Raw genomic sequence first — 62,066 nt, 5'->3', positions numbered from 1 at the left:
TAAAGAGAACTGAGATAGAAAACACCATCACTGAGATCCTATGAATCTGTTAGGTGCAGAGCATTCCTATACTGCAAACAGCCTTGTTTGGGTTGCCACTGCCAGAACTGCATTGGTAAATGCTGGGAGATTTTGAGGGTGGAACTTGAAGCAAGTGGAGTTTGCAGAGGGTATGATGTCAGTTCTGGATGACACTCTAGGAGACTCCCCTCATCTCTATTGAAAAGACCATAGAGGCATGGGGAAATCCCCAGAACACCTCTATGGAGGCCATTTTTCATCCATTCCCCCCCCTACTGCTCCTCAATTTCTTGAAGGTGGGAGATAGGGACTGAAGTCAGGAAGGGTTGCCTGTCATGGGTGGGCAAATGGCAACCCTTGTCCTGGTGGAACATCCCTTTTCGGTTGTAGCAGGGATCCTTTTGCCATAAGGAGGAGGGGGAGAAAGAAGAAGAGTTGGTTTTTATATGCCAACTTTCTCTACCTTTTAAGGAGAATCAAATCAGCTTACAATCTTCTTCCCTTCCTCTCCCCACAACAGACAACTTGTGAGGTAGGTGGGGCTGAGAAAGTCCAGAGAGAACTGTGACTAGCCCAAGTTCATCAAGCTGGCTTCGTGTGTAGGAGTGGGGAATCAAACCCAGTTCTCCAGATTAGAGTCCGCTGCTCTTAACCACTACACCACGCTGGCTCCTAACCACTACCATGCTGGCTCCAAGCAGACACCATTTGACTCCTATTTGCACCTGTTTCAACTCAGGAAACATCAAGCCAGCCATGGATTTGGGCCAGATACTTGACAACCCCCCCACCAGGTGTTTGCAGAGAGGAGGAGGAGGAGGCAGCATAAGTTTTATTGAGGGTTGCTGTGGGCTGCCGTCTGTAGTTCGTGGTCTGTGTTCAGCTTGGGGAGGGAGGCTGCGAGTTCTGCCCATTTTAATTCGACCCTTCGATTCAAGTAAGCAATAGACGAAGGCCGCCATTAAGTCTGAGGAGCACAATGGGGAAATAGTACAACCAGATGTCCTCATAAGCATCAATGTCTGCAAAGAACAGTTAGTTGTGTAATGTAAGAACAAGAACCGAATTCCTGTGTAGTACCTTTTATTAGGACCAACCAAATGGACACAAAACCTTGTGGGAGCTTTCGAGCCCGCCAGAACTCTGCATCAGGCTGGATGTTACAATTTTTGTTTAAAGATAGAAGGGTAGAAGGCAGATTTCTCAGGCCATGATTGTAAGGTCTGATCTTGCAGGCATCCTTCATAAGATGCAAATTGGCAATTAGCTTCTTTTGAAGTGCACACATCAAATAACCAAGGCTTTAGGGAGTCTGTTTAGCCCTGAAGTATTTAAATTATTTACTCACACATGAGTTGCTTGTTTAGAGATTCCGATTCATTTCATCAAAGAGCTGACACGATTAACTCAAACCAGTTTCTTGAATCTATCCTTATTCAGATTACTCAGACTGCTACTCATACCTTAGGTTCACCATTCTATCTGCAAAAGAGATCCTCCCTTTTGAAACTCTTTAGATATCCAGACTGAAGGATACGCAAGGGAATGGATTGAGAAAGTTGAGGTTATTCCTTCTCTTCTCTGTCATCTGAATATGAAAACGGATCAAGGGAAGATCTGTAGGAATTTATTTTTCTTTCTTTTTCTTTTTCTCTTTTACTTTATTTCTATCCTACCTTTCTCCCCAATGGAGACCTGTGAGGCCTACCTCACAGGCAGAGGATGTGTGTCTGGCCCAAGGTCACCTAGCAAGCTTCCATGGCAGGGTGGGGATACAAATTTGAGTCTCCCGGATCCTAGCCTGACACTCTAACCACGACACTACGCTGGCTCATGCTCCTACATACAGATAGACACCCATCCTTTTAACTACAGAAGTAGCTGTGATGTGTGTCTGTCAACAATGCTGTTTTGCAGTCTTCACCCGACAAACCGTTTGGTTTCTATGAGAATAAATGGATACAAATTGGATTTAAAAAAATGGCAGCATTCCCAAACCAGAACATTTCCTTCTCCCAGTATTCTCTGCTGCTGGCATGAAAGCCCCCATTATTAAACAGGAAATCTTCAAAGGAAGATTCCAGGAGGAAATCACTGAACTTGAATTTATCAACAGATTTAGTTCTGTTCATTTAAGTCTGACAAGGCCGGGGAATTCTCTCCTGCTGCCGGTGTTAAAATTAGCACAGAATTTCTGTCTCTTCCCTCTTCCTTTCATTTTTTTTTTAATTTATAGGCTACAACTAGACTAATCCAGAGGTATGCGGGACAGTTAATATTTTTTTTAAAGAATGGAAACATTTTTATTATGGCAATTGTGCCAATAACTGTGCCGCTGTATTGGAAGTAGGGCTGTTGATTCGGTTCGTCCAAAACCGAAAAACAGCCGAATTTCCCCCAATTCGGCTGTTTTTCGGTTCAGGACGAACCGAACTCAAAAAAGGTGGGAAACGGGGGAGCCGAATTCGCTGACTTCGGGGGTTCGGCAAATAAATTCAGCAGATTCGGCTGCCCCCTGCGCCTTCACGGGGCTTCCATGAAGGTGTGTGGGGGAGGGCTTTAAACAGGTCTGCGCCTCCCGGCGGGGAGGCACAAATGTGTTCCACACACCCCCTTTAAACAGATCTGCGCCTCCCAGCTGGGAGGCGCAGATCTGTTTAAAGGGCCCCCCACGCAGAGAGCGCAGAGGGGCTTGACAACCCCCGCCCCCCTTCCCGGGAGTCCCGGGAAGGGGGGCGGGGGTCTTTAAACCCCTCTGCTCTGCCTGCGCAGGCAGAGCAGAGGGGCTTGTCAACCCATCCCCCTTCTTCCCAGGACTCCTACAAATTACAAGGACATAACCAATCATTTTATGAAGGAAATCTTGTAAACAAGGAACAAGGAAACAAAGATTTTTCTGTTGACTTTATTTTCATGGACTTTATTTGGACATATTCACTGACCTATAATACACTTGTGCCCTGCTGCATTATGATATAAATAGTGTAACATAACAGTGTATAATAATTGGGTTACTATATATAGTATGTTATAATACAAATACTAACTGATGTTATAATACAAAGATTGACTGTGTTAATATTGGCCTACAACGGTGTTCTTTGACTACTACTCATAATTACAGTTGAGTTTACTATATTGAATAGTACCTGGAAGTTGGCAACCCTAGCGGGGCGGCAAACTTCCTGCTATGATCCAGGCCTTGGATGAAAAACAGACAACGCTGCAAACCAGCTTGTGAGGGGCTTTTTGACATGATGAAAGGAAAGCAAAACTCAAACGCCTGTTTTACTCAGCTCTGCTTTTGGGGCCTAGTTATTTTCAGTAGGATAAATAGCATCCATTTTAAGAGACCAATTAAGGGGCTGCTTTGCAGCCTTCCACGGAAAGCAATAAAGCACCATGATCCCAAACATGCTTACCCAGAAATAAATCCGAATGATCTTCTCACTTCCAAGGAAATGCGGTTAGGATTGCCGTCCAAAGTGCTTAACTACAGCTGGATTGTGCCTTTTTCTCTGAGACGGATCTTACCCTAACCCTTCACAGATTTTTTTCAAACACTCCTCCAGGCAGTGACTGTATAATCATTGCAGGCTTGTAGGAATAGAGGGAGGGGCAGGTAAATTTATTTCAAACTTCTGTTTTGCTTAATTCAAAACTTTTTCTCCTGTCCCTTAGCCAAACTGGTAGGGATGCCAACTGCCAGGTAGTAGCAGGAGATCTCCTGCTAATTCAACTGATCTCCAGCCAAGCAATTGGACTCTATGGCATTGAAGTCCCTCCCCTCCCCAAATCCCTCCCCAAATCCCGCCCTCTTCAGGCTCTGCCCTCAAAATCTCCCACCGGTTGCGAAGAGGGACCTGGCAACCCTACAAACTGGACAGTATTGAAACGGAAACAACAGTAGCCATGGCAGCCCCCCCCCCAAAAACAAATAGAATGAATTAGGGTTGCCAATCTCCAGATGGGGCCTGGAGATCTCCTAGAATTACAACTGATCTCCAGGCTCAGTTCCCCTGGAGAAAATGGCTGCTTTGGAGGGCAGACTCCAAAGCAGCCCTCCTGAGCTCCCTTCTCCCCAAACCCTACTTTCCCAGACTCTGCCCCTGAAATCTCCAGGAACTTTCCAACCCAGAGCTGGCAACCCTATCTCTAGACAACAGAGATCGATTTCCCTGAGTTGGCAACCCTAGTTCAATGAATGGTGCATAAAAGGTCAGAGGGGAAAAGGCCCAGCCAACTAGTCTGTATGTGACATAGTCCATCGCTGAAAGCAAATTCTGTCATGATTTGGAAAGGTTGACAATGGGCGTTGACTTGTAGGGTTGCCAGGTCCCTCTTTACCACTGGAGAGAGGTTTTTGGGGTGGAGCCTGAGGAGGGCAGGGTTTGGGGAGAAACTTCAATACCATAGAGTCCAATTGTCAAAGTGGCTATTTTTCTCCAGGTGATCTCTATCGGCTGGAGATCAGTTGTAATAGAAGGAGATCTCCAGCTACTACCTGGAGGTTGGCAACCCTAGTGTGTGTGTGTGTGCTGGAAATCTGTTCTGCCTCACCCGTCCATTACTTGTTCCTTATTACCTACTTGTCAGGTCACACAAAACAACAATAAATGATAGGGATTATCTCTTAAAAGCTCTTTCCTAAGGTCTGTGCACTCCTTCTTATCAGGCCATACTCTGACACCTGCAGAGGGGTAGCCATGTTAGTTTCTCATAGCAACATACAGCAGAAGCTCAGTGGTGCCCGTGCGGGAGCATTTCAGTCTCCCTGGAAATATAATTACAGACCTAAAGGTTACTGATCTACCAACAACAACAGCAAAAAAACCAAACCAAACTCAAAAACAACAACAACTTCAAATGTGAAAGTACTGATTTATTAAACTATATTCTCATCCTGGCTTAATCAGGGACTTGGATTTTCTTACTCATTACAATTTCTTACAGCTCAACAGCCCCCACTTTTTTAGAAACATTAATTGCCTCTTCTTAACATGTTGTATCATACGATAACCCTTTATCGATCCAGTGAATTTCCTTCATCTTCAGACTGCTTCTTCCTGGTTAGTTGTATTTATTACTTGGTTTCAGGTGTGTGCATAATGGAATTCCCGAGCTGAAAATATACACATAAATCACTGTTTTGGGTTGTTACGTTTGTTTCCCGGAATGGTATTAGTAATCCATGATTCTTAGTAATTGAAAACAGACATCCCCCGAAAAATTCATGTTTCAAGTTCGTGTGCTTGCCAAGCTAGAAGCAGTATGGGAAATGGCATCCTTCCAATCAATCAGAGCTTTGCAAGGGGAGGAGCGCAGAGCTGTTCCAGCCAATCACCTTTTGCATTATTGTCAAGGTTTGTTGCCCAGATCCTGGAATTGCCTGGCCATTGAAAAGATTGGTGTCTGCAGTGTGTGTGCACGGAAATTTGCCTACTTCAGGGTCCAGTAAAACAGAGCCCTGCGGTTGAAATTCGGGGCAGGGTGTCTTTAGAGAAGAAAGAGGACTGCGTTTAGAGCATAGAATCATAGAGTTGGAAAGGACCACCAGGATCATCTAGTCCAACCCCCTGCACAATGCAAGAAATTCACAACTACCTCCCCCCACACACACACACCCAGTGGCCAGAAGATGGCCAAGATGCCCTCCCTCTCATCATCTGCCTAAGGTCACAGAATCAGCATTGCTGACAGATGCCCATCTAACCTCCTCTTAAAAACCTCCAGGGAAGGAGAGCCCACCACCTCTCGAGGAAACCTGTTCCACTGAGGAACCACTCTAACGGTTAGAAAATTCTTCCTATGTCTAGACGGAAACTCTTTTGATTTAATTTCAACATGTTGGTTCTGGTCTGACCTTCTGGGGCAACAGAAAACAACTCGGCACCTTCCTCTATATGACAGCCCTTCAAGTACTTGAAGATGGTTATCATATCCCCTCTCAGTCTTCTCCTCTTCAGGCTAAACATACTCTTTCAACCTTTCCTCAAATGTGATGGCATTAAGTTATGGTTGCCAGGTCCCTCTTCGCCACCGGTGGGAGGCTTTTGGGGTGGAGCCTGAGGAGTGTGAGGTTTGGGGAGGGGAGGGACTTCCATGCCTTAGAGTCCAATTTCCAAATCAGCCATTTTCTCCAGGTGAACTAATCTCTATCGGCTGGAGATTGGTTTTAATAGCAGGAGATCTCCAGCTAGTACCTAGAGGCTGGCAACCCTAAATTAACTTCAGGGACTGCTGCTCCAGACCCTCAAATTGGCTGTCCATTGAAAAGAGTGGCCCTGATCATCTGGAACCCAAAAACATGGCACAGATGTCTAACACGAACAGGTAACGTCTTACCTGAAATGAAGCTGTCATGGTAAATTCCTCCCCTCCAAATCTCGGATCCAAAACTGTAATGGATATTTCTCTGCACACACCCTATTTTGTTTATTTGTATCTCAAGAGAGGCTGGAACCTCTGTCCTCTCTCATCGTCAATTATGGATTCCATCCAAGTTTGTTCCACTCCTTTACCCGCAATGAAAGATTTACGGTAGGATTCACACCAAGCATTTCTGTGTCTCTGCGCCTCTCTTTCCCACTCCTTCTGTAATTGTCCCTATAAAATATTCCCAAATGAGTCCCTGTGCCATAATGACTTCCTCTTCATACCATCTGAAGAAGTGAGCTCTGACTCACAAAAGCTCATGCTACATACTGTTAATACTGTTAATCTTAAAAAGAAGAAGAAGAGTTGGTTTTTATACCCCGATTTTCTTTAACTTTTTAAGGAGTCTCAAACAGCTTCCCTTTCTCTTCCTTTTCTCTCCCCAAAGCACCTTCCCTTTCTCTCCCCACAATAGACATCTTGTGAGATAGGTGAGGATAAGAAAGTTCTGAGAGAATTGTGACTGGCCCAAGGTCACCCAGCAGGCTTCATGTGGAGGAGTGGGGAATCGAACCCAGTTCACCAGATTGGAGTCCTCCGCTCATGCGGAGGAGAGTGGAAACAAACCCGGTTCTGCAGATTAGAGTCCACTGCTCTTAACCACTGCACCACACTGCCCCTCCTTAGGTGGCTTCCTTCTGATCCAGGTAAAATGTTTCTGCTGAACTGAGGGACCATGGCTCAGTGGTAGACATGCAGAAGCTCCCAGGTTCAATCCCTAGCAATTCCAGTTAAAAGGATCAAGTATGAGGGTGATGTGAAAGACCTCTGCCTGAGATCCTAGAGAGTTGCTGCCAGTCTGAGTAGACAATACCAATGATGGACAAAGGGTCTGATTCAGTATAAGGCAGCTTCAAGTGTTCAGCTATGCCATATGTGATATGTTTCACAAGGTCAGGATAATGAAGTGAGGGTCCACTTTTCCCCCCTTTTCCAAGTGGAAATCCTCAGCAAAATGTGGCAGAGTTATTTTTGCATGATACAAGGCTGGATTTGCAGGATTCTGGATCATATCAAGCCTGAACTCCTCCTAGAAGCTAAAGTGAGGCTATCGTACTTTGGTCACATTATGAGAAGACAAGAGTCACTGGAAAAGACAGTCATGCTAGGAAAAGTTGAGGGCAGCAGGAAAAGAGAAAGACCCAACAAGAGATGGATTGACTCTATAAAGGAAGCCACAGCCCTCAGTTTTCAAGACCTTAGCAAGGCTGTTAAGGATAGGATGTTTTGGAGGACATTGATTCACAGGGTTGCCATGAGTCGGGACTTGATGGTACTCAACTAGGGTTTCCAGGTCCCTCTTCGCCACCAGCGGGAGGTTTTTGGGGTGGAGTCTGAGGAGGGCGGGGGTTGGGGAGGGGCGGGATTTCAATGCCATAGAGTCCAATTGCCAAAGCGGCCATTTTCTCCAGGGGAACTGATCTCTATCGGCTGGAGATCAGTTGTAATAGCAGGAGATCTCCAGTGCTATCAGGCAGTTTTACGATAGGGCTGCTGAGCTTTGAAGCTTGACTAAATACTAGCAGGAACTTGGCTTTGCAGAGAAAGTGTCCTGAGGTGCTGAGATTGCGGTGGAACCGGAAACTTAACTTCCCAATCGACCTGAGTGTGGGAGGCCAATTTCCTTTCCAGGCTGTATTTCTAACTCACAGAGCATTTTGCTTAGTCAAGACCAGAAGTTTGGAAGGTCCTGAAATCCAAATATAGTGTTTGGGTTGATGAAATGACCTGAACTTTGGCCGTTTTTTGGGGGGTGTTGCATCTCTGACCCCTGGGACTTGAGGAGGGACCTGGCAACCCTAGGTATAATGGCCGAGAGTCCACCTTCCAAAGCGGCCATTGTCTCCAGATGAACGGATCTCTGTTGCCTGGAGATCAGTTGTAATAGTGGGAGATCTCCAGCCACCGTGTGGAGGTTGACATCCCTAGTTGCTGTGAGGATACAGTGGAAAGCCACGTACACTGCCCTGAGTTCCCTGGAGGAAGGTTGGGATTAAGAAGTGCTGGATAAATAGATTTCATTGTGAAGGGGCAATGCTAGGGTTACCAACCTCCAGGTACTAGCTGGAGATCTCCCGCTATTACAACTGATCTCCAGCCGATAGAGATCAGTTCACCTGGAGAAAATGGCCGCTTTGGCAATTGGACTCTATGGCATTGAAATCCCTCCCCGAACCCACCCTCCTCAGGCTCCACCCCCAAAACCTCCGACCGGTGGTGAAGAGGCAACCCTAGGCAACCTTTTAGGACACAAGCTGATGTGATGAAGATCTCTGATCTCGATCCACTTGTAAAAGGCAAATTCTGCTTGCCACCCCAGTTTGGATCAGGGCTGTGTGAGTGTGTCTCTCTGTGTGGGAGAGATATGGGGATGTGGTCATTTAGGGCTGCCAACCTCCAGGTGGGGCCTAGAGTTGTCCTGGATTCACAACTGATGTCCAGGCAGCAGAGATCAGTTCCCCTGGAGGAAATGGCAGCTTCAGAGGCTGGACTCCATGGCATCACATCCATGCTGAGCTCTCTCCCTTCCCAGAACTCCTCCCTCCCCAGACTCTGCCCCAGGCATTTTCCCACCTGGAGTTGGCAACCCTAGGTGTACTTCCTGGTGGGAGGGTTGTCCTTCACCTAAGGTTGCCTAGTCCCTCTCTGTCACTGGCGGGAGGTTTTTGGGGTGGAGCCTGAGGAGGGCGTGGTTTGGGGAGGGGAGGGACTTCAGAGAGCCAGCATGGTATGAGAGCCAGCACGGTGTAGTGGTTAGGAGTGGTGGTTTGGAGCGGTGGAGTCTGATCTGGAGAACAGGGTTTGATTCCCTACTCCTCCACATGAGTGGCGGAGACTGATCTGGTGAACTGGGTTGGTTTCCCCACTCCTCCACACGAAGCCAGCTGGGTGACCTTGGGCAAGTTACAGCTCTCTTAGAGCTTTCTCAGCCCCCCAACCTCACAGGGTGTCTGTTGTGGGGAGGGGAAGGGAAGGTCATTGTAAGCTGATTTGAGTCTCCCTTAACTGGTAGAGAAATTTCGGCATATAAAAACCAACTCTTCTTCTTCTTCAATGCCATAGAGTCCAATTGCCAAACGGACATTTTCTCCAGGTGATCTGATCTCTATCGGCTGGAGATCAGTTGTAACAGGGGGAGATCTCCAGCTGTTACCTGGAGGTTGGCAACCCTACCTTCACCACCTCCTGATGTCCTCTGGCAAGGGCACTATGTCGCGTTCTCCCTTCAGGGGTGCTCAGTGGAAGGCAGTAGCTCTCTCTGTGACCTGCCATGTGGTGGGGTTTTTCCCCTCTCATGGAAGGTGAGGGAATGTGAGCTCTGAGGCTGGCTGAGTAACTTCAGGATTAAATTAGGCTCTACTTGTGGTCTTGGCCGGACATGGTACAGCAAGCTGAGGTGTGTAATTCCAAACATATGTGCTCTCTTCCCGCCAACCCCCCTCAAATACAGAAAATGGAAGTGTCACTCCGTGTGTGTGTATGTATATATATATAGGCTACACAAGCCCCGAGGCTGATTTAATGAGTGACATAATGGAATCCAGAAATGGAATTTCCGCAAATCAAAGGCATGTGGGGTTATTTACAGTAGGGCAAGCCGTGGGGAAGCATGTGCCATAAGCAAATACATATGCCGTTTATAGGGATTTTGCAGCATAGACTGGGAGGGGGATCCCAATAAAACAGTAATTTACCATTTTCCATCTGGTCCTGGGACTTAAGGGGCTTAATAACATGGAATTGTATTTAGACCTGCCTGTCATGAGGGCAAATCACTCTTCCAAATTTCTCCCTTTGTTCTCTTTATGAGCTTTCTTGGTTTTCTTAGAAGAAGAAAAAGAAGAGGAGGAGGAGGAGGAAAAGGAGTTGGTTTTTATAGTGCGACTTTTTCTACCACTTAAGAAAGAATCACACCAGCTTACAATCACCAGCTCGGGTTTGGGAAATACCTGGAGAGTTTTGGGGTGGAGCCTGAAGAAAGTGGGGTTTGGGGAGGGGAGGGACTTCAATGCCATAGAGTCCAATTGTCAAAGTGGCCATTTTCTTCAGGTGATCTGAGCTGGAGATCAGTTGTAACAGTGGGAGATCTCCAGCTAGTACATGGAGGTTGGCAACCCTAAAAATGAGTCAGATGAAAAATGGTATGAACAGCCCCACACTGAGTTCAGTTCCAAGAGTAATATTCTAACAGTTCAGCTTTAGCCAGCAGGGCAGGTGTACTCAATGACTTGATAATCCTGCGCCTTTTCTCTCTTGGGATCCTGTCAGAATAAGAGCTTTCATGGGTGGTGGTGGTGGGGGGGACCTGCCCTCAAATCCAGGCCATTGCTCTTAATTCTGTGTGGACGTTTTGGAAAGCAAAGCAATGGTGCAGCTTTCCTCTGCTATTGTGGCCTCCAGATGTGTAATCCATTTAGCAGAAGATGTGTCGTTGGAACCGAACGGTTGGTCATAAATAGAACCGCCTCATCTGTTCTGAGCACGGCTGTATGCTTCCAAGGAGTTAGGGTTTCCATTTATAAATGATAACTGCAGTGCTTTTTCGATTTGTCCAGCTAGCTGGTGTGGGGGGCACATCCCAATCGGATAATCGGACTAAAAATAATACAATATACGAATATTGGATTGAAGTTAAAATGACCAGAAGTGAGGCGGAGAGTGTATAACAGCGTATAGTGTTCAAACGTTGGAAGGAGATAACAATGATTCTGCTTTCTATTGCTAGCTTCTGCAAGTAGTGAAAGGATCCAGGGGTTGCACATACCTGCGGCTGGTTCCCTTTGGAGGAGAGAGCATGGGAGGCTTATGGTGATTTTAGAGGATTTCTTTATTTACAAGCATACAAGTAGAGTACAAGTGGAGGAACACAAGCACTCCTCCAGTGCAGTAGACTGACCAACTTACACCAGACCTTCAGAGAGAGAGAGAAAGAGAGAGATCTATATCCCCTAGATCAGTGATGGCGAACCTTTTAGAGACCGAGTGCCCAAACTGCAACCCCAAACCCACTTATTTATCGCAAAGTGCCAACACAGCAATTTAACCTGAATACGGTTGCTAACTCCAGGCCGGGAAATTCCTGGAGATCTGGGGGACAGCGGAGTTTGGGGAGGGAACTGATCTGTGTAGAGCAGCGGTCGGTTGTAACCCCGGGAGATTCCCAGGCCCCAATTGGAGGTTGGCAATCGTGTGTGAGTGTGTGTGTGTGTATGTTAAGTGCCTATGAATCAAAGTCCTCCAAAGAGTCCTATCTTTGCAATCGTACCAGGGGAGGAATCCCTGCGACGGCGGGAAAGCAAGGTGACGTCGCTGTGTTACCTTAGGATCGCCCACTTACTGCAGTCTCGGGGAAGTTGGCCAAGCCGCGCAAGCAGCAGCGGTTCTGGGTGAGAAGCGAGGGCGGAGGTTGCCCCGGCGGGACTCCTCCTCCGAGAGCAGGGCCGGGGGCAGCTCAGGCAGCCGGAGCCAGCTCCAGTCTCGCTGCCGCTCGCGCCGTGTGGGACAGACGCTGGCGGCACAAAGCAGGAGTGACGCGGCGGCTCCCGCTCAAGGAGAGCCCGAACACGCCGGCAGCCATGCCTGCTGGTCCCGGCACCAGATAGGCAGCCGCAGCAAGGTCGCCCTGCACCGCTGAGGGGGAGAGAGAGGGAAGCTCGCAGGCACCCCGGCAACAATGAGAGGACCCGGGGAGCTCAAGGTTCTCCCCCCACCCCTCCCCTCGTGGCTGTCAAAAGAAGGAGAGGAGAGAGGCTGCCCAGTGCAAGAGCCGGGGCTGTGGGCAGGGGTCGCCACCATGAGGTGGCTCGGGGGTTCCCTCCCGATGCCTCTCCTGCTGCTGCTGGGGCTGCTTTTCTGTGCTGGGGTGACGGTGCGTGCCCACAGAGAGGGCTCTGAGTGTCCCCTCTGGCAGGCGTGCCCTAGGTTTGCCACCACTGCCCTAGATGTTTCAGCCAACTTCACAAATAGATGCTGCTGATTGCCCAGGTGCAGAAAGCAAGCGATATATCCATTGTCAGTTATTTGATGATCCAGACCGGAATCCAGTAGCCAGTGTGGTGTAGTGGTTAAGAGTTGTGGACTCTAATCTGGAGAACTGGGTTTGATTCCCCACTTCTCCACATGAGCGGCGGAATCTAATCTGGTGAACCGGGTTGGTTTCCCCACTCCTCCACATGAAGCCTGCTGGGTGAGCTTGGACTAGTCACAGTTCTCTCTGAACTCTCTCAGCCCCACCTACCTCACAGGGTGTCTGTTGTGGGGAGGGGAAAGGAAGGTGATTGTAAGTCCGCTTGAGACTTCTAAAAGGTAGACAAAATTGGGGTATGAAAACCAACTCTTCTTCTTCTTCTTCTTCTTCTTCTTCTGCTGCTGCTGCTGCTGCTGCTGCTGCTGCTGCTGCTGCTGAGAGCCAGCATGGTGTAGTGGTTAAGAGGAGCGGACTGTAACCTAGACAACTGTGTTTGATTCCCCACCCTTCCACATGAAGCCTGCTGGGTGATCTTGGGCCAGTAACAGTTCTCTCAGAACTCTCCCAGTCCCACCTCATGTGGAGGAGGGGGAAATCAAACCAGGTTCTCCACATTAGAGTCCACTGCTCTTAACCACTACACCACGCTGGATAAGGAAAAGCAGTCAAATTTGTCACTTAAATCTGGCCCATTAAGAATAGCCCGTCTGCTGACAATGTGTCTCTTTCTAGAGACTGACTTTTAAAAAATGGGCTGAAACTTTTCCTTTCATTACATCATTTTCAAATATGTCTCTTTTTTTCGCTTCGGCAAATTGCTACCTAGAGGCAGGAAGAAAAAAAAATAAAGCTCTTTGTGATGCATCGGTCTTCAAAACAGGTACAGAGTCATCCATTCAGCAAGCTCTGACATAGCTTTATCCTCTGGAGGGATCTGCCTGCCTTTGAACCTGATTTCTTCTGCTGCAACGGGGTCCAATTTCAAATGCCTTTCCTCTCCACGGTGATATGGGCTCTCTTGAAAGAAACGTTCCCCAGCAAAACAATAGAAGTGAGTGGGGAAGCGATTCCACACAGGACTGAGAGTCATGGGAGTTTTCTTCGGAAATGCTAGGGCGGGGCCACAACTGGTTGCCAGCTCCTGGTTGGGAAATACCTGGAGATCTTGGGGGTGGAGCCTGAGAAGGGCGTGGTTTGTTGAGGGGAGGGACTTCAATGGGGTATAATGTCAGAGTCCACCTTCCAAAGTGGTCATTTCCTCCAGGTGAACTGATCTCTATTGTCTAGAGATCAGTTGTAATAGTGGGAGATCACCAGCCACCACCTGGAGGATGGCAACCCTAGCCACAGCATGTGATGAGAGTGGGTTTAAAACTTCTCTGTCCCAACCTGTAAGAGCCCCAGGGAACTGCCCTTGGCCCAGTTGGGGAAACATTCATGCACCCCACCAGTTAGGGTTGCCAGGTCCCTCCTGGCCACCAGCGGGGGATGGGAAGGTAGGATTGTCAGATCCAGCTTGGGAAACTTCTGGAGATTTGGGGAGGGAGCCTGGGGAGGACAGGGACCTCAGTGGGGTACAATGCCATACAGTCCACCCCTCAAAGCATCCATTTTTTCCAGGGGAAGTGATCTCTGTAGTCTGGAGATGAGCTGTAGTCTGGAGATGAACTGTACTCTGGAGATGAACTGGGGTAGCTCCGCTAAAGATGTCATTGTTTTTTTGTTTGGAGAGCCAGCGTGGTGTAATGGTTAAGAGCAGAAGACTTTATTCTGGAGAACCGGGTTTGATTCCCCACTCCTCCACATGAAGCCTACTGGGTGACATTGGGCTAGTCACAGTTCTCTCAGAACTCTCTCAGCCTCATCTATCTTACAAGGTGTCTGTTGTGGGGAGAGGAAGGGAAGGAGATTGTAAGCCGGTTGTATTCTCCTTAAAAGGTAGAGAAAATTGGCATATAAAAACCAACTCCAACTCCTCCTCCTCCTTCCATTTGTGCATTATGAAAACCATAGTTAAGACTCAAGAGTCAGGTCAGGGTTCCTCGTGACTCAACTCAGTCAGATCTTCAGCAGGGGACTCACCTTAAAAGCTGTTAGGGGAGTGCTTTTGCTTAGAGAGGCAGGCATGGAAGGGGCTTCAACCTTCTTTCCTTCCCCACTATCAACAGCAAAAGGGGCCATGGGGAGGTCCTGTTTATCCCACCGCTGCAACCACGTGTGATTGAGGACCCAGGGTCCATGGCAGTGGGGAAAACAGGCCCTCCTGTGACTTTTCTTGCACTGCTCTGAGCCTCCCAGTCACTGTTAAGTCCCCTGTTGAATGTCTGACCGTGAGTTTGGTCGGGGGAACCCCAATCCAACTCATGTCAGGTGCCTCATGCAATGAGAGCTTAACTGTGGTTAGGAAACTATCCTCAGATTCTGGTTTGATAGACACATAGTAGAATGGCTGCATTCAGACACTCTTTCTAATCATAGTGAGAATAACTGTGTTTTCCTGAAATGTCTGAACTGAACCCATGTGCAACAGTTTTCGCTTTTGTCATTAATGGTATTAGTTTTATGGGAATGCTGTCTTGTATTTTATATTTGGTCAGGATTTTAATGTTAGCCTATGCACTGTAAAGGGTATTCATTTTAACTGTATATTTTAAAGGTTGTTAGTCATCCTGAGCCAGACTTCAGTCAGGAAAGAAGTAGAGCTGGGTTCAATATGTCAACTTTCTCTACCTTTTAAAGAGAATTAAACTGATTTACAATCTCCTTCCCCTCCCCACAACAGACACCTTGTGAAGTAGGTGGGACTAAGAGAGTTTGGAGAGAACTGTGACTGGCCCAAGGTCACCCAGTGGCTTCATGTGTAGGAGTGGGGAAACCAACCCGGTTCACCAGATTAGAGTCCACTGCACATGTGGAAGAGTAGGGATTCAAACCCACTTCTCCAGATTAGAGTCCACCACTCCTAACCACTATACTACAGTGGGGAGCAGTACCTGGATAAATGTGGGATTTATATCACATGATCACTACACCACACTGTCAGGACAAAAATCAATCAATCAAATAGGTGAAAACAAATATGTGAAAAAACAAAGAAATAGGTGAAAAATATATAAAGTGCAGAGATTCATGTACATATTTGGCAGATGCCTCTGTGATGTCTCCTTAGTAATACAGCCAGGTCTAGTACAAAGCTAAAAAGTTGCTATTTTAAAATCAGGATGGTTGGAATTTCACCAGGACATTACAAATCAGGATGTTTGAAAGAGGCTGTTTCAAAAATTACATTTCTACTTTGCTTGGTAACAGAGTGAAAGTTGGGACTCTATCAAACTTTGCTGTAGGCTCCACAATCACAGATATTCTCCATCTTCCTACATCCCATAAAACATTTTCATATTTTAATCAATATCGTTATCTGGGATGGATGGCAGGTTTTTTTTTTTTTTTTTTAAACCTCTTCATTTGTGGTGATCCTGAAACATGAACCCATATTAATGTGTTTCCTTCTCTTAAGATCCTCGTTTCTGCTCATTTTATAGGGATATACCTCTGTTGTTAAAAAGAACAAGATATAATCTAATAAGTACCATGAAGGGGCTGATCTATGCCTGAGGAAGAACATCATATCCTTGACTTCTGCAGCTCTTTGTCAACAACCAGAACGCCATCTGTGTGAGAAAGAGGGGTACTGCAGCTTCCTCAAAGGGCTGCTTTTTCACACGTGATTAACACATGCTATGTGTAGTGGTTAAGAGCAGCAGACTTTAATCTGGAGAGCCAGGTTTGATTCCCCACTCCTCCACATGAACGGCGGACTCCCATCTGGAGAACCGGGTTTGTTTCCCCACTTCTACAGATGAAGCCTGCTGGGTGAGCTTGGGCTAGTCACAGTTCCCTCTGGACTCTTTCAGCCTCACCTACCTCACAGGGTGTCTGTTTTGGGGAGAGGAAGGGAAGGAGATTGTAAGTCGGTTTGATTCTCCTTCAAAAGGTAGAGAAAGTCGGCACATGAAAACCAACGCTTCTTCCTCTTCTAATTACAAAGCTGGCTGTTTCTTACAAACAGATGTATGCATGTACATCAAGAATATAGGTGTGTTCGCTGTAACATATGAGCAAGGCTTTTGAGATTCAGAGTGGGGGGTTGGAAGCAGAGTGTGTGAAGATCAGAGAGAGGAATACTAGAATGACATGCGTCCCATGGTTCCCAGTTTGATTTGAGAAACCCAACCATCCTGAACTGAGCAAAACACCTGTTAACTGCCCCTGATAGCAGAAAACGAAGGGAAGAACCAATCCAAAAGTTCTCTTCTGCAGACCTATTCAATGAATGGGTTGGAAGAACGCTGTGGGTGATGTGCTGTTATTTGCTTCTGGTTTTGGATGCATCCTCCTTGTCCATTCCATTGTCCATTCCATTGAGGAAACTGCCTCATGCGGAATGACCATTCCTGTTCGTTCCTGTTCATATTATTCAGCTGGCTGAGAGCTCAAGCTGTCGGACCACAACAAAGAGTTTACCTTTCCCACTTCATCCCCCTCTTTCCCATTCACAAATAGGATTTACTCGCTGCTGCCACCAGGAGGCCATCAGAAGCACTGCGGACGGATGGCCTGCCGGCAGACTGTCCAAATCCAGAATCCCTTGTTTCAGCAGTCAGAGAGATAGGGAGAAATTTAGAAAATCTCATTTGGTAGATTTCTCAGCTAGGCAGTTTTTCTGACAGACCACAGCACTATGAAGTACTTCCCGCTCATTTCAAAGGGGTTGTTGCAGGAGATCTTCTCAGTAGATCATGCCCCGGAGTCCAGGTTTTCTTCTCCACATACTCTTTCTTCTTTGGAAATGCTTCCTATCCTCCATCGCTAGGGTTGCCAGGTCCCTCTTTGCCACCGGCGGGAGGTTTTGGGGGCAGAGCCTGAGGAGGGCAGGGTTTGGGGAGGGGAGGGACTTCAATGCCATAGAGTTCAATTGCCAAAGCCGCCGTTTTTCTCCAGGTGAACCAATCTCCATTGGCTGGAGATCAGTTGTAAAAGCAGGAGATCTCCAGTTAGAACCTGGAGGTTGGCAACCCTATCTATCTTCTAGTTGCTGTTCAAATAGAACTAGGATTTAAACTGATTAAATCTCTTGAGTTCAACGGGATTAAAAACACTTAAATCCGAGTGCTTCAGCATAACTGAGCCGTCTCCTATTTCCTGCCTTTCTGAACTTGGAATCCATTTGGGAATGAGTGGTGTGTGCCTTGCCTTATTGTTCAAGTGCTCTACAGAAATATAGTGATATCATAATGAAGACCTCATTGTAATTAAAAGGGATCCCGTGAGTCCTTTGGACTTCCTAGTTATTAACTGTATCCTATGCTTGGACGCTTTCTGGCGTATACTTCTTCACTAAATGATTGTATTGCAGGCTTCACCAGGTTTCAAGAATCAGTAATATAATCATTGTTCTCCTGATTGCTGCATTCTGGTTGGAACGGGCCTGAAGAGAGGAGGCTACCAGGAAAGAGGGGTTGAGATCTCAATATTTTTACTGGCTCCTATTCCTTTGACAATAGCCAGGTGTACAGAAAACAGGTGATAATGCTTCCTTCTATGTTATGAAACTTGCAGATTTTTGAAATGAAAGGTACAGGGTCACCCTAGGTTGTTATCTTCCTGGTCAGTTGGCAGCTATATTTGGATGTCAGGAATGCTTTTACTTGGGTATGAGTTTGGGTTGCCAACATCCGGGTGGTGGTGGTGGTGGTGGTCTCCCAGAATTACAACTGATCTCCAGACTACAGAGATCAGTTCCCCTGGAGTAAACGGATGCTTTGGAAGGAGGACTCTATGGCATTACATCTGGTCAAAGTCTGTCCTTCCCCCAAACCCTGATCTTCCCATGCTCCAAATCTCCAGGAATTTCCCAACCCAGGGATGGCAACCCTAGCTAAGAAAGAAGTGGGGACAATTTGGTAGGGAACTGAGTTTGCTTTTTAAAAAGGCTGTGAAAGAAGTTGATAGGAAGGGGTTGTAAGGGTTTTACCTGGTGACCAAGCCCCTCTTGAGGGGATGGTGGAACTACTAAGGTAGCAGAGGGTTTTCTCTCTCTGCTCTCTGGTCCCCCCGTTGCTTGTTTAGACTCACAGCATGTTTTTGTTTTTAGGCCTATAAACGTGGAATTTGCAAACACACGCACCAAACTATACACCCGTCAGAAATATTTAGCTGACTGGTTGCTTCAGACTATAGATCTGTGATCAGGGATTTGGGCTGCCAACTCCAGGTTTTGAAATACCTGGAGATTTTGAGGGAGGAGCCTGGGGAGGGCAGGGTTTGGGGAGAGAACTAAGTGGGGGTGTAATTCCATAGAGTTAGGGTTGCCAACCTCCAGGTACTAGCTGGAGATCTCCCTCTATGACAACTGATCTCCAGCCGATAGAGATCCGTTCACCTGGAGAAAATGGCTGCTTGGGCAATTGGACTCTGTGGCATTGAAGTCCCTCCCCAAACCCCGCCCTCCTCAGGCTCCACCCCGGAGTTGGCAACCCTAAATGCCATAGAGTCCAACGGCCAATGGCCATTTTCTCCAGGTGAACTGATCTCTATCGGCTGGAGATCAGTTGTGATGGCAGGCTATCTCCCACTAGTACCTGGAAGTTGGCAACTTTCCCACGTTCCCCACTGGCATGGAAAATGGCCATACAGTTACTGGAAAATGCTGTCTGTCCTTTACAGGAGCAGAACCTACACAGAGGCCAAGCTGGCTCCTGAGAATTCCCCCCTCTCTTTGTTTGCTATCGCCTGTTTCCTTGGTACCCGAGGGAAACAGAACAGCTGGTCCAGAAGGGCAGACTTAGTGCTCAAAAGTACCACCTTGCCAAGTTCACTCTCCCCTGCAGCTCTGGGTGAAATGTGCATACCACAAGGGAGGTGGCAGTGCTAAACACAGCACCCTCGGGGTTCACGTTGAATTTTTGAATGCTAGCCAAGAGGCCAGCAGAATGAAAGGAGAAGGAAACTTCGCATCTTCTGGGGACAGTGCAAACGGTAAGGGGGTTTGGCGATAGGGTCGTCAGGTCCCTCTTCGCCACCGGCAGGAGGCTTTGGGGGCGGAGCCTGAGGAGGGAGGGGTTTGGGGAGGGGCTTCAATGCCATAGAGTCCCATTGCCAAATCAGCCTTCAGATTATTATATTGTATTTGAAGACATTTCTGCTTATGTGCTGATGCTATACCAGGTGATTTTCTTATTTTCCAGTTTAATAGATACACACTTATAGTGAACATATGAACTTATGAAGCTGCCTTCTACTGAATCAGACCCTTGGTCCGTCAAAGTCAGACCGGCAGCGGCTCTCTAGGGTCTCAGGCAGAGGTCTTTCATATCACCTACTTGCCTAGTCTGTTTAACGGGAGATGCTGGGGATTGAACCTGGGACCTTCTGCATGCCAAGCAAATGCTCTGCCACTGATCCACAGCCCCTCATAGTGCATATGAGTATTATTCCTTATTACTTTTGGCCATAGTTGCTGTGATTTTTTGTGTACCACCTCGAGGTTGGCAACCCTATTTAGGTTAGCAATCTCAAAGGACTACAAATTCATGGCATTCCCGTAGGACAAAAAAAAAGGGGGGGAATCAAATCACAAAGTAGTAAGCCTTGGTGTTTTTCTTTTGGGGCCATTGGTTGGTTGCTTTTTAAAGGCTGCCTATGACAAGTTAAAGGGAGCCCCGTGGCGCAGAGTGGTAAGCTGCAGTACTGCAGTCCAAGCTCTGCTCACAACCTGAGTTCGACCCCGACAGAAGTTGGTTTCAGGTAGCCGGCTCAAGGTTGACTCAGCCTTCCATCCTTCCGAGGTCGGTCAAATGAGTACCCAGCTTGCTGGGGGTAAAGGGAAGATGACTGGGGAAGGCACTGGCAAACCACCCCGTAAACACTCCCTTCCCTTCCCTTCCCTCCCCAAACTCCATCCTCCTTAATCTCTGCCCTCAAAATCACCAGGTATTTCTCAACCCAGACCTGGCAACCCTACCTGTAATAGTGGGATATCTCCAGCCACCACCTGCAGGTTGGCAACACTATCACTATGATGAGGCACCAGCAAGTCTGAACATTTTAACTTCTATGGGCTGTTTGGGGTTACTAAAACCCAAAGCAGGGCGGGCCACCTTCTCAACTCAACTGTGGAGGCTGACATTATAGAAACCACTTACACGTGGCACACTCCTGGATTTGATGCTACCCACTACATTTCTCTGTGCTTAAATTATTCTGAAAGACATTTTTCATCTGGCGTGATTCTTGTAATCATTGCTGGCTCTACGTGATAACTGTCCTCCTGGACATCAAGGTTGCGCTACACGAGCGAGATTTTTAAGGTTGCCAACCTCCAGATGGTGACTGGAGATCTCCTGGTATTACAACTGATCTCCAGCCGATAAAGATCAGTTTACCTGGAGAAAATGGCCGCTTTGGCAATTGGACTCTATGGCATTGAAGTCTCTCCCCTCCCCAAACCCTGCCCTCCTCAGGATCCGCCTCCAAAATCTCCAGGTATTTCCCAACCCGGAGCTGGCAACCCTAGAGATTTTGAATGCATAAACCAAGCCTATCTGAAGCCTTGAGAAATTGTCACCAACCTGACTTGGGCTTTTGGCAACCTTGTTTTGGTAGGCCTGTGTCTTGGCTCCGGTCTTTTGCTTGCTAACAGATTCCCAGAATTTAGGGCTGGAGATCAGTTGTAACAATGGGAGATCTCCAGCCACCACCTGGAGGTTGGCAACCCTACCCTGTCTGGAGGCACCTCCGGCTGCCTTCATAGAAAAATGGTTATCTGTTGTATATTACAGGGTCTCAGACCAAGGAGCCTGCTTCCTTTCCAGTACTCAGCCACAACGCCGCAGAATCCAATCACGAAAAAGACTCTTCATTGGCAGCCCTTCAGCATAACGCCAGCGACAAAATTCTGGGAACATCTAAGGCGCCTTCCAAAGCGTGCCGTCATTCTGAGTAAGTGCCAGATCCAGAACCATTGAGTCAGCGTTGTGGGGATTCATAAGCCGATGACTCTTGCTTGTCCATTTTGTTTTTGTCAGTCCCAACCCTCCCTCAGAACCCAATTCCACGTCATCTTCTCCTTGTCATTCGAACGCTCCTCTCGAAACAAAATTGGAAGAAGACGCCGGCCGAGTAACAGCGGTTATACAGCAGGAGCCCTCCCAACGTGAGTGAAGTGGCACAAATACCTGAAAGGAAATACGGGCAAGTTCTCTGCAGTATGGACGTTGCTTTATAACACACGTCTCTTGAGTTCGGTGTTCCTTCAATCATAGCCATGGGTGCCCGTTTCCTACTGTGCTGATCAAAAAAGCCAAATGGGCCTTGGGTGTTCGTTTCTGCAAATGTTTTGCAGAAAAACAAACAGTTAAAAAATGAAATCATTATAAAGACTTTGGCTGTTGCAGACACGTGAAATGGTGCCTGATACGGTTGCCGAGTCCCATATGGGAAATTTCTGGAGATTTGGGGGTGGAGCCTGGGGAGCCTGCCGTAGACTCTGCCCTCCAAAGCAGTAGGGCTGCCAACCTCCAGGTACTCTTCATAAAAAATTTCACCTGAGACTAAGCAACAAGAATAAACCAGCACTAACATTTGAACTTAACTAGTTGTATTATTAAGCAACCTCGTTTCCTTGGAAGAAAGCTCCTTGGAAAAAATATTAACTACTAGCGTTTCTTCCGCTGGGGTCTCCGGAGGCGAGGTCCAGGGGGAAAATGTTTGATTATGCCCCTGGGGACGAAGATGGTAGGGCTTATAGGTAGGGTTGCCCACCTCCAGGTACTAGAGAGAATGAAGGCTCAGTGCTGTATAGATAATGGAAGAGATCCAAACAGCACTGCAAGGTAATGTTACCAAAAGATAAATTTATAAGAGTGCAGGTAAGTGCAAGAAGTGAACATATATACAAGAATTAAAGGGAAACACAATCAAAGTTTTTCTATACAATTAGCATAAATAGTCCAGCAAGATATGCAATATAACAAAGGAAATTGTCCGGGCACCTCTTCTGGCACCTCCTCGCTGTGGTCCTTTTTTTTGACATCTTGTGTCCAGCTACTGAGAAGCACAGGAAAGTCTATTATGGACAGTTATATTGTTTTTATGTGATCCAATGGACAATTTCCTTTGTTATATTGCATATCTTGCTGGACTATTTATGCTAATTGTATAGAAAAACTTTGATTGTGTTTCCCTTTAATTCTTGTATATATGTTCACTTCTTGCACTTACCTGCACTCTTATAAATTTATCTTTTGTTAACATTACCTTGTAGTGCTGTTTGGATCTCTTCCACCTCCAGGTACTGGCAAAGAAATATATCACTTGTACTAATCAGTTAGTTATACAAAAACCAGGTACACGGCGCTCAAATGCAAAAAGTTTCTATTGTATGTGTTCTTTCATAGATATTATTACAATGCTAAGTGATGTGAAACCAAACATAAAACTAAAAAGTCAGTTTACAAAATAGTGTGTTATACAATCAATTAGTTACATAAATAATATATACAATATATACAATGTATCCAAAAACAAAGGAAGCCTCTTATACAGAATATCTTATGATAAACCACCATCAGGGCATAATAGCCCGTTGTCTGAACCAGGCTGACGTTGAGCACAAAGGTGCTATAGGGAAGATGAAACTTGTTGGTTAACAAGACAATGACAATGCGCAAAGCACGGGAGGCCCAAGGCGCAACAAAGTGCAGGGTGCGGGAAGCCAGAGGCGCAGATAAGGCACGGAAACGCCTTCTGTTTTATGGCGTTTTCACCAAAGATTTTTTGGCTTCATCAGCCGTACTTCACTTGGATGGAGCAGGTTGAGATCAAGGGCAGTCTTTGCAGTCTGGCCCAGGGAAGCTCAAAGAGTGTGGCAGCAGAAAGGAAGCCTGGATGAAAGAAGCATGCTGCCACACTCTTTGAGCTTGCTCATGTGGAGGAGTGGGGAATCAAATCCAATTCTCCAGATCAGAGTCCACTGCTCCAAACTACCGCTCTTAACCACTACACCACGCTCTCTACCACTTAACCACTTCACTACACTGGGACCTTTGACTCTCGAAAGCTCAGGCCCTGAAAATCTTGTTGGTGCTACTTGTGGTACTGGAGTCTAATCCAGCTCTTCTACAGCAAACCAGTAGTGCTACCTTCTGAAACTAAGGTCTGGGTAAGACTTTGTATTGGGATGTGGAATGGTATATCTCGTCAGATGTTGGAAGCTAAGCCGGGTCAGTACTTGGAAGGGAAACCTCCAAGGAAGACTCTGCAGAGGAAGGCAATGGCAAGCCACCTCTGCTTAATCACTTGCCTTGAAAACTCCTTGCTGGGGTTGCCATAAGTCGGCTACGACATGATGACACTTGACACACACAAGACTTTGTAAACTCAGCCGCTTCACAATTTCACTGATTGCTTTTAGGAAGAAGAAGTCATCGAGACAAAGAATGGACATTTTACCCAAGTTATGCCAATCACACTTACCATAATGGAAAGAAGTGCATCTTTGATGGTATCTACCTCCGAAACAAAACCTGCACATCTGAAAGAACACTGGAAACGCGTATTGGAAAGAAAAAATATGGTAAGGAAGGGTCCATCTGGATCCAGCTCGGTATCTGGAAGCATTCTCTTTACTGCTCCAAAGACTCTGAAATTAGGAGGGCTATGCAGAATGTTCAGGGACAAATTTTTCTTGGCAAGAAAAAGGCCCTTACAGTGGGACTCTAACTTTTCCCAAAATATTAGGTCATTCATGCTGGCTCATTATTGGTTTTTGACCCAGTTATTTGCTCATGGCTTCAGAGCCATTGTTTTTGCTCAGAAAATCAGCTTTCATGTTCTAGAATCAGCCATGAAAATATGGGATAAATACAAGCAGATCCTTTTTTGCTTCAGTAATCTGGGACAAAAAGTTTAATACTCATTAACATTTGGGTTATTTTAACATTTTGGGGGAAAACCCATATCTGACAGAGAGGAAGACAAAAGAAGTAGAGGGGATTGGTCCCCGACTATTCCTTGATTTCTTTACTGAAAAAAATGCCGGAACTCTGGTAGGGTTGCCAATGTCCAGGTTCCCCTGGAGAAAATGGCTGCTTTGGAAGGTGGACTCTATGGCATTATACATCATTAAGGTCCCTCCCCTTCCCAAACCTTGCCTTCCCCAAGCTCCACCCCCAAATCCAGGTGGTGGCTGGAGATCTCCCTTCTATTACAGCTGATCTCCAGCCAATAGAGACTGGTTCCCCTGGAGAAAATGGCCACTTTGGCAATTTGACTCTATGGCATTGAAGTCCCTCCCTTCTCCAAACCCCACCCTCCTCAGGCTCCACCCCAAAAACTCCAGGAATTTCCCAACCCAGAGCTGGCAACCCTAGGCTGAGGCCTAGCAAAAATCATGGCATTTTCTCTCTCTGAGAACCCACGGTCAAGCTGACTTAGGGTTGCCACGTCCCTCTTCGCCACCGGCGGGAGGTTTTTGGGGCGGAGCCTGATGGGGCAGGGTTTGGGGAGGGGAGGGACTTCAATGCCATCGAGTCCAATTGCCAAAGCGGCCATTTTCTCCAGGTGACTGATCTCTATTGGCTGGAGATCAGTTGCACTAGCAGGAGAACTCCAGCTACTACCTAGAGGATGGCAACCCTAAGCTGACTGTAGAGTCAGAGAAGGGGAGCAGGATGGGAGGCTGACACGGGTGCCAGGCAGACCATTAGGCCTAGCGGTTTCAAGGCCAAAAAATCCAGGAGGAAGTTTGGCATACACTTTCCCTCTCGTTAGTGCAAGGGCCCAAGGGTAGGAGAAGGTGCTTGGCTGGGCCCTTTACAGCTGCAGAGTATATGGTCTCCTTAAGGCAACTCACCTGATTGGTTAGGTCACCCAGTTAGCAACCTATTTGATTGGTTGAGTTACATCATTTGGTATACATTTGATTGGCCAACTACAATCATGCCAATGCAGGTTGTTGGGTGTACAGGAACAATCTTACCTTCGGGTTTTGTCCTTTGAGTTACATCTAACTTGGGGATACCTCTTGATTCTGGGTGGGGCCATGCTGGCTGGAGCACCTGTTTTGGACTTTGAAACTCTGTTGGACTCAGTCTTGCCAGGTACCATCTGGATTTAGAACCAAGGTTTGTAAATGTGCTTAGGTTAGAATCATAGAATCATAGAGTTGGAAGGGACCACCAGGGTCATCTAGTCCAACCCCCTGCACAATGCAGGAATTTCACAACTACCTCCCCCCGTACACCCCCAGTGACCCGTACTCCATGCCCAGAAGATGGCCAAGATGCCCTCCCTCTCATCAACTGCCTCTCATGAACTGCTTAAGGTAATAGAATCAGCATTGCTGACAGATGGCCATCTAGTCTCTACTTAAAAACCTCCAGGGAAGGAGAGCCAACCACCTCCTGAGGAAGCCTGTTGCACAGAGGAACTGCTCTAACTGTTAGAAAATTCTTCCTAACATCTAGATGGAAACTCTTTTGATTTAATTTCAACCCGTTGGTTCTGGTCCAACCTTCTGGGGCAACAGAAAACAACTCGGCACCGTCCTCTACACGACAGCCCTTCAAGATATTTAGCTTTATTGTTTTATCTTGGTTCTGTGAAAAAAACGCACAAGAAAAAGCCCACAAGAAAATTGCCCACAGAAAAAAACACAGTCATAAATGCACACAAGAAAAAAGCCCACATGGAAAAAAGCCCACACAGAAGAAAGCCCACAAAGAAGAAAGCCCACATGGAAAAAAGCCCACACGGAAAAAAGCCCACATGGAAGAAAGCCCACACGGAAAAAAGGCCACATAGAAAGAAGCCCACACGGAAAAATACTCAAAGTGGAAAAATTTCCGTATTCACAATATGTTTGGAAGCAAACATCTTATTTGTTTAAAATGATGAGTACCTTCATAGTCAACTCATACTTCACGATTCAGGTGTGGAGAATCCAGACAGAATTCTGGTTTTAGGTGATAGAGATCTTATGCTCGAATTGAACAAAGATACCATCTATGGAGATGGAACATTTGATAAAGTGCCAAATAGGTTTTACCAACTGTACACGTGGCATGGCAAGGTGGGTAATTCATATCCGCCATGTATTTACATTTTACTCCAAAAAAAGAACACAGACACCTATAATTGAATGTTTCAAATAATGACGCTATTGATTGCAAATCTGGCACCTCAAAATGTTTTCGTTGATTTTGAAAAGGCTTGTATGAATGCAGTGAAGATTGCCTTTCCACACGCTGAGGTCAAAGTGTGTTATTTTCATCTGTGTCAGAGTCTCATTAGGCAAATCAAAAATGTTGGCTTGAAGACTGAATATGAAACTAATATAAACATAACAATTACACTGAAGTCTCTTGCTGCATTAGCCTTTGTCCCAATAGATGTTGTAACAAGTGTTTTTGAAAAGCTTGCCGCCACATTTCCAGATGAAGACAGCTAAAATGAGGTGCTCACGTACTTCTTTTCTACATATATCGAGGGTGCAGCAGGTAGAGCTCCTCAGTTTCCTATAAGAAAATGGAATCATCATGAGCGGTCCTTGAACGGCCACCAAAAGCTACTAACTGTTGTGAAGGATTTCACAACGCTCTTAATTCCCTGTTCCACTGCAGTCATCCCAGTGTGTGGCTTCTATTTGATGGACTGCAGAGGGACCTGGCTTGCCACAAATTAACATTGGCTAATGCACAAGCAGGGTTGTGTCCGCACTGCACGTTTGCCGCTCCGATTTCTGCGGGGTTTCCTTGCACGTTCCCACTTCATCTCACCCGAAGGATTCCGAGGACGTCTCCAGAGCGCAATTTCTCCGCGGTAAAGGGATCCGCTTATACGGCGGATTATAAAAATAAAACGTGTTCCTCACGCGGAGCAATGAAGTGGGAACATGCAACCCCGCTGAAAGCCCACCGCCCCGCCCCCCAACCTTCCTAACCGCTCACACTCGTTCCCCCCTTTCAGCTTTGCAAAGGAGAAAGGGGGGGAAATTGGAGGGGGTTGCAAGCGTCGCCTGCCGGATTCCGGCACAAACTCCCAAGTCAACCGGAGTGGGGCGGCATGAGTGGGGGGGAAAGGGCAGAGGGGAGAGGGGGTGGAATCGAGGCTTGCAAAATGAGCCCCCCTTTAATTTGCATGCTTAGATCATGCGAGAGGGTGGGATGGTGGCAAGTCCCGGCGGCAAGTTTCGCTTTCCCCTCAAACTCCCCCCAAGCAGTACTATTCTCATTTTTTTCCTTTTTTGCTGCCATTTTCTAAACAACCTTCCCCGCTACCGTTATGGGATGGCCCGCGAATTCCTGGACCAATTGCTGTCCTTCCTTTGAGCGCAGTACAGCCGAGAAAGACGGCACAGTGGGAACAGAAATCATGCGAATTTTATCAAAAAAAACGGGGAAAGGCGGCACGGTGGGAACAGAATTTTTATTTTGTTTTCGATTCTTTTGTACTCGACACGTATAAATAGCGAGGTAAGTTGCTGGTGTGTTCATGGGCCAAGTCTCCCAGAGGTGAAAAAGAGAAGATACGAGGCACTACATGACATGGTTGCCACTTCTGTGCAGCAGTATGAGCAGGTGGAAGATAAACTTACTTACTTAAGGAGATTGGCTAATTTGCAGTAAAGATTTATATCTGAATTATTATATATTCGATTTATTATTTAATGTTGGTCCCTCATTTAATCTAGGGGGTCCCTATTCATTCCATGTTTGTTTTCAACAGCTGGCAGAGATATTAAAACAGTGAAATGGCTTTGTTTTCATGTCAAATAATCACTGTAAAGGAATAAGGTATATAGTTAAATAATGAATAAGAGACTTTTACATAAGTGTGAATAAAATTAATGTGAGATGTAAAAATAAAAAAAAAAGAATAATTATCAGGTATTATCATACCAGTACAAATAGTGTTTTTAATGATTTGGAAATAATAAAATATGGTTCTTTCTGATCTAGTTTTTTTTATTAAGCAATTGTTAATGTTAATAGTTATAAAAGTTATGTTATGGGTTGTAAAAATTATGTTATGATTGTAATTTTTAAAAAACAAAACAAACAAATAATATTAAGTATTCAAATGTGAGTATTTTTCTGTGTGGGCTTTCTTCCATGTAGGCTTTTTTCCGTGTGGGCTTTTTTCCATGTGGGCTTTTTTCTTGTGCACATTTATGACCGTGGTTTTTTTTTGTGAGCAATTTTCATGTGGCCATTTTTCATGAGCGTTTTTTTCTGGTTACCTTTTCTCTTCACCGTTCAATGCTCATATATGGTATATTCCTGCACTTTCTTTCTTTATTATTCCACTTTAATTATATCTTGTGGTGTTCTTGGGTTTTGGGGTTTCTGTCTGAATCTGTTACTCCATATTGCCTACAGTTCCCAGAATAACTGATTCTTGGGACTCCCCTTGCAAGTGTCCTACCTTGCAGGGCTGACTTCTTGATCTTACACCTGGGAAGGCTAGAGTCTTATGTCTTTTATGCATGGGAGCTTCACCTGGGGTTTGAGGCTCTCTTCACTCACACTTTTCGGTTCCGAATCCTAAATATGCTATTCATGTTGTTGTTTGCCCTGGAGAAAGCCCTGGGGTTTCCAGAGAACTGCAGAATCACCAGCAGAAATCCGGAAGCGTCTGAGTCCCTGCCCCTTGAAAATGCTGCTTTGTAATTGGCTGTAGTGCTTACTGCAAGAAAAAACGTCACCCCCCAGCTCCCACGCTTGGGTTTATGCATGGAAATTGGGACGATTTGACCCAGGCTGGTCTCAGGGGAGATTGAAGGATCACTTTGCAACAGGATCGTGAAGACCTGGACATTGCACAGGGTGGGCGGGAGGTCATCTCTAAGGGACAGAACCCCAATGAAAAACTGAGTCAGACCAGCAGAGAAAGCAACTCAAAGAGCCCATGCATAAAAGACCATAGTCCCTTGGTCTCTGGCTGGCAGGGTAGTTAAGGGGACTGGTGGTGGTGATACCCTGGGGTTGTGAGGTTTCACACCTCCAGATCTTTATGGTTTTGTTCTTGCCCACCCTATCCCTTTAAAAGGAGGCTTTTTATAAACCTTTGACAAACCCGACATCACGTCAGACCGTGGAAGTGGGCCAGCAATTTTCATATGTAAAAAGCTTAATTTTATTCAGATTGCGAATTAGTGATGCTTTGTGTTTTCTGTAATGCTGTATATGGTACACTGTCATTTTACACGGTCAATTAAGATTTACTTTTTGCATAGCAGAGCAATTAACAATATGGATTTCTACTTTCATCGTGCATAAAGAACACAGCGTATTATATCTAAAATTAAACTTAATTTAGCTCTGTCATTTGCATTTAATTCTTGAAAATGTAGAGCAATTAATAATTAACATTTTCTGGCAAATAACAGGGATAATAATTCCATCCAAATGCAGTGATTCTAAGTTTATTTATTTCTCTTATATACCCCACTGTTCTCCCCAACAGGGACCCAAAGTGGTGTACAACATTCTGCCCTTCTGCATTTTATCCTCACAACCCTAGGCTGAGAGTGTGTGACTGGCCCAAGGCCACCCAGCTAGCTTTCAAGGCACAGTGGGGATTCGAACCTGGCTCTCCCTGATCTTAGTCCAACACTATAACCCAGGATCCCCAAACGTTTTGATCCTTAGGGTTGCCAACCTCCAGGTACCAATGAAAAAACAAAAATAATCTGTGCTTGTTTATAACCTCCAGGTACTAGCTGGATATCTCATACTATTACAACTGATCTCCAGCCAATAGAGATCAGTTAACCTGGAGAAAATGGCTGCTTTGTCAATTGGACTCTATGGCATTGTTGGTTTTTATATGCTGACTTTCTCTACCACTTAAGGAAGAATCAAACAGGCTTACAATCACCTTCCCTTCCCCTCCCCACACCAGACACCCTGTGAGGTAGGTGGAGCTGAGAGAGTGTGACTAGTCCAAGGTCACCCAGCCGGCTTCATGTGGAGGAGTGGGGAAACAAATTTATTTCACCTGATTAGCCTCCACCATTCATGTGGAGGAGTGGGGAATAAAATCTGGGTCTCCAGATCAGAGTCCACTGCTCCAAACCACCGCTCTTAACCACTACACCACGCTGGCTCTTGTAGGTTTATAGGAATATGTAGGAATGTGCATGTGTTGAAATGAACATTTTACAGTTTTGGAGTGTCTACGTGTGCATGAGATCCGTGAGTCATATGGGAGTATCCAACAGTGCGCTTGGTGCAGATTCCTTATTCGGTTGTGCCTTCTTTTGTGATTACAGTGACAGAAATTGACTCCAGAAACGGCCTTCCACTGGTGACGCCCGGAGACCATCCTTATGCGTGCCCAGAGCAAAGCAGAGACTTTCACAAAATGGGGTCAACTATGCCTCCAGTGAATTTTGGGAGGCAAGTCTTTCCAAATGAAATCGTTCTACCTCTTTTGTTTTAAGTTTAGGAATTCTTTTCAGGTGGGTAACCATGTCGAGTCTATTGTATTCAGGACTAACAGCATTTATTTCAGCATGAGCTTTTGTGAGTCAGAGCTCACGTCCGCGTGGATGCAATGAAAGAAAGGAAAGAAGTCTCCTCATTGTTACGCTGAAAATTACTTGAATGGGAAAGGGAGGAGTTGAGCAAAGAGATCCCAGATCTAACTTTAAGTTCCCAGATCTACCATCCACAGCATGAAACCTTGGAGTTGCATGCAGCCGTATCTAGTCACTGCTAATGTACACTTGATTCTGCTGGTCCATGACCATAATTAGAGTTCTCAGACACCTGGCAGGGGATCCCCCACTTTGGGGCCCCTCCATCCAGTGCCGTTCAGCCAGCTGGTGGAAGGACTTACCAGCAGCAAACTGAGGTCCAGGCCTCTGTTGCTGGTGACACCAGAAGGGATGTCATCATGTTGCCAGCACCCATATGGACCCTCTGGTATTTGGGCAAAACTCTGTGGTAAAAACAGCTTCTACCAGAGAGTTTGTGCCCAAATACCAGAGCATCCCCAGGGCACTGGCGGTGTGATGATGTCACTTCTGGTGCATGCCAGAAGTAGGGTTGCTAATCTACAGGTACTGCTTATAGAAATAAACAGCACTTATGGCATTTACTGATTCATAGTCAAATTTTTAGTTCATTTCATTTCTTAAGCATATATTCTTAGACTGTAACAACCATGTAACATCTGATTGTAATACTTCCAAATGCAGCTTCCAAATACAACTTATAGGAGCAGCAGCAATGTCATTTTCCAACAAAATAGTGCAAATTGTACAATGCCTGTATTGGCTCAAAAAGTTCTCCAGTTGTGCAATTCCTTCCACGGATGCCAAAAAATAGGTTTCCAAAAGGTAGTCCTATTTCGCAAGGCTTTCTCAATTTCGGCAGTCCCGCGAAGTTTGAGCCGTTTGGAACATTTGTTCAAAAACTGGCCGCCAGGGGATACCTGGCAACTCTAATCGTAATAAATTATTGATTGAGACATATCTAGTCATAGACTAGAAAGCAAAGCAGAGAGTGGTTGTACTCAAAGTTGGGTTGCCAGGTGCCCGTTGGTGGCGGGCAAACCCCCGGCAATTCACCCCTCTGCCCGCCGACCACCTGAGGGTCGGCAGGCAAACGTGCAAGCACGCGCCACCTCGGAGGGGCCTTTTCCTCTTAGTAGTAGTAAAGGGCTGCTTTACCACTCAAACTAAGAAGAAAAGGCCCCTTGCGAGGCAGCACTTCTGGTTTTAAACCGGAAGTGCCGCCCGTGCACACCGGCGCACATGCGCACACATGCACACAATCGCACCCACAACCCCATAGCCTCCCACCGGAGCAGAGGAGCGACCTGGTAAGCCTAACTCAAAGTCATGCCACCTCAGTAACCTTTTCTCTCTCTTTTAAACAGTGCTGCGTATAGAAAGAAATCAGATACGTTTATTCCCCTTCAGCGCTTGCAGGGAGTTTCTTGGTATGTATGAAGTATTAGACTTAGATTTAATATTAGATTTAGCCTATTAGTATTGGCAGTTCTGCCATTTAAGTTTTCATTTGGTGCTTCTATTGTGTTTGTCTCGTATTTATGCCCTGCATTTGTAGCTGCTGTGAGCTCTTCAAGTGATATATTAAAACAGCGGGCCCCAAATTTGGTCACAGTTCTCTCACAGGTGGCCCATGGATTAGGGCTGCCTGATCCGGGTTTGGAAATACTTGGAGATTTTTGGGGTGGAGTTTGAGGAGGTCAGGGTTTATTTTCTCCAGGTGAACTGATTTCTATCAGCTGGAGATCAATTGTATTAACAGATCTCCAGCTAGTACCTGGAGGTTGGCAACCCTACCATGGGTCTAGGAAGGAAGAAGAAGAGGAAAGGGGTGACCAGGGAGAGGAGGCTCTGGGAAGATGGATGGCAAAATTCAGTTTGCCTCTGCATGATGGACGACAGGACTGCACAATACAACCTCTGTTGCTCAGCAATGCTATCTATATCTTTGTAGGTATATTTTAATGTATGTGCCGTCAAGTCGCAGCCGACTTATGGCGACCCCGGCAAGGGGCTTTCAAGGCAAGTGAGAAGCAGAGGTGGTTGGCCATTGCCTTCCTCTACAGAGTAGGGTTTGCCAGCTCTGGGTTGGGAAATACCTGGAGATTTTGGGGGCGGAGCCTGAGGAGAGTGAGGTTTGGAGAGGGGAGGGATTTCAATGCCATAGAATCCAATTGCCACAGCGGCCATTTTCTCCAGGTGAACTGACTTCTATCAGCTGGAGCTCAGTTGTAATAGGAGGAGACCTCCAGCCACCACCTGGAGGTGAAGGAAAAAATCAGACACCTCTGTACAATTACCAAAGGATGAGAAATTCAGTACAGGAATCCAGCCATAAATGATGCCAAATATATTCTGGCTAAATCTTTACAGTATGTGGTAATGTAACCACCAACACTATATATTGCCAACAAACAAGTGTATTTTTTCTTATTTACAGGATATTTCAACAGGTAAGTTCGCAATTAATTCCTTTAATTAGTAAGTATTGAAGCAATACTTACTAATTAAAGGAATTAATTGCAAACTTACCTGTTGAAGTACCACCTGGAGGTTGGCAACCCTACTGCAGAGCCTTCCTTTGTGGTTCCCCTTCCAAGTACTGACCCTGCTTAGCTTCCGAGATCTGACACGATTGACCTATACCATGCCACGTTCCCTCCCATATTTGTAGGTAGTAAACATGAAAAATTGAATGTTAACTTGCTCAATATTAACTGGCGTAAGATGCCTGCATTATATATTGGGGAGGTGAAAAAGTAGTCTGGAGTTACTTTGCAAGGTGCCTTCCCAAATGTAAATTTAGAAAGGGGTCCCACTTTAGGAAATCCTAGAACCATGGCCTTACGCAAACGCAACAGCAAAACTATGATAATATCTACCTCCATTATACCAATACTACTCAAGGCTACTGTTAGGACAGTAAGGTTTCCAATTGGCAAAGGTGTTAGACAAGAATGTATTTGATCTCCCTATCTCTTCAATCTATATGCAGAACATATCATAAGGAAAGCTGGATTGATAGGGCTGCCAACCACCAGGTAGTAGCTGGAGATCTCCCACTATTACAACTGATCTCCAGCTGATAGAAATCAGTTCCCCTTGAGAAAATGGCCACTTTGGCAATTGGACTTTATGGCATTGAAGTCCCTTTCCTCCCCAAACCCTGCCCCTCCTCAGGTCTGCCCCAAAAATCTCCAGGTTTTTACCAACTCAGACCTGGCAACCCTATGGATTAGATTTCGACGAAGGTGGAGTGAAACTTGAGGGGAGGAACATTAACAATTCGAGATATGCCAATGATATCACTTTACTGGCAGAAAATAGCAAACACATGAAACGACTACTGGTGAAAGTTAAAAGCAGAACGTGCCAAAGCAGGATTACAGGTGAACATCAAGGAGACCAAAGCAATGACTACTAGTTCCCAATAATAGCTGAGCCGTGGCATTCTGCACCAACTGGAGTTTTTGGATTGATTTTGAGGGGAGACCAATGTGCAGCGTGTTACAGTAGTCTAGTCTTGAAGTTACTGTGGCGTGGAAAAAAGTCTATGTAAATTAACACAATTCATAGAATCAAAATCATAGAATCATACAGTTGGAAGGGACCACCAGGGTCATCTAGTCCAACCCCCTGCACAATGCAGGAAATTCACAACAACCTCCCCCCCTACACCCCCAGTGACCCCTACTCCATGCCCAGAAGATGGCCAAGAGGCCTTCCCTCTCATCATCTGCCTAAGGTTATAGAATCAGCATTTCTGACAGATGGCCATCTAGCCTCTTCTTAAAAACCTCCAGGGAAGGAGAGCTTACCACCTCCCATCATACATTTTATGTTGTTAAAGGGGAAAATAGGTTTGATAAGTACTGCATGTATTACAATCCCCCCTTTTGTTTTTTTTAAAGCGGGGGGACAAATTTTCCCCCATGGCTCCAAGATATGTGGAACTTTTAGAACTCTAGTTAGGGAAATCAGGATGATAAGTTCATGTGATGACTTGATCATAGAAGAGAGACCCTTTGCAAAATGGGGAGAAGAAAAAAGCATACAAGGTCAAAAGTTATACAATTAAAAGGTTATGTCAGTGCATAATATGTATATATATAAATTTATTACAGGTTAAAATCTAATCACACATATAACTCATATACTGTCCCGCAAAAGCCTCCCAAAGGAATATACTCGTATAACACATTCAGACATAGAATCATATAATCAAATTCAGACCATACTGACATGACCTTTTAATTGTTCAACTTTTAATTGTATAACTTTTGACCTTGTATGTTTCTTTCTTCTTCCTTGACCTTTTGGGTACTTAACTTTGTTTTTTAGGGTTTTAGGGGTTCCCTCCCCTTTTTTGGGTACAGAAATAGGGAGAGGACCATGTTAGGGCAATGGTTTGGTAAAAAGGTAAAGGTCCCCTGTGCAAGCACCGGGTCATTCCTGACCCATGGGGTGACATCACATCCCAACGTTTACTAGGCAGACTTTGTTTATGGGGTGGTTTGCCAGTGCCTTCCCCAGTCATCTTCCCTTTACCCCCAGCAAGCTGGGTACTCATTTGACCGACCTCAGAAGGACGGAAGGCTGAGTCAACCTTGAGCCACCTACCTGAAACCAACTTCCGTCGGGATCGAACTCAAGTTGTGAGCAGAGCTTGGACTGCAGTACTGCAGCTTACCACTCTGCGCCACGGGGCTCCTTAACGGTTTGGTAGCCCTCTAAAAACAAACAAACAAACAAACAAATAAAAAACACCTTATCAGTATTGCAGATTAAGAAGAGAGGGGGTATTGTGTCTTTGGTGTATCTCCTTGATTTTAGGTTTCCATTGATTCTGGAAGCAGGTTAGTGTAGCTTTATCTCCCTCCTGTGGTGGTTCGAACTTCTCGCAGTTGCAGATCAGCTGAATGGGGACACAAAACGGGACGCATCCCCAGGGAAATCATGCTGATGTGCAGAGAGGTTTAGAGTCGGAGGTGTATGATTAGTTTTTAAAATCAGATTATTCACCTGCCAACCTTTCTCCTGGGCACCTCGGGGCCCAGGATTATACAGCACATTTGCTTTTTGAAGGGACTCTCCACCTTGCACAATTCTGAGCATTTCATAACGTTTGTGTATGTGCTGCTGCCATAGACACGTGACCTCTCTTCTACCTGTACCTCAACTCATTTTTAAAGGCCATGGACAGGTCTCATCCAATTCCCACGGGGGGAGTTGAGCAAGCCATGGCTGCCACTGGTCCTAGACCCCAGGATCGCAGGGGGAGCACCAGGAGGGGGGGAGGTCTCAATCTGTCTTCACTTATCCCCTAGTGAGAGAGGGCAGGTGGCACTGTGCAGCAGGCATGCACATCAGGGGGACATTTTGAGTATGCCTGTGGCCGGGCCTAGGGCTGCCAGGTCCCTCTTCGCTACCGCTGGGAGGTTTTTGGGGCAGAGCCTGAGGAAGGCGGGGTGTGGGGAGGGGAGGGACTTCAGTACCATAGAGTCCAGTTGCCAAAGCAGCCACTGTCTCCAGGTGAACTGATCTCTATTGGCTGGAGATCAGTTGTAATAGCAGGAGATCTCTAGCTATTACCTGGAGGTCGCCAGCCCTATCTATTCCCCGCTGGGAAGCTGGCAACCCTAGAAGGTCCTGGTAGGGTGGCTGAGGAGGTCAGCCCTTGATACAGTGGCTTCTACCTGGGTCCACTGGTAGGGTTGCCAACCTCCAGGTGGTGGCTGGAGATCTCCCACTATTACAACTGATCGCCAGACGACAGAGATCAGTTCCCTTGGAGAAAATGGCCACTTTGGCAATTGGACTCTGCGGCATTGAAGTCACTTCCATCTCCAAACCCCGCCCTCTTCAGGCTCCGCCCACAACATCTCCAGGTATATCCCAACCCAGAGGTGGCAACCCTATCCATTGGGGAAAGATTACTTTTGAATGCCTTCTCAGGAACATTAAAAATGGATGTAGGTTTCAGTACACAGCATTTCTGGAATACCCAGTTTGCCCAGGATGCTTGCTACAAAGAGGTTGTTAATATGTAAGTAGATGCTGCTTGTGGGCTATTGTGCTGACTTTGATTACATGTGGTTGAAATGTGCGGATGCAGAAAAAAAATCTTTGCCATGAGGGTTCAGCTTGGCAGTTAGCTTGTTTGATTTTCTCTCCCCCCACACCCCCGCACAACACGCTAGTGTGCCTTTCCGCATAAAGGAGAGACAGCAAGAACTGGAGAGAGAAAAGCAGGAGGTGAAAAACCTGGAGTTTTGGAAGCCGGCTCCGTCACTGATGCAGACATTATTTGTGACCCTACCGGGCAGAAGAATGACTTATCAACCGTATTAGAACCGAAGAGGATTTCTGCTCAAGAGCCCATCTTTACGCTGCCTGTCCAAGGGAGGGACGCACAGTTCAGTGAATATGCTTGGTTATCATCATTCTCCCAAGAGCAATGGTCACTTCTGACTGATCTGTAGAAAGCACTTCTGTCCAAAGCATCCTATTCTCGTGCTGCTAGATCAGGATGCTGAATAGATCATGTGTTTTTTTTTTAGGAAGTGAAACTCGGTTCTTTGGTTTCATTGACAACTGTGTTACTTGGCTGAAACTGATCTGTTAATATGCAATAAAGATTCTGTAGAGGAAGGTCAGAGTTTTCAAATGCTTTTGCGGGGATGGCAAATTAGCTGGCTCTCTTTGGACTTAGATGGGGTTGCCGATTCCAGGTGGGAAAATTCCTGGAAATTTGGGGGTGGAGCACATGAACACATGAAGTTGCCTTATACTGAATCAGACCCTTGGTCCATCCAAGTCAGTATTGTCTACTCAGACCATCATCACCTCTCCAGGGTCTCAGGCAGGGGTCTTTCACATCACCTACTTGCCTAGTCCCTTTAACTGGAAATGCCGGGGATTGAACCTGGGACCTCTTGCATGCCAAGCAGATGCTCAACCACTGAGCCACAGCCCCTTCACCCACCGAAGTGACTGTCTTCTTCATGGAACTGGAGATCTCCAGGTCCCAGCTCGAAGCTGGCAACCCTGGACTTAGAAGCTATTTTAGGTGTGATGTCTGTTTTTACCTGGCTGTTCCAAGTACCTTAAAGATCTGAGTCCCTCGGATGCCTCCACCAGCCAGATACAGGGGAAATAAATGGGGGCACAGTTTTGTGGGTAAAAGAAGTGGTGCCGTAGGTATGTGTTAAACAGAAAATGAACCCAAACCCAAAATAAATTTTGGGGGGCCCTGCCCCCAAAGGCACAGGGGGACACAGCTGCCACCTTCATCTCTGCCCACATGCTCAGCTATACCTTCAGAGCCAGTGAAGATCTCTCATGAGCCAACCCACCCTCGCTTCGTCCCTGCTTTGTGTGGCATGTGCTGTAGGGATGCCAGCGTCCAGGTGGGACCTGGGGATCCCCTGGAATTACAGTTCATCTCCAGACTGCAGAGATCAGTTCCCCTGTAGAAAATGGAGGATTTGGAGGGCGGACTTTGTGGTCCCTGTCCTCCCCAAGCTCCACTCCCAAATCTCCAGGAATTTCCCAACCTGGATTTGGTAACCCTACCCCCCCCATCCCCCGCAGATGGCCAAGGAGGACGTGGTAATCCTAATATGCTGGGAGCAAAAACAATGTTGAAAGGTACTCACATCAACATGCTTCATTAGCATACTTAGCAACTATTTTGCACAGGATGCAAATGAGGCTGCTTGGATTCTGGGAAAGGGCCATCCCATTCTGCCTCTCTTTCCTCCAAAGCTGACAGTAATGAGATCCTCAGCAGAAATAAATGCTTCTGGAACAGCTTCTGAAGCAACCAAGCAACTATCACGCTGATGTATGTGATCATGCTGTGAAACTGTTGATGGGCCCTCCCACCTGTTTCCTGTAAATATAATCCTTCCTTTTGTCAAGGAAATGGCTTTAATTTAAGAAAAAGAAACCCATTTGAAACTTGTACAGCCCCAACGCATCCTCTCCTCACTACCAAGAGAGGCCAAACTGTCAGGAAACTTGAAGTAACTTGGGTTGCAGTTATAAACTCCTGAATAAGTGCCATTGGATGAGGGATGTGGCTCAGTGGAAGAGCCTCTGCTTGGTGTGCAGAAGGTCCCAGGTTCCATCCCCGGCATCTCCAGTTAAAAGGACCAGGCAGTAGGTGATGGGAAAGACCTCTGCCCGAGACCCTGGAGAGATGCTGCCAGTCTGAGTACTCAATACTCAGATGGACCAGTGGACTCGATGGACAAGTGGTCTGCGTTAAGATACGGCATCTCCATGTGTCAGGTTCACGAGTGAGGATGGAGTGAGACTTATTTCCGAGTAAAATCTGGTACGACAGATGTAACGTTTACGGTGCGCTCCTATGCAGAGTTACTCCAGTCTAAGCCCATGGACTTGAATGGGCTTGGACCAGAGTAACTCTGCATAGGATTGCACTGTTATTTGCAGCTAAAGTTAAAGGTCCCCTGTGCAAGCACCAGGTCATTCCTGACCCATGGGGTGAAGTCACATCCCAACTTTTACTAGGCAGACTTTGTTTATGGGGTGGTTTGCCGTTGCCTTCCCCAGTCATCTTCCCTTTACCCCCAGCAAGCTCGGTCCTCATTTTACCGACCGGACGGAAGGCTGAGTCAACCTTGAGCCGGCTACCTGAAACTAGCTTTTACAAAGTAATATTTTTCTGCATTCCTGAGAGAGTCCCCCAAGAATGCAGAAGTTCCTGTCAATTAACTGGCTGGCCTGGAGCCATCAAGTTTGTCATTCGATCACGGAATAAGGGCATTGCTAAAATCACACCCATGCTTCCTGCAAGGGTCTGGCAATTCCTAATTAGCGGAACACATTCATAAGTATTATTGGAAACTTTTCAATCAGGACTAACTTTAAAAGCCAGGTCGCTAAGTGCCTGACAACACTGAAAGGTGAATGAAAGGGAAGAGAGGCATTTGTTAAAATAGATTGCGTGGCGGAGACCACCGGTAATGATACTCGCGCAGTTCTTGCTTAGAATAAAATGTAAAAATGGATTTTCGTGAACGAATGGCTCTTCCTCCTCTAGGGAACCTTCACGGGGATAAGTCCACCAGAAGTACCTCCATCAAAATTATAGAGCATTTTTTTCGATACCGTTCAAATGACCAAAAAGAAAATTGCAGAAAGAGCATGTGCATGGTCAATAAACCTTGGGCAGATTACAATCTAAGCAGACAATCGGCAAGACTTTAATGGCACCAGCCAGACACAATCTTTTTGCAGAAAGTTGTTGATAATGGGGAAAACGTCTAGGCACATTGAATTTTGCAACATGAAGAAGAAGAAGAGTTGGCTTTTATACCCTGATTTTCTCTAAGGAGTCTCAAACCGGCTTACAATTACCACCCCCATACACAATAGGCACCTTGCAAGGTAGGTGGGGCTGAGAGAGTTCAGAGAGAACTGTGACTAACCCAAGGTCACCTAGGAGGCTGTATGTGAAGAAACCAACCTGGATCACCAGATTAGAGTCCGCTAACAAACTGAAACTTAATCCCGACAAAATGGAGGTGCTACTGGTGGGTTATCCTCTGTTCTAGATGGGGTTGCACTACCCTTAAAGGAGCAGGTTGGTAGCTTGGGGGTGCTCCTTGACCCAGGCCTGTTGGATAAACAGGTGGCAGCGGTAGCCAGGGATGACTTTCAGCAGCTTTGGATGGTGAGCCAGCTGCGGCCCTTTCTGGACAGAAAAGATCTTGCCGCTGTGATACATGGTCTGTTGTGTTTCTTGGATCCGCCCTTTTCCTATTTTGAAGATCAGGAGAACTTTTACACATCTCCAGTCTTCCAGCACCTTGCCCATTGTGCAAGGATTCACAAGAAGATGAGAGCCAGCAGTTCCAAAATAACACCTGCAAGCTCCTCCTGGGATGTGATTCATCTGGCCCTGGACATTTGAAATCATGCAAAATAGCTAGGTGTTCTATATCTATCTCCTTGCCCACCCTGAGTTAGTAGTTGCTCCTCATATTATTGACTGCTCTTCCCAGGCTGGACACAACTTGCTCCCCACCCCTTGTGTGAGAATCCAAAGTATTGTACTCTACCAGTATCCCCATGACATTTGTCTGCAAGTTGCCTAGCAACTGCCTCACCATCTTGTTTCATCTATCGTCATGCATGTTCTTCTTCCTAGTATATGAGCTTCCTGTGTGTGTGTGTGTGTGTGTGTGTGTTAAGTGCCGTCAAGTCGCTTCCGACCCATGGCGACCCTATGAATCAATGTCCTCCAAAATGTCCTATCTTTGACAATGTTGCTCAGATCTTGCAAACTGAGGGCTGGGGCTTCCTTGATTGAGTCAGTCCATCTCTTGTTGGGTCTTCCTCTTTTCCTGCTGCCCTCAGCTTTTCCTAGCATGACTGTCTTTTCCAGTGACTCTGGTCTTCTCATAATGTGACCAAAATACGATAGCCTCAGCTTAGTCATTTTAGCTTCTAGGGTCACTTCAGGCTTGATTTGATCTACAACCCACTGATTTGTTTTTTTTGGCAGACCACGGAATCCATAACACTCTCCTCCTCCACCACATTTCAAAGGAGTCTACTTTCTTCATATCAGCTTTCTTCAATGTCCAGCTTGCTGGCTTAGTGCTTAGCCATGTGATGAGCTCCCCGGCTGGGCCCCTTGGCACATTGCCCCCCACAATTTTGCTGTGTGCACGCAAAAATGACCAGACCATGGTTGGGTGAAATAGAACAACTTTATTGATTGCAGCAGCAAGGCATTGGTATGGCATGGGGGCGTTATCCTTCCATCGACCTGCCACCCCTGCAGGCCAATGCCCGATTCCCCAGTACCCCTGCTGGGCCCGCTTGAGGTGGCAGTTGAGGGCGCATGTGGATAGGGCTGTTGAAAAATTTTTTGGGTATAGTTCGGATTCGGCCGAATTCAGCCCGTCTGGATTCGGGATATGCTGAAGTCCGAACTCCCCTGCTTCGGGTCCGTGCAATCCGGTGCGAATTCAAAGTTCGGGAAAAAAATTCGACCAATTAAAGCCATTAAAAACACAACCGCGCCTTTCCGCGGCTCCAGGGGGTCATTTTTGGGGGTACAGGTCCCAAACTTTCAGCGGAGCTTCAAAGGACCCTTCTTGCAAGACCCCCTAAGTTTTGTAAAGATTGGGTCGGGGGGGGGGCTGAGATATGGGCCCAGAAAGGGGTCCCCCACCCTTAATGTGCATCTCTGAGCAGAGCTTGCCGCCCAGGCACAAAGCTCCCAGCCCCGACAAACAGCTGAGGGCAAGGGCGGGGCAGGTGCTAAGAAGTTTGCAAAGCAACACAACTGCAAAGCAACACTGCAAAGCAACACAACTGCAAAGCAACACCCACAACTGCAAAGCAACACCTTTGCAACCCTGCAAAGCAACACCTGACACCTGGGAGTTTGCAAACCATGGAAAGGGACAGAGGCAGCTAGCTATGCATAATGAGCAGGAGGGGGTGGAATTTCCCCTTTTGCATCGGACCCGGGACCAGGCAAATGCATTCTTTAAGTAACCATTCTTTAAGTAATTTGAAAACCAGTTTTGAGAAAGCATCAAAATAGACCTAACCGATCTTATGAATGAGGGAAAACCTGAGGACACACAACTGAAACCCCCCCTCAAACCAGGGAGAGAGAGACTCGAGGGGGCACACACACACCAGGCAGAACGGGTGAAAGCCCCCTTTGGGTTCCCCCCCTCCCACAGAAACTGCTCCCTCCCCCCACACACACAGACTCTGCTTCCCCCCCCCACACACACACACAGGAGAAAAAATATAGATTAAAGCCCCCAAAGGGGTCTTACTGTGCCTGTCTTCTGTTCCATCAGGAGGGGCTGGGAGGACTGGGTAATCCAATATGATTCTATTTAAGCACGGGAGGTTTGCCTTGGATTTGCCGCTCTGGAGATGCATACAGGATAGGGTGATCCATTCATCTCAATAGGGAAAAGTGGAAAGCCCATATCTCGGGACCCCCTGACCCAATGTTTACAAACCTTGGGGGATCTCTTAAGAAGGCTCGTCTGAAGCTATGCTGAATGTTTGGGGGCTGCACCCCCAAAAATGCACCCCCTGCAGCCATGGAAAGAGAAAAGGGGGAGCCCATATTTCTGCCCCCACTGAACCCATCTTTACAAAACTTGGGGGGTTTCTTAAGAAGGCCTGTCTGAAGCTATGCTGAAAGTTTGGGGGCCGCACCCCCAAAAAAGCACCCCCTGCAGCCACAGAAATGGAAAAGGGGGGAGGGGAAAGGGGTGGAGCCCATATCTCGGGACCCCCTGACCCAATGTTTACAAAACTTGGGGGGTCTCTTAAGAAGGCTCGTCTGAAGCTCCGCTGAAAGTTTGGGGTCTCTACCCCCAAAAATGCGCCCCCTGCAGCCACGGAAAGGAGTGGATGTGCACAAGCACCCCCCCACGAGGATTTCTCTCACTCTCTCTCTCTCCCCGGCCCGGCCGCGCAGCAGCTGATTCCTCCAGTACTCAATCCTGACTGATTGGCCAGAAGAAGACCCAGCTTGGCCACCGATTGGCCGGGGGAGGAGAATGCTGCTTACTGACGGTTATGCTGCATACTGATGCCCTGAATTTGCTGAATTTATTCGTGAACTCCCGAACACGCTGAATTCGGCTCCCCCGGTTTCTCGCCATTTTTGAGTTCGGTTCGTCCCGAACTAAAAACCGCCGAATCAGGGGAAATTCGGCAGTTTTTCAGTTCGGTCCCCTGGATGGCCCCGCTGGGCTCGGCCTTGACAGCCCTCCATTCTGGCATGTCCCGCTCCGGCCTCCCCCAAAATCCCTTACAGGGATCCTCCACGTTGGGAAAACGTGTGCAGGCCATCTTTCCTCCCAAAGCTGGATTCTGCCCCTATGCCAAACCTTACCATATTGTGCCGCCTAAGTTGGTTCAAACCCCTTTCAAATAGCGGTGGGTGGGCGGGACAAAGGAAGCGGATGGAGCTCAGCACGGGAGGGACCTCCTCCCATGCGGGAAAGCTAGACGTGAATGGTGTTTCCTCCAGGTCCGGCTCTACAAGGCCTACCGGCTGGGGAGCCTCAAGCCATTGGCCCCTTCCAGCGGGCTCCCTGCCAATTGGGGCGGGACACGCAGCCTTCCCCCCGGTGTCCCCCGTGACGCCGAATTTCCTCGCCGCCGCCGCCCCAAATTCGATGTGGGACGTCGGCTCTCCCAGTGGGTCCGGCGCTCCCTTCCGCTGTGCGCCGCCACAGTCCCCCCAGCTCGCCCGCGCTCCCACGAGCCCAACCCAGCAACCTGAGGGCTTCGTTAAGTCTCTGCCCCGTTTTCACACCCATACATAATTTAAAGCCTCCCTGATAGGTTTCCGTGGCTCTCAGCAAGTGCATTCTTCCCAGACCTCATGAGGGTGTACCCAATCTCTTGCCAACAGACCCTCATTCTGACAGCATAGCCTGTAGTCCAAAAAAGCAGACCTTACTCAATGTCACCATCTGTGTAGCCAGCTCTTCATCTCCAGTGTCCTGCTTTCTCCTCCAACATCATGACTTTCAACTTGGAAGAGCAATGAAAACAACACATGGCCGCAAGTCCTTCACTAACCTACCCAGAGCATCACAGTCTTTGGAGATCAATTCAACGCCTCTTCTGGCTGTGTTATTCATTCCTTTCTTCTTCACCACTGGTGTTCCTCTTCATCTGGACAGCCAGCACAGTGCACTAATTAGAGTACTGGACTAAGACTTGGGAGACTCAAGTTCAAATCCCCACGCTACCATGAAGCTCACTGAGCTACTGGTAGGGTTGCCAATGTTCAGGTACTAGCTGGAGATCTCCTGTTATTACGACTTATCTCCAGCTGATTAGAGGAAATATCTGAAAGGCTGTCACACAGAAGATGGTGCAGGTTTGTTCTCTGTTGCTCCAGAGGGCAAGACTAGAACTGATGGGTGAACATTACAAGGCAGCAGATTTTGGCTAAATATTAGGAGATGCTTCCAAGTGGTAAGAGAAGAAGAGTTGGTTTTTACATGCCGACTTTTTCTACCACTTAAGAAAGAATTGAACCAGCTTACAATCACCTTCCCTTTCCTTCCTCACAACAGACACCCTGTGAGGCAGGTGGGGCTGAGAGAGTGTGACTAGCCCAAGGTCACCCAGCTGGCTTCATGTCGAGGAGTGGGGAAACCAACCCAGCTCACCAGATTAGAGTCCCCCACTCATTTGGAGGAGTGGGGGATCAAACCTTGTTCTCCAGATCAGAGTCCACTGCTCCAAACCACCACTCTTAACCACTACACCACGCTGTTCAGCAGTGGAACAGACTGCCTTGGGTAGTAGTGAACTCTTTGTTACTGAAGGTCCTTAAGCAGAGATTGGATGGGTGCTAGTCTGGCGAATGCCGTAGCTGTGCCGAGCTCGTTCTTGAACTACATGAACTCCAAGGTTCCTCCCAGCTCTTAACATTTTATGACTCAAACGACATTGTGGAACTTCTGTTCAGAACATTCATGTGCATGTCTGTAAAGTGCTGTTAAGTTGAAGCTGACTTATGGTGGCCCCAGCAAGGGGCTTTCAAGGCGATTGAGAAGCAGAATTGGTTTGCCATTGCCATCCTCTGCAGAGACTGCCTTGGTGGCCTCCCATCTGAGTACCCTGAGTACCCTCCCATCTGAGTACCCTGCTTAGCTTAAGAGATCTGACCTGGTTGGGCTATACCGAGCTGCCTTCCCTCCCCAGAACATTCACAGAATCATAGAATCCTAGAGTTGGAAGGTACCACCAGGGTAATCTAGTTCAACCCCCTGCACAATGCAGGAAATTCACAACTACCTCCCCCACACACCCCAGTGACCCCTACTCCATGCCTAGAAGACAGCCCAAATGTCCTCCCATGAACCACCCAAGGTCACAGAATCAGCACGGCCAACAGATGGACATCCATCAGTGTGTAAAATGCTGTCAAGTCACAGATGACTTATGGAAACCCAGTAGATACTAACCCAGCTGGTTTGCCATTGCCTTCCTCTGCATTGCGACCTTGGACTTCCTTGGTGGTCTTCCATCCAAGCACTAGCTAGGACTGACTCTGCTTAGCTACCGAGATCTGATGAGGTCAGGCTATACCATGTTGCCTTCCCTCCCTAGAACATTTGTACCAAGGCTTTAAAATAGAATAGAAGCTTTTCCATGAAACAAACAAACAGCAAGTGGTTTACTAACAGTATTGGATCCTGGGATGTTGCACGGACCTCATCCGCTCTCGCACTTCATTTATTTAAAAATGTGATGTTGTGGCTCAAGTGAGCCTCTGTCCCTCAACCACATGGTCATGAAGGAATGGACAAAGAATGCATTTGTTCTGGATGCTGGATTTGATGTAGGAAACAGGGAAGAAGGAGGAGGAAGAGTAGTAGTAGTAGTTGGTTTTTATGCCCCGATTTTCTCTACCTTTTAGGAGACTCAAACCAGCATATAATTGCCTTCCCTTCCGCTCCCACAACAGACATCTTGTGAGGTAGGTGAGGCTGAGTGAATTCAGAGAGTACTGTGACTAGCTCAAGGTGACCTAACAGTCTTCATGTGTAGGTATGGGGAAACCAACCCAGTTCAGTAGATTAGAGTCCACCACTCACATGGAGGAGTGGGGAATCAAACCCGGTTCTCCAGGTTAGAGTCCACCGCTCCTAACCACTACACCTCTCTGGCTGGGTATATGGGCAATCGTATAGTTGGTTCAGGACTGGGGTTTATTTGAGTGGGAGATAGGATGTCCTCTCTTCGACATCGAATCTCCATAATTTACATGATGCCCCACTGGTCTTTGCCCCAAAGAATGTCTTCAACTCTGGGGCTAAACAGGTTCTATATCAGTCCAACCCAAGGAGCAACGGCTGCCATTTTGTAGTGACTTTTTCTGGGATGTCATCTTCAGCTTTTGCTGTAGTCCAGAGGCATACGTTGGGAGCTCCAGTGGCCCTCCTTCCTTTCATACTCTCTGTCGTTGAAAATATTCCTTTTCAGAAGTACAATTTTTTTTTGCTTCTGAGGATGCCTTGCACCATTATTATTACTAAAGGAAGCGCTTTAGTGACTGTGACAAGAAATCCCCGTTTTGACAAATGCCTCCCGGCCAAAGAAGGATTTTAAATATTCTCCTCTTGATAAAGTGAAATGGAATCCAAGTTATAAATATTGATGATTGTTTATGAGAAGCTTTGCATGCAGAAAAGAAATTGGAAACACACACACACAGAAATCTTACAAAAAGGTTAGCATAATATTTTGACGGCTTCCTAAAGGCTGACAGATTAATGAGGTAATTTCCAGGAAGCGTGTAGCACGGCATTTCGTATTTGATACAATTTCTGGCTAAAGTCTGTAAATACAGCAGGGGATTGATAGGCTCAATATGTCTCCCGGCAATTTCCTTTTATTTTGTTAAGAAACAGGGCAGCAACCCTGGATACGGGTTCGGTGCCTTTCTGCCTGTAACCTGATTTACTGCGCCAGTTAAACGGCCAAAGCTTATGTTAAAAAGTACAACAAATTTATGAATAACTGATGTTGGTGCAGCATAGCTATTTTTTGTGGTATATTACACAATGGAAATACATTAAGGGAAACATAAGGAGTGCAGGAAGGCCAGAGTAATATGTTCATTTGGGGTGGGGGGGGGGAACGGATTGCTGCAGATAACTAACAAAAATCTCAGTACACGCGAGACACCTTGGAGAGACAAAGCACCCGGCACCATGCTGCACCATGCTGGCTCTCTATTACAACGACACCCTGCTGGCTCTATATATTACAACTTTAGAGGGTAAATAATGTGGTTTCCACTTGATGCCATTGCAGCGAGTGGTTCGGCAGAACCGCGACAAATTGAATTGACCAATTTGCTGAAGCACCGTCCCGAGCGCTCAGTTCCTCTTACGAGTAGCTCTGCCGTCGGGTGCACATGACTGGTTTTCCACAGCAGTCGGCATGGAAATTACCAGGCTAGACCCGGGGTGTCAAACGTACGGCCCAGGGGCTGGATCCGGCCCCTTGACAGCTCTTATCCGCACCGCGAGCTGGCCAGGGCAGCTGTTATGTATGCGTAGGTTACACATGAGTTCTGGAGACAGAGTTCCAACAGCAACCGCTTTATTCAGTTAATAGGGAAGAGAGAACTAACTTAACTGCAAAACACCCCCAATTTATATACAGTTCCCAACCACCCGGAGCCACCCTCCCTAGTCTGTGGTTGGACGGCCCAAGTCCACCGTCCAATAGGAGAAACAGACGATGGAGCCTGGAGCAGAGCCTCAAGCTCAACGCAGTTCAGCACAGCTGAGGTCAACAATTCAGCAGTGCAATAGTTCAGCATAGTCCTTGCACCAACTAAATACATTACCGCAGCAATCCTCCCAGTCCTGATATGGGCTGGCAAGTCCACTGCAGGCTCACCAGCCGAGGCAGTCACCCCCGGCTGTTGATCTGCACTTCCATGGCCCGGCACGGCCAAGTGACATTTATGTCATAACCGGCCCGTGTAAAAAATTAATTGGCAAGCCTGGGCTATACAATGTCTTTCCTTCCCCAAACTGCTTCCTCCTTTGCATAACATTCTTGGCCTCTTTTGAAGACAGGAGGCCCAATTATTCTGACTTGAAATAGCACTGGTAAGAGTCAGTTCTCTTGGTGCTCTTCAGATATCCATAGATTTTAGTGTCAAAGGTAGCCATGTTGTTTCAGTAGAACAAAAACCTCAGGGGTAGTAAAACTAAGAATCTGGATCCAAGATACCTGCAAATGGCCTTTTCCAGCATGAACTTTCCAATATATCAACGACTTCTAGGGTTGACAGCTCTGAGTTGGGAAATATCTGGAAATTGGGGGGGGGAAGCCTGGGGAAGGTGGGGTTTGGGAAGGGACCTCAGCAGGGTATATAGCCATAGAGTCCACCCTTCAAAGCAGCCATTTTCTTCAGGAGAACTGATCTAGGTCATCTGGAGATCAATTGTAATAGATATCCAGACACCACCTGGAAGGTGGTAACCCTAAAATCATCTGACAAAGGTCCAAATGAGTTTAAGTAGATGGCTTCAAAAAAGCAGGACCTGTTGGTTGGTGGCCCCTCCAAGCAGAATTCTCCAGAGAACCCCGTTGGCCTGTCCTTCAGCTTTTAGGAAGCCATTTAAGCCTGTTGAAGTGACAGCAACTTGCTGCTGTTTCATGAATGGTTCTTTTGGTGTAACTTTAGCCTAGGAATGCCAGCCTCCAGTTGGGACCTGGGGATCCCCCGGAATTACAGCCAATCTCCAGACTACAGAGATCAAGCCTCCCAGATAAAATGAATGCTTTGGAGGGTAGATTCTATGGCACTGTACCTCACTGAGGTCCCCGCCCTCCCCAGGCTCATCCCCCAGGAGTTTCCCAACCCAGATCCCTTCTGGCTAACGGCAGGAGGTTTTTGGGGTGGAGCATGAGGAGGGCGGGGTTTGGGGAGGGGAGGGACTTCAATGCCATAGACTCCAATTGCCAAAGCAGCCATTTTCTCCAGGGGAACTGATCTCTATCGGCCAGAGATTAGTTATAATAGCAGGAGATCTCCAGCTAGTACCTGGAGGTTGGCAACCCTACCTACCCCTCATCCCCCACCAGTGGCCAGGGGGACCTGGCAACCCTACTTTAGCCTACTTTAGCCATTTTAATTTTTCTATGGCATTGAAGTTCCTCCCCTCCCCAAACTCTGCCCTCATCAGGCTCCGGCCCCAAAATCTCCAGGTATTTCCCAACCCAGAGCTGGCAATCCTACTCTGAAGTCAGATTGTGACTCAAATCAGTACCCGTCTCAGGACTGTCACACACAGAGCAGGCCTGTCACACCTGAAGAACTAGATAAATGCAACCATTTATCATAAATATGTATTTCATCCTCATTTATTCCTCCAACCTTTCTTTCTTTTCCCTTCAATACTACTTGATTAAAAATGCTTTGGATTTTTAAAGCAAGGTTTTTTTTTTACAAATTCAATTACTGATCTCTTAACATACATACAACCCCTCTTTCCAAAGCAGAGAAGCTCAAATAGGAAAAGGGAGATAGAACACAAAAGAAAAAAGATGACTTTTTAATCATACAATCATAGAGTTGGAAGGGACCTCCAGGGTCCTCTACTCCAACCTCTGGCACAATGCAGGAAATGTCTCGACTACCTTCCCCCCGACACCCCCAATGACCCGTACTCCATGCCCAGAAGATGGCAAAAAAAACCTCCAGGACCCCTGGCCAATCTGGCCTGGAGGAAAATTGCACAAAATAATTGTGAGTGATCTTTCCATCTGTGCATTTGTAATGCCTTCTAATGCCACAGGATCAGAGTTACGGTTGCCAACCTCCAGGTGGCAACTGGAGATCTCCCACTGTTACAACTGATCTCCAGCCAATAGAGATCAATTCTGTTATGTATGTATATAGTTAGGCGATATGCAGGGGGAACTTAGGAGCTTGAGTCCTGAACGAAGGATCCTAAGTCCTGCACGCGCCATTGGCCCTAAGCCGGCACGCGTCATTGGTGACCCGGGGTTGTTCCCCCTTATCACGGATCGGGGGGAGTGGCTGCGAGTGGCCAGGGGGGCATATAAGCAGGACCGTTTGCACTGCGTTCTCAGTTCTGTTCCTGTTCACAATAAACGCGGTTGCTGTTTGAACTCTGTCTCCGACCTCGTGTGTCCTCCCCACGCAGACTTAACAGTGGCGACGAAGGCTGGTAGGCAGTCCGGCTACCCCTGCTGAATCACTCTCGCTGAAATCTCCTTTGCATTTCCACAACCTCACAGTGCCTCGTAGTCAGGCCAGCTCGCCTTGGCTGATTCATTCCGACACACGGGAGACGAAACACACCGCACGATGGCCACCATCGGATCCGTGGAGATGTTCGACATTTCCCACCCCTGCGAGTGGGAGAGCTATGCTGACCGCATCGACTTCTTCCTGGTCGCTAACGCCGTCACGGACGCCGGGATGAAGCATGCCGCTTTCCTCAGCGTTTGCGGCCCCCGTACGTTCCAGCTGGCCCAGAACCTCCTGGCCCCTGCGAAGCTGGGCGACACTCCGTTCGACGACATCATGAAGGTGCTCGGCGAACACTTCGCACCGCAGCCCACCCAGATGGCCCATTGCCTGGATTTCCAATTGCGGGACCAGGAACCCGGACAATCTGTCGCCGAGTACCTCGCTGCGCTGCACCAGATCGCGAGGTTCTGCGCCTTCACTGACCTCGATGGGACCCTTCAGGACCGGCTCACCTTCGGTCTCCACAACGAAAAGGTCTGCCGCCGCATCGTTGCCAAGAAAGAATCGACCCTGGCCACCATCGAGGAGGCCACCGCATCCGAAGCCGCAGCCAGGAGTGACCGTCCCCGGGACCGTGGTGCCTCTGCGCCGCCTCGCGAAGCGACACTTGGAGTAAAAGGCTGCTTTGGCAATCGGACTCTAGGGCATTGAAGTCCCTCTCCGAACCCTGCCGTCCTCAGGCTCCGCCCCCAAAACCTCGAGGTATTTCCCAACCCGGAGCTGGCATCCCTAACAAGACTACCTTTGAGAGTGTGCAGAATGCCATATCCTCTTCCTAAGCAGCTGCCACATACCTGGAAATAAAGGGGTGACCTTCCAGTGGTGATTTAGGCAGGCCTGAGTCTCTGAAATTAAAGTCTAGAGAGGTACATAGAGTGGCAGAAGAAATTGGAGCCCACTTACTGAGGGACTTGTCAAAGGCTCCAGGATTAGATTTAGCAAGAGAAATTATGACCGTCAAGCATGCTTTAATGCGAATCCCTTGACGGGGAGGTCAAAGCGCAGGTTTACATCCAGTTTATTATATGCTCTATTTATTGCCAAGTCTCTCATCTATGTGAAATTTGTCTGCTGATGTGTAAAAGCAGCTGACAGCCGCAGAGTGCTAAAGGGATAAGTGACTTGATTTTATTAATTGGCATGACCTTCCCTTTCATTCTCGGAATGAGGAAAAAAAACACATTTAGGGAACGACTAATGGAGCTTAGGCTTTAAAAAACACGCAACTAAGGTATTCTGGGAGACATGGGATGTACGTGAAAGGTCAATTCTAAAAACTACCATTTCATTGAAACAAATCCACCCCGTCCTAGTTTTCTGCCTAATGAGCATGTCTTTGCGAGAGATAGAAAGGACAACTAAACAGTGGCAGATAAGGAGAATCCGGCTCCTGGAAGGATACAGTCATACATGTAAATAAGCAGATGACAGAACCGAGAGGTATAAAAGTCTTTAGTTTGCACTTCCCCGTTCTTCAGTAAGGGTAAAGAAACAGTTTTTCATAGGGTAGCTGTGTTGGTCTGCAGTAGAAGAGCTAGGTTTGAGTCCAGTTAGCATCTTAGAGCCCAGTAGTTGCCAACTTCCTGAGGAGGGAGGGGTTTGGGGAGGGGAGGGACTTAATGCCATAGAGTCCAATTGCCAAAGCGGCCATTTTCTCCCAGGGAACTGGTCTCTGCCGGCTGGAGATCAGTTGTAATAGCAGGAGGTCTCCAGCTGGTACCTGGAGGTTGATCAAAAAGTACCTGGAGGTTGGCAACCCTAGACCACTAGTACGCTGGCTCAGATACGCTGAGTATGCTGGATCAGGGGAATGCTGTAGATATAGTTTATCTTGATTTCAGTAAGGCTTTTGATAAGGTTCCACATAGTATTCTAGTTGACAAATTGGGAACATGTGGTTTAGATTGTATTACTGTTAGGTGGATCTGTAACTGGTTGACAGATCGCACCCAAAAAGTGCTTGATAATGGTTCCTCATCCACTTGGAGAGAAGTGACAGTTCCTCAGTGATCTGTCCTGGGTCCTGTGTTGTTCAACATCTTTATAAATGGTTTGGATGAAGGAATAGAGGGGATGCTTATTAAATCTACAGATGGGGTAGCAAATACAGTAGAAGACAGAGCTACGATACAGGATGATCTTGATAGGCTTGAGAATTGGGCTAAAATTAATAAAATGCACTTCAACAAAGACAAATGTAAAGTTCTACATTTAGGTAGGAAAAATCAAATGCATAATTATAGGATGGGGGAGACTTGTCTGAGCAGTAGTGTGTGCTAAAAAGATCTTGGGGTCTTAGTAGACCAAACACTGAACATGAGTCAGCAGTGTGATGCAGTAGCTGAAAAGGCAAATGCGATATTGGGCTATATCAACAGAAGTATAGTGTCCAGATCATGTGAAGTGATGGTATCGCTTTACTCTGCTCTGGTTAGACCTCACCTAGAGTACTGTGTTCAGTTTTGGGCACCGCAATTTAAGAAAGATGTAGACAAGCTAGAAAGCGTCCAGAGGAGGGCAACCAAGATGGTGAGGGGTCTGGAGACCAAGTCCTATGAGGAAAGGCTGAAGGAGCTGGGTATGTTTAGCCTGAAGAGGAGAAGACTGAGAGGTGATATGATAACCGTCTTCAAGTACTTGAAGGGCTTTCATATGGAAGATGGTGCCGAGTTGTTTTCTGTTGCCCCAGAAGGTCGGACCAGAACCAACAGGTTGAAATGAAATCAAAAGAGTTTCAATTTAGACATTAGGAAGAATTTTCTTACAGTTAGAGTGGTTCCTCAGTGGAACAGGCTTCCTCGGGAGGCGGTAAGCTCTCCTTTCCTGGAGGTTTTTAAGAAGAGGTTAGATGGCCATCTGTCAGCAATGCTGACAGCTATGACCTCAAGCAGATGATGAGAGGGACGGTATCTTGGCCATCTTCTGGCCATTGGGTGTGTGTGTGGGGGAGGTAGTTGTGAATTTCTTGCATTGTGCAGGAGGTTGGACTAGATGACCCTGGTGGTCCCTTCCAGCTCTATGATTCTACGATATGCTGCTTTCTGCCATGTTGACAAAGGCGCCTCAGGACTCTGGAGCACCGACTTATCACAACCTGCGTACAACATCTATAGCCACCTCAGTCAACACACACATATTTATCATGGGCGGCTAGAGAAAAGAAGGCATTTCTCAGCCTGCCTTGCATCCCGCCAAAATATTTAGCTAGCATTTTTGTTTGTTTGGTTTACTACAGCTGGGGTCGATTTATTACTTTAGTTTTACTGTTTGGAGAATTTATTATGCTGGCTTGTGGAGGCACTGTGCCAACCTGGCCCCATTAACGGTGGCATCAGCTAATCAGAGTGTTCCTCCTGAAAAATGTTGGGTATTTTATGGAAGACAAACTCCCCAGCTCAGTGCGACATCTCACGGAGGAAATGCTGCGGCGGAAGAAAAACCTCTGAATCAAGCTAGGGAGTCGTTTTCCTCCAGAAAATGTTTAGAAAGCAAGACGCCTTGGGGGGGGGGGGGAACGTATAAAATTATGAACAGCAGGGTGAGAATTGATCAGCGTTTCCCCCCCTCCTCAAAGTAGAACTCTGGGCGGAACAATTAAATTGACTGGCAGCAAGTTAAAGACAGATGCAATGCATGGGTAATTTTGTGTAATTCCCCGCCACCAAGTTTAGAAATGCCCTGCAGCTTAGGCAATGTCAGAAAAGGATTAGACCAATTCCTAGTGGATGGGTCCGTGGTTACTAAATGAAACCTCCAATGTTCAGAGGCAGCACACTTACAAGCAGGGACAGACTAGCCATTATGGCTTCTGGGACTTCCCCCCCGGTATGACAGAATCATAGATAGGGGTGTCAGCCTCCAGGTAGTAGCTGGACATCTCCTGCTATTACAACTGATCTCCAGCCAACAGAGATCAGTTCACCTGGAGAAAATGGTTGCTTTGGCAATTGGACTCTATGGCATTGAAGTCTCTCCTCTCCCCAAACCCTGCCCTCCTCAGGCTCTGCCCAAAAACCTCCCGCCGGTGACGAAGAGGGACCTGGCATCCCTACTCACAAGACAAGGAGGGGGTCAGAGCCCACCCCTATGGTTGCCAGGTTGGGAAATACCTGGAGATTTTGGGGGTGGAGAAGTTTGGGGAGGGAAGGGACTTCAATGCCACAGAGTCCGATTGCCAAAGCGGCCGTTTTCTCCAGGGAACTGATCCCTGTCACCTGGAGATCAGTTGTAATAGTGGGAGATCTCCAGCCACCACCTGGAGGCTGGAGAGAAAAAGGCACCACTGTACCAATATCAAAGGATAAGGAACTTAGCACAGGAGCGAAACGTACAACAAGGTGCAAAAATAACCACCTGGAGGTTGGCAACCCTACCCAACCCACTAGGTGGGCAGGCAAGCTCACTCTCCCTCCCTCAGGGACTGAGGCAGGGCCCCTTTCCAGGGCCAATTCCCCCTGCGTTCCACCCCTGCTCCCAAGTAGCAACAGGGATGGCTACTTCCTTTTCTGCTCTGCTGTCTGAACTATCCAGCTGACCACTACTGGAAGGCTGGCCTAGATGGAGCTTTGGATTAATGCTGCATTTCTTAGCACTCACACAGCAATATGTTGAGGTTGGGAAAATATTATTTTCATCGCCGGCTGGTGCTATCCTTGCTAATTCAATTGTCAGGTGGAAAGGCGTTGCAGGAAGCATCCCAGGGAGCCATTTGTTCCAGGCACACCATTTATAGCTACATAGGAGTTAATAAAAAGAGAACCGCTCCATCCTGCGACAAAACAGTATGTCAACACAGAGAAATCTTAGCTAATTCATCTGACTGAAGATGGCATTCTATACTGAGCAACAACAGTTACCAGCCAGTGTTAGGAAGGATCTTGAAAAATGGCAAGTCTATGTATCCATGACGCTCTACTCTTACTCAGGGGCAACATTTAGGGAAGGCAAAGGGCAGTTTTATTTCTTCGAGACCCTTTCTCTCAGGAACACCTGTAATCAGGTGACTCATCCATAGAATCCTTGAGGGTGACAAAGGTAATTTAGTACTGGGGGCGTATTTCTTCACACAACGCATAGTTAAATTGTGGAACACCCTGCCCCACGATGTGGTGATGGCTGCCAACTTGGGAGACTTTAAGAAGGGAGTGGACATGTTCTTGGAGGAGAGGGCTATCCATGGTTACTAGTCAAAATGAATACTAGTCATGATGTATTCCTATTTTTTCCAGGATCAGATGAGCATGCCTATTCTATTAGGTGCTGTGGAACACAGGCAGGCAGGACAATGCTGCTGCAGTTGTCTTGTTTGTGGGCTTCCCAGAGGCACCTGGTTGGCCATTGTGTGAACAGACTGCTGGACTTGAGGGGCCTTGGTCTGATCCAACATGGCCTTTCTTAAGCTCTTATGTTCTCTGATCAAGGGAATTGTACAACAGATCCAGGAGGGAGGCACACTTAGAGTAGCCTTTTTTTTTCTGGGTCTGCTGCCGTACAGATGCTATCATGCTATCCTGTTCTCTTGAGGCCTCCAAAGGAAAGAACTAGTCCGGGAGGTGGTGAGCTCTTCTTCCCTGGAAGTTTTTAAGCAGAGGCTAGATGGCCGTCTGCCAGCAATGCTGATTCTATGACCTTAGGCAGATGATGAGAGGAAAGGCATCTTGGCCATCTTCTGGGCATGGAGTAAGGGTCACTGGGATGTGTGTGTGTTGGGGGGGAGGTAGTTGTGACTTTCCTGCATTGTGCAAGGGGTTGGACTAGATGACCCTTATGGTCCCTTCCAATTCTATGATTCTGTTCTATGATATAAAAAAAATAGATGGCTGACTGCTGCTTCCAATCTGTGCAAAAGAGAGGACCCGGGGCTGCTTGTGTATCATTCTGAGAGGGAGAAGGCTAGCTGACACTCCGCTGAATAGGTTGGAGGATGATTCTTGGCTGGCCTGATAAATTTCCTCTGAAGGTTAAGAATCTGCCAGAGAGTTCTGCATTCTTTGCGGCACAGTTTGTGAGAATGCCTTGGAACATTCTCTCTCTCCCCACCCCTCTCTCTTGCATTTCTCCTTAGATTTACACATTCTCAAGTGTCCACCCTTGCAGTTAATTGTCTGCATTAATCTCGAGGTGACACCCTGTCATTATTTAATGTCTGCACTCAGAACAAATGAGTTTATTCTAAAGCTTATCAGAGGGATTATAACTGTGTTCCTAGGATCACCGTTCATGACTTGCACTTTTTATGCCTGTAATTAAAATATGATATGCTGAAGCTCTAACATCCCTCGATGGGTATGGGGCTCATTCCTTTTCTCCCCCCCCCCCGACTTTTAAAAGAAGTCAATAAAAAGTTACTTTAGAAACGGTGGTCCTATTGATCTCCAAAGGTTTTAAAGGATACTTCGATCTGGATCTAAGGAACGACCCTCTCTCCCAGTTCACTCACTCTGTATTGCAACACTCATCCTGATAAAATATCATCCAGAAGTTAATCATTTGCTGTCCTACGAAAAAGGAGACTTGGAAACCTCACAACTTTAGAAACACACAAGGATTTTCCCCAAGCTTAAGAAAGGCTCCTGCAGTTCCTTGAATTTCTGATCTCATTTAAACTAACCAAGGGAAAAAGCAAAGGTATTTTGAGAGTGGGTGGAAACAGGGGCAGGTAAACAAGGGGGGGGCGGGGAATTGCCCTTCAATGGAAAAAAAATCAGTTACCACCCATTTTCATTGGATTTTTTGCCTGATACCAGGTCGATTTTCAAAGTCACATGTCAGATTGCCAAGACAGTGTGGAGAGCCAGCGTGGTGTAGTGGTTAGGAGCAGTGGTTTGGAGCGGTAGAGTCTGATCTGGAGAACTGGGTTTGATTCTCCACTCCTCCACATGAGCGGCGGCGGCTAATCTGGTGAACTGGATTTGTTTCCCCACTCCTACACACGAAGCCAGCTGGGTGACCTTGGGCTAGTCACAGCTCTCTCAGCCCCACCTGCCTCACAGGATGTCTGTTGTGGGGAGGGGAATGGAAGGTGATTGTAAGCCAGTTTTATTCTGCCTTAAGTGGTAGAGAAAGTTGGCATATAAAAACCAACTCTTCTTCTTGATTTTGTGCTGAATAAGATTTTGACTAGACCAGAACTGTAGACCTCTAACTACCTCAATTATACAGCAGCTCTCATCAGTATAATGTTGTCAGTTAATGAAGGTGGTTTTCTCTCCACGCAAATTTCTTCTCCTGACTCCCTTTTATCCTCAAAAGAAAAATAGTTCCAATCTCCAAGAGTCCATTAAGAGTGGATCAGGAACGCAAAACTGTTCTGCTGGACTTCATTCAACTCTTTTCCTCTGAGCTCGGGGATTTAAATAATGCATCATCCTCATGTCCACAGTAATAATTTCTTTAGGACAAGGTATAACATAAATCAGATTAAATGTCAAGGAGATACATTGCCTGCTAGGAAATTAACAGTGTCTTGAGGATTTTCCATTTGTAGATACTGTAGGTTTTGCAAACTGCATGTATGAACTCAGAATGCTCTGGGCTGCATTTTAAACAATTATTAATTTAAGCATTTATACGTAGCTTTACAACCCCCACTCCAAATGGATCCCATGGGCCCATTCCGCCATACAAGGATTCTCATCTCACTACAGATACTAATCTTCTGCATTTCCTGTCCTCAAGCATTTCTCCCCTGCTCGAACCAAGCTAATTTCATTTTGCATTGTACCTTTGAATCCCGACTTCCCTATATTGGAACAACCTTCCCACCTCCTGACTGAATCATAAGGGCTCAGAGTAGGGTTGCCAGGTCCCTCTTCACCACTGGTGGGAGGTTTCTGGGGCAGAGCCTGAGGAGGGCGGGGTTTGGGGAGGGGGGGGGACTACAATGCCATAGAGTCCAATTGCCAAAGCGACCATTTTCTCCAGGTGAACTGATCTTTATTGGCTGGAGATCAGTTGTAATATCAGGAGGTCTCCAGCTAGTACTGGGAGGTTGGCAACCCTATGGCAACCCTAGCAGGAAGGGAGGGACCTCAGTGAGGTATGGTTGGGAAATACCTGGAGATTTTAGGGGTGGAGTCTGATTTGGGTGGGCTTTGGGGAGGGGAGGAACTTCAATGGGGTATAATCCCATTGAGTCCACCTTCCAAAGCAGCCATTTTCTCCAGCTACTTTGTAGTTGAATACCAGGATTCACTGTATTGCATTGTATTGCATTATATATATTAGGATTAGGATAGTGTTGTTATTTGTGTAGCTAACATATTATTGTCAATTGTATATTTATATGTTGTTGTAGCACTCAATAGATTTTTGCACCTTGTTATACGCATTCGCTCTTGTGCTGCTTTCCAAACCTACGTGGTACAGGTACGGCGGTGTCCCTTTTCTAGCACCACCTGGAGGTTAGTAGCCCTAGCCAAGGAGTCAGGGTGAAGGGCTGCATATTGATTCAGAGCAACCAGCCAGATATTTGGCTGAAGATAACTTAGGAATTCTGAAATATATACAGGGCTCTGTTGTATACATATTGGCGCTAGGTGACTAGGGCTGGATTGATTGATGCCTTTCTCAGAAGTAAGAGATAAGCTAATAATTGCAGAGTGATGGATAGCTGGATGCCAATGTGAATCAAGCTGCCCGATGGATCATTGTTGCCAAGATTTCTCCGTTATTCAAAGTGCCATGTTCAAGAAACTTCGTTAAAATTTAATTGCAGATAGGGGCTTCCACCTGAAAACTTAGCCCGGCACAGAGAGAACTGATACCTACAAACAGAAGAGGGGGGAAAGGGAGAAGTAGAAAGAACAGTCCCCCAGCAACCAGGGGGACTGTTTTGGATTTAAAAAATCTAGTTTCCTCCCTCTCCCTAAGATGCTGAAAGTCAAAATGAAAATCATTCAAACATACTGCAGTTTAGGGATGCTTGAAATGAGGACAAGCTGAAGGTAAGAGTACAGTTGGCTCTCCCCAGTCCTAAAATATTGACGGAGGCAAATCAATCGTTCGTCCTTTCAGATTATTTATGAATTGGGTGGGGAGGTGATGCATTTTGTTGGGTTGCTGCTATTTTTTCATGATGTAGTTATTATCTCCCCAAAAAGACATTACGGTATATTGTTCAAGCTCTTATCCATTATGTTTCAGGACATTATTCAAAGAAAGATTTTTGTGTGTGGGGTGGGGGGATGCACATTCTAAGCACTTTATTCAAGAAAGGACTGTTCCACATATATCAGTCAGAGCTCTTTTATGGGACAGGATTCACGACGACTTCTTCAGCCAGGATTATAGCGGGTCTCTCCCCATGAATTAGCCATTTTGGTCTTCTTTGGTTTGGTAAAGATATGTGTTTTTCACAACAGAAGTTAAAAATCCCTTAAATGCAAACTGAAACCAAGCGGAAAGTATGATTGGCCAAACACCCACTTGATTTAGTGAGGGTTGCCTGAGGAGGGCGGGGTTTGGGGAGGGGAGGGACTTCAATGCCATAGAGTCCAATTGCCAAAGCAGCCATTTTATCCAGGGGAACTGATCTCTATTGGCTGGAGATCAGTTGTAATAGCAGGAGATCTCCAGCCACCACCTGGAGGTTGGCAACCCTAGAGAGGAGAGACTTCAATGCCATAGAGTCAAATTGCCAAAGCGGCCATTTTCTCCAGGGGAAGTTATCTCTATTGGCTGGAGATCAGCTGTAATAGCAGATCTCCAGCTAGTACCTGGAGTTTGACAACCCTGCTTAAAAATGCTTTTGGAAAATTTTCAGATGGACTTTAGAGAGCTTTAGATGAAGGGAATTCTGCGGCAGCTATGAAGATCACCTTTCTATGTGCTCTTGCTTTTGAAACGTTGCTGATACCTAAACCCCGAGGAGGTTTTTAGGTTGGTCATAGTGATCCCACACAGAGCAGGAAGCACTCTGTGAAGCAGGTTGCATCCAAGCAGAGCCTGGATTATCAGAAACTAGCGATATGTGTGGTCTGTTGAGGCACCCTGGTGGAGGGGAAGGGTTCTTCTGGTCATGCCCCAGAGGTTCTGGGGGGAGACTGGGCTCCCTGCCTAAGAAGTCAGAGGATATTTTGTAGGCTCTGTACAACTTGGTACAGGTTAGTTTGGATTAAAGGGGGATTTTCAAAAATCATTTTTGTAGCATGATGGCTATTTGTTGGAATGGTGTTTTATGCTGGCATATCAAGTAAAGGTAAAGAAGGAGGAGGAGGGTTGGTTTTTATATGCTGACTTTCTCTCCCTTTTAAGGAGAATCAAACCAGCTTACAATCTCCTGCCTTTCCCCTGCCCACAACAGACACCTTGTGAGGCAGGTGAGGCTGAGAGAGCTCTAAGAGAGCTGTGACTAGGCCAAGGTCACCCAGCTGGCTTCATGTGTAGGAGTGGGGAAACCAACCCGATTCACCAGATTAGCATCTGCTGCTCATGTGGAGGAGTGGGGAATCAAACCCGGTTTTCCAGATTAGAGTTCACCGCTCTTAACCACTACACCACATTGCCTCTCAAAAGTAAAGATAGTTCCCTGTGCAAACACAGGGTCATTACTGACCCATGGGGTGGTGTCTCATCACAATGTTTACTAGGCAGACTATGTGTATGGGTGGTTTGCCATTGCCTTCCTCAGTCATCTTCCCTTTACCCCCAGCAAGCTGGGTACTCATTTTACCAACCTCAGAAGGATGGAAGGCTGAGTTAACCTTGAGCCGGCTACCTGAAACTGATTTCCTTCAGGATCGCATACGAGACTCCCCAGTTAAAACTTCACCTTAATGTTTTTTAAAGGTCATGACTTTCATTCTTTGAAATATTAATAACGAAGCAGGGAGACCTGTTTCAGAACAGCAAAAGTGAATGGAAGTTGAAGAGTTAAACCCCTGTTGCCCAGTCCTGCATGGCCCTGAGGCAAGCTGAGGCTGTAAGAACCTGCCATGTCCATTTTATGGACAGAATGATACACATGATCTCTGTCCTGTCTCTTTGGGCCCTGAGATACCACTTTCAGATCAGGCTGAGAAAGAGATTCAGCGGACAGATGCGCCGGGGGTTTTGCATTCGCCTTTAGCATTAGTACACTTTTTGTCTGTGACTAACTAATTTTCCTGTTAGCTTCCTTTGCTGTATTGCGGGCCTGATGTGGCAGACTGCCGCTGTCAATAAGAGTGTCCCCAGTTTTCTCCGCATTATGGGTTTCAACGACTTTGTTCCCA

General features: G+C 46.8%; 1 protein-coding gene across 1 annotated transcript; it reads left to right on the top strand.

Moving 5' to 3' along the window:
* Window positions 1–22,289: 22,289 nt before the first annotated feature.
* Window positions 22,290–44,310, top strand: SPATS1 (spermatogenesis associated serine rich 1). The gene is made up of 5 exons (XM_056856847.1): window positions 22,290–22,317; window positions 23,898–24,059; window positions 30,765–30,885; window positions 37,205–37,313; window positions 44,056–44,310. The coding sequence occupies exons 1-5, from the start codon at window positions 22,290–22,292 to the stop codon at window positions 44,308–44,310; spliced, it is 675 nt and encodes a 224-aa protein (XP_056712825.1).
* The last annotated feature ends 17,756 nt before the right edge of the window (window positions 44,311–62,066 follow it).

Source organism: Euleptes europaea, chromosome 10 (genome assembly GCF_029931775.1).
Source record: "Euleptes europaea isolate rEulEur1 chromosome 10, rEulEur1.hap1, whole genome shotgun sequence".
Lineage (NCBI taxonomy): Eukaryota > Metazoa > Chordata > Lepidosauria > Squamata > Sphaerodactylidae > Euleptes > Euleptes europaea.
This window is presented reverse-complemented; position numbering and strand designations above follow the sequence as displayed.

Coding starts and splice junctions, on each gene's coding strand:
- SPATS1 (XM_056856847.1), top strand. CDS start 22,290: ATGGAAGAGATCCAAACAGCACTGCAAG. Junction 22,318..23,897: donor GATCCAAACAGCACTGCAAG/GTAATGTTACCA, acceptor GATTGCTTTTAG/GAAGAAGAAGTCATCGAGAC. Junction 24,060..30,764: donor TATTGGAAAGAAAAAATATG/GTAAGGAAGGGT, acceptor TTACAGTGACAG/AAATTGACTCCAGAAACGGC.